Source organism: Meriones unguiculatus, chromosome 7 (assembly GCF_030254825.1).
Source record: "Meriones unguiculatus strain TT.TT164.6M chromosome 7, Bangor_MerUng_6.1, whole genome shotgun sequence".
In the NCBI taxonomy this organism is placed as follows: Eukaryota; Metazoa; Chordata; class Mammalia; order Rodentia; family Muridae; genus Meriones; species Meriones unguiculatus.
Genome location: NC_083355.1, coordinates 59,539,387 through 59,611,475, shown reverse-complemented (window position 1 = coordinate 59,611,475; position 72,089 = coordinate 59,539,387). Strand labels below are relative to the sequence as shown.

Here is a 72,089-nt window from a genome sequence, read left to right as displayed (position 1 = left end):
AAGATGGCGAAAAGATACCTGGCATGTGGGGAATTAAGAAACCAGTGTCATCTAAGAACAGCTAGCTAGGCTGGGTGTGGTGGCGCATGCCTTTAATCCCAGTATTTGGGAGGCAGATCTCTGTCAGTTTGAGGCCAGCCTGGTGTGCAAGGCAAGTTCTAGGACAGCTAGGACTGTCCCACAGAGAAACCCTGTCTCAAAAAGCCAAACCAAACCAAGAAACCAAACAACCAACCCCCCCTCCTTCAGCTAGCTAGCCAGACATGGTGGGCACACCTGTAATCCCAGGACTCAGGAAGCATTGACAGGAGGATCTCTGTGACTTTGAGGCTAGCCTGGTCTACATAGTGAGATTCCAGTCAGCTACATCTATACAGTGAGACACTGTGTCAAAAACAAAACAAAACAATACAAAACAGGGCTGGAGAGATGGCTCAGAGGTCAAGAGTAATAGCTGCTCTTCCAGAGGGCCAGGTTCAAATCCCATTATCCACATGGTAGCTCATAACTGCCTTTAACTCCAGTTCCAGGGGATCTGATACCTTCACACAAACAGGCATGCAGGCAAAACACCAATGCACATGAAATAAAACTAAATAAATTATGAAACAAAACAGAAAAACAAAGAAAAAACAAACAAACCAAAACAGCTACAAAAAATTCCAACAAAAGGCCGAACAAAAAACACCAACTAGGCTAGGCTCACTTAATAAATGACTCTCCCAAACACTGTGTCAAGTGTTCAAAACTCACATCCAGGCTTCTGGAAGAGACAGTGCTGCAGGTCACATGTCTCTGGGAGTGCTGTGTCAGTTAAACCCACCCATGCCAGAGGGTAAACTTTGTGATGCTCCGGGCCCCCCTTGCTTGATGTCACCATTTGAGAGGTCTGGTTATAGTTTATTGATTCTTGGTGGGAATGCTTAGATAAGACGAGTTAAGAGGCAACAAAGTAGCTCAAAAGACAGCTAGGGCAAAGCCTTTCTAGCCACCCGTATCTAAATCCAACTTCCTCCTGGCTTGGAGCACAGTTTGATCCACACCGTGAGAAAGCAACACACGGTTTCTCTAAAGGTTTTGTGAATGGGAGTGAGAAACGGAGAGCCGAAGACAGCAGCTGGCCTGGTCTCTTGGACCATGTAATATACATGTGGCATAGGTTTGGAGACTATCTGGTACTGTGCAATAAGGGTAGGCGGTCTCCACCACCCTCCTACAGGGAGCACTGGCCCAAGCTCCGAACACTGCCCCAGAGACAACCGCTTCCCCCCCGCCCCCCGTGCTCCCGTGCCCCTCCCAGCTCACACAGAATAGTGTACAAGGAGTATAGGTATGTGAGCAAGACCCTGCCACACAAGGACCGCAGAAACCCGAGTCCCTTGAGAGCCAGTTCCAGGCCTATTGGGCACGCCCAGTACAGCAGGTCTATGGCTCAGCTAAGGCCAGAGGCCAAATTGGTGCTCATGTGTGGGCTGGCAGAAGGCCTGCGCAGGCGCAGTGTGTAGGCTGGGTGCCACTGAGGCCTCGCTGCTGGACAGCAGAGTCAGGGTTTTCTTATGTTTTTATCTAACAGGCTTTAAAACCACAGCAGGTGGTTAGGGAATGTGTTCTGAGTTATTGTTCTAGAGGCCCAGCAGAGTACTTTGAGAATTTCTTTGTGCTTGAAAGTCTGAACCGCTCGCTTCCGGCTTTTCTCTTCCTCCAGGCTGGGGACCACAGAGCTGTGGAGGGGGCAAAGGAACCCCAGCCGGGGGGATGCTGGCTGGGACTATGCACAGCCCCGCACAGTGCCTTTGGTGCGCGAAGGAAAGTCCACCCGTTCTGGGGCCCCCTTTGTAATACTGCTTTTCTTCTGGCTGGTTGGATTAGTTAAAATTTCATCAGCTTCTCTTACACTGTTCCCCTTCTGTTGTCACATCATGAAAAGAGAGGGTATCTCTTGAAGAGGCTGGCCGGCCCCACCACGAAATAGGGAAGAAAACTCTTCCCTTATTCTGGAAACTTGATTTTCCTACCAAGCTGAAGCCAGTGGGATGGTTGTGTTTCCAAACCTATTATATTAATGAAAAAAAAAAATGAAGCCCACGCTCTCCCCCCGCCCCACCGCGCACCCCTGAGATTCTGTGTTTACTGTGTCGGGCTTTCTAATACTGGCCAAACCAGCACCAAGCAGGAGCAGCCAGGAGGACATTGTGACGCCCAAGCAGTAGGGGGCAGTGTGACACAGTTGAACAGAGGCCCAGAGGCGAACATCAGAGAGAAGGCTGCTCGGGACAACAAAGGCAAAGCTGCTGAAGGCTGGAAATCCTGCCGCCGAATTCCTATGCAGGAGACGGTTGTGGCTGTCTCACAATTAAACGTGCCACTAGAACGTAATTCCCTCACTGATGACTTCCTCTTAGTGCCCTCAGTTCCCCTAGAGCAAACCAGAGACTGGTTTCCGGATCAGAGTGGATTGCAAGGATTTCTGGGGTAGAGCTTCCCTACTGTGTATTAAATACAACAAAAGAAAAGTCAGGCAACCCCCACCGTTGCCACCAGGAGTTCCCTACGGGGTGTTTATGGAAAGGGAGCTGGGTGGCTGCCTGAGGGTGGGATTTGATGGCTGATCCCAGTATCCCTAACCCTTGGGAGGCAGTAGCTGAGAAGAGAGGAGGACGCGGATAGAAACTGTGTTAGTTTCACAGGACTGGGATATGGAGTTAGGCGCAGGCACTTTCTCTTTGCTTAGAAGGTTAGAAGTCCAAAGTGAAGGTGTCGGGGCAGGGCCTTGCTCTCTGTAAACCCCGTGAGGGAGTCCTCTCCTGCCTTGTGTGAGCTTCTGATGGCGTCCCATGGCTTGAGGCAGCCTGTCTTATTCTGCCCCCTGTCTTCCGTACTGTGTCCTCTGTCTCCTTGGAGGGACACTGGCTCTATTCAGTAAGTGGTCTACGGCATTCAGTGTGACATCATCTTAACCATCTACGTTTGCAAATACCATCACACTGTGGGCCACTGGAAAGTACACTTCCAATGTGTCATTTTTTGGAGGGTACACAATACAACCTGTGAGAGGTCACAGATATTTTTGAGTAATTTATACTTATGCACAGTCACACCAAGAAGAAATACTTAGATCTATTACACAGACTTTGTGTCTTTAACCAATCACATGACTATTACTGGTATTCAACCAATTTTAAGGATATTTTAATGGACATATGCGAATTATACAAAACAATTGGCCTTACTATGTGATTTTTAATGTACATATAATATACTTGGAGTCTACTTACCCACCCCCCTCATTACTGTTTCTCCCCTACCTACCAGTTGCTTTCCGCCCCTCAAAATGTTGGGAATAATTTTGGAGACTATTTATTGAACAACAACTAAAGTGCTATTGTTTAGATGGGGTGTGATTTCACTTTGCTAAATCTCCAGCTACATTTGCAAGGACTTTTCCCAAATACTGTCAAATTCCTTTAGAGAAAGGACAGTGAAGTCTTTATTATGCTTGATTCACATTTCTTTAGGATGTTAGATAACTTCTGCCTGAACAGGGACTTGAACCCTGGACCCTCAGATTAAAAGTCTGATGCTCTACCAACTGAGCTATTCAGGCTCTTTGAAGTAGGTCTGTTTAAATACAAGTTGATCATGGTTTTTCCCTGTTCAAAAACCTCCGGTGGTTTCTCTTCACTGTTGGGATTTGAGGTTCCAAGCCAGAACTAAGTGCTTTGGCCTCAAATATTTCTCTGCCCTTTCACCCCTTTAACATCCTTTCAGCCTCAGATTGCTTCAGGCACTCCTCTTTGCCACGGCTTGGCTCATTCCGCCTGGGCCTTTGCCCTCACTGTTCTGCTACCCAGATTGCTTTCCCCTCCCCTGTGCATGGCTTCCTCCTCATTTCCTTTAGACCGCTCAGTGGAAAGGACACACACTCTTTTCCTTTTATAGCTTTCCCTCCCTTCCCCTTATCTTTCTCTGAGAGTTTATCATGTGTGTTTCTTCAGTTTCGCTTCCTCTACCGTTATAGGATTGCTGTGAAGGACTTTGTCCTGTTGGTTGTTGAACTCTTAGTGTCTAGAACAGAGCCTGGGACATAGTAGGCACCTCATAATTATTTACTGAATGAATCAGTAAATATAGGTAATTAAAACTTCATCCTGTTTCCCAAGTTACATCAAACAGTAATAAACCTACCAGGTAATTGGAAGAAGAGCCTGAAATCAAAGATGCAAAGGATATTAAGTATTTCGATTAATAATAGATTATAATAAATAATAAACAAAATATTTTGCAAAATAGCTATTATTGTGAAATTGGAAATAGATAATATTTTTTACTCACTTATATTCTAAGCCCCTCATTTATTTTTTATTTGTTTGTTTTTTGTTTATTTGCTTGTGTTTTTTTGAGGGGGTTAGAGGCAGGGTTTCTCTGTGTAGCCCTGTTGTTCCTGAAACTTGCTCTGGAGACTAGTTTGACCTCAAACTCAGAGATCTGCCTGTCTCTGCCTCCTAAGTGCTGGGACTAATGGTGTGCGCCACCCCTGCCTGGCTAATTTTTTTTTTTTTTAATGCTCAAGATACAGTTGATTTTTAAAATTTTTATTTATTACACAATCAAGGAAGTCAGAGCTAAAGAAACCTCAACTATTTGCCTGGTTGATACAAATGGATACAGAATTCAAATCCAGATCAGGCTGGCTTCACAGACCTCTTTATAACTCTGTGCTAACCCTACCTCGGCCTGTTTCTCATTTATTAACTTATCCTGCTGTTATGAGAGCTTACCTCTTCTTGAGGACTATTTTCAGCCTCAAGGAAGTATTTCAAAGGGTGATTAGTTTTGTGGAAGACACACATATGCATATATGATGATTGATTTTTTTACAGAAAAATGGACAGTACCAAGAGCCTGCCTCCACCTTCCCCTGGTCCTATAACGATTTTCTTTCTGATTAACATCTTGCATTGTTGGCTCATTTGTTATAGTTGGTGGACCAATATCGATGCATCATTATTAATTAAGGTCCCTTAGGCTTTGCTCCCGTGCAGAACATGCTATGGGGTTTATCAAATGCCTAATTCAGTATCCAGCATTATACTATTATTCAGTATAGTTTCTCCTCAAAGAGTCTTCCTTACCTGTTCATGGACAGATAGCTTGTTTCTTGTTACTCGGTAATATTCCACTGAGGGTATGGACCACAGTCTGTACATGGAGTCACTTTCTAAAGCACTCCTTAGGAGATGGAGAGACAGTTGAGTGGTTACGACCACGTGCCGTTGCTGCAGAGGACCTGAGTTCCATTCCCAGCACCAACATCAGGCAACTCACAATTGCCTGTAACTAGGTCCACCCTCTGACCACACACACACACACGCACACGCACACACACACACACACACACACACACACACAGAAAGAGCACCTTGGTTTCTTCCAAGTCTCAGTAAAGTAATTATGACTAAAACTGATATAAACATTTGCAGGCAGGTTTTTGTAGGCACCAGTTTTAAATCATTTTGGGAAGACCCTATGTCTATATGCTCCTTCAGAGATTGCCAGTCAGCCTTCAAAACCAGCAGCTTGTATTTCTACCGGCAATAAGTGAGAGCTCCCCCAGCCCCACATCCTTGCTGGGTCTTGATGGTGTCCATATTTTGGGTTTCAGCCATTTGAATAGGTTTATTGTAGCATCTCCCTGCTGCTTTAATTGGTACCTCACCAGTGCAGCCTTGGTCATATGTTTCTGTGCTGTTTGCATGTCTTCTGGTCTTCAGCTCTTTTGCAAATGTGTTATTTGTGTAGTTGAATTTCTTGTTACATATTGGTTCTTTGTGATTTTTGCGTAGAAGTCTTACATCAGTATGTGTTACAAGTGATTTTTCCCAGCCTATGCTTATCTTTTTAGTTTCTTAAAGTAAATTCTATTTTAAAAAATTCAACTGAAATGTTCTGACAGATAAATTTTGTTCTGATTTGTTAATTTATTTCAAAGAACTTATGGGAGGTAACAATTAAGTCACATACAGACTTGACAAATGATCATTTTTGAAATATAAAATTAAATACAATTGAAAAGATTTGTCCTAAAACTTCTAAGCTAGTACAATATTGTGCAGCAAATGTAGGAGTCAGATTTCATGTCCCCCTTTTATTGAAAACAGCTTTCTCCCCTCACATAATACATCCTGATTACAGCTTCCCTCCTTCTGCCCCTCCCAGTTCCTCCCCCTCCTCCCACATCTGGATCTACCCTCTCTCTGTCTCCTTAGGAAACATGCAGGCATCTAAGCTGTCTTAGTCAGTGTTTGATTGCTCTGAAGAGACACCATGGCCACAGCAACTCTTAAAAAGGAAAACTTTTTTTTTGTTTTGTTTCTCGAGACAGGGTTTCTTTGTGTAGCCATGGCTATCCTGGACTCATTCAGGCTGGCCCTGAACTCACAGAGATCCACCTGCCTTTGCCTCCCTGAGTGCTGGGATTACAGGCATGCACCACTGTGCCTGGCAAGGACGTTTTTTAAAGTGAGTTTGCTTATAGTTCAGAGGCTTAGTCCGTTATTCTCATGGCAGAGAGCATAATGGTGCACATGGCATTGGAGCAGTTGCTGAGGGCTCTACCCTGATCTGTAGGCTGCAGAAGGAGGGGAACTAGGTCCACCACATAAGGGATAATAATAGAATAAAATAAAATATAACATAGTAAGATAAGACAAAAACTAACACACTGGAATAGGACTAAACAAACAGAGGAGAAAGAGCCCAAGAAAAGGCACAAGAAACAATCGTAAACACAGAGATCCAGTTATTTGTACTCAAGAATCCCATAAAATCACTAAACTAGAAGCCATAACATATACTCAAATGACATGCAAGGCGAAAAGAAAGAAAGAAAAGAATATATATGAGAAAATTAAACAAACAAACAAATGGAAAAGCCCGTTATGAGATAAGGAGCCTCCAAGGACATCATTCAGTTCGTTTCCTGTTGACCAGCTAGTGCTGGTGTGCAGCCATCCTTACAGTAGAATAGTTTGTTTCCCAGGGAGACTCCCTGGGAGAAAACTACATTTTCATTTGCAAGTGGCTGTCAGTGGAGATTGCTTCTGGGGCATGGACGGGGGCCTGCATCCAAGTCTCCTTTCAGCTCTAGGAGCCCATTGGGGCAGACCCAGGCAGGCCCTGTGTGCGCATGCTGCCTCAGTCTCTGTGAGTTCATGTGTGCATGGGTCCTGTTGATTCAGGGGACCTTGTCTTCTTGCTTCCTCCATCTCCCCTGGCTCTTACATTCTTTCTGCCTCCCTCTGTGTGGTGGGATAGAGGTGTTTCTGGAGCCCCGAGGGGAGGGATTTTATAGAGACATCTCATTTAGGGCTGTGCATTCCAAGGTCTCTGAGTCTCTGCATAATGTCTGCCGTGGATTGCTGCTGTAGGAGTAAACCTCCCTGGGATGGCAGAGCAAGACACTTTCCTGGCTGGAGTGTGTGTTTAATTCTTGATCACAAAAGAAAGAAGAAAGTGTCTTGACCTTTTGTGTTAAAAATGAAATTAAAAATTGAAGATATGAAATTATTTTTTTGAAGAAAATATCCGCAATAATTATGTAAGACATAGGTTACAAACCTCACTGTATATAAATAAGGTCCTTAATATTCAGTAGTTCAAGATCAAGACCACAGCCAAGGGCAAAGACACTAACAAAAGATTTATAAGTACCTTTAAACACACTCAACTTTAGTGATGGAAGCAACTAAATTTACTGTATACAATGCCAACCAAATGTAATGTACACAGCATGATTTCCACACATGACATCTGCAAAGGCTGCCGACTGAGGTTCTTCTTCGATGGCCACGACAGGCTTTCAAACACTAACAAAGCGGTACAGCCTTTTGGGAAAACAGATAGGAAAGATGCATTAACCGTCTTGGAAAAACAAAATCCAAAACCTTTGACCTACAATTCTACTTCTGGGGATCTCTCTTAGAGAAACAATTATAAGTGTAAATAAAGATTTAGTCACAATAGTGCTATTTGTGTCATTATTCATGACTAAATAACAGAAGTAACTGAATTTTAGTTCAGTCATGAAAGAATATTTTGCAGCTTAAAAAAATGATGCACTAGGCAAAGGAGTATGAAGAAACTTTTTGAGGTGTGTCTTAGGATTAAGCAGGGTGTCTATTGCTGTGAGGAGACACCATGACCACAGCAACTCTTATAAAGAAAACCATTTAATTGGGGCTGGCTCACAGTTTCGGAGGTGTAGTCCATTATTGCTGTGGTGGGAATCATGGCGGTGTGCAGGCTGTCCTGGTGCTGGAGAGGGAGCCGAGAGCTCCACATCTCCATTTGCAGGCAGCAGGAGACTGGGGGCCACTCTGGGCAGAGCTTGAGGCTATGAGACCTCAAAGCCCGCCTCCACAGCGACGCATTTCCTCCGACAAGGCCACACCTCCTAATAGTGCCACTCTCTTTGGGCCAAGCGCTCACACAAACTAGTCTCTGGGGTCTGTTCCTACTCAAATCACCACAGGGTGATACAATTATTGAGGAAACATACCTTAATTTGGTCAGTGGCCATTCTATATGCTCATTTTCTTTTTAGATTTATTCTCATATGTCTGAGTGTTTTGCCTGCGTGCATGCGTGACTGTGCACCATGTGTATATAGTGCCTGTGGAGGCCAGAAGGGGGCGTCAGAGTTCCTGGAACTGGAGACGCTGTGAGCCACCGTGTGGGTGCTGGGAACCAAACCCAGGACCTCTGGAAGAGCAGCCAGCACTCTTAACTGCTGAGCCACCTCTCCAGCCGGTTATGCTATGTTGCCAGAGATCATTGTACTAACATCTAAAAACACTGAATTTAAAGGTTTGATGAGCCGAATCTCCCAAAAGTTAGTTATGACCCCCTCAACCAATGATGCTTGTCAAATCTCTTAATGCTTCTGTACAAAGCTAAACGAGTCAGAATGAAAACTGTATTAAACATTGATGATGATGACGCTGGGCATGAGGTGAGATCATGAATGGCTGTTTTAAGCTGTGCTTTCTATTTTCATTCTAATGAACATGTAATTCTTTTGATAATAAGGAACATTAAATATTTGTACAAAATTTTTAGAAGAATTAAAAATATTGTGTTCCTTTAAGAATGTGAAATGTACAGAACAAATGGGAGGTAAGATTACTAAAATAGGGTGAGAGGGATGGCTCAGAGATTAAGAGAATTATCTGCTCTCCCAGAGGTTCTGAGTTCAATTCCCAGCACCACATGGTGGCTCACAACCACCTATAATGTGATCTGATGCCCGATTCTGTTGTGCAGATGGACATGCTGATAAAGCACTCATATACATAAACAAATAATCTTTAAATAAAGATTACTAAATAACAACAGTGATATTTACTTTAGGTATATATGTTTTTTCTTGCTTCTTTAGGATTTTTTTTTCAGATTCAGAAACTTTAAAACTAAAACAAACAAACAGCAAAACTCTCCAAAATTCCTACAATAAACACTAGCTATAGTTACAATCATTTAAGAACTCATAAAGAATTTGTGATTGTTTTAATCCTTTACACGTAAAAATTGTTCTCTGACTAGCCAGTTGCTTTGAGAAGTACGACCTTGCCAGACCCGAGCGAGGGTGCCGGAGGTGGGCACTGGAGGAAGCCTCAGTGACATGTTTGGTGGGATAGCCCAGCCTGTTCTTACCTGGATCGGTCAGCTGTGTTCTGTTCTCAGCAGGAGGGTGAAGCCATCTTCAAAGGTTTTGCTGAACTCTGCCTCAGCCTGTACTTGGGGCAGCTGCATTCTCCATCTTGTCAGCCAGGAAGCACAGCTGATAGGGATAGGAGACCACGTGATACATGTTTAGAAGATGGAGAACTGCTGTCTCTTCTTCCTCTCTGTTCTTGAGGAGACAGAGTAAGAGAGAATCCAGACTTTCTTGCACAGCTGTGATGCAGAGATGTAAAACTGTGAGCTGAGGAGGGTCTGCTCCTCAGACCTGCCAGAAGCACCGTGGTCACGGGTGCTTCCTCAGGCCCCTGAGTCTAAGGAACCCTTGGCTAAAAGAAAGTTCTCAGTAATGACCTTGTTTGCTCTTTCTGAACACAGACAAGCCACATAAAATTGTGTCCAAGCTCTTAGGAAGAGAGGGGAGTTGACACCTTGTGTGAGAGTGTGCTTTTTTCCCTCTTTGCCACAGGTTTTAGAAAACAAAGCTTCACTTAAAATCTTGAGTCTTGGGCCAGAGAGATGGCTCAGTAGTTAAAAGTACTACTGTTCCAGGGGATCCGGGTTTCATTTCCAACCCAAGTATCAGGAAGGTCACGGCTGTGACTGAGCTCCAGGGGGATCAGAAACCTCTGGCCCCTGCAGGCACCCACATCCCTGTGGCCGTCCTGCACAGAAGCGCAAACACATACTCATAATGGAAGGTAGTAAAAACAAAACTTAAGAAGTACTTGTGTCATCGGGACGATTTCATTTGGCACACGGATGGAGATTTCTTACTTAACGGAATGTGTTTGCATCTACCATCAGTGGGAAGACATAACTAGCCTACCAAACTCATGATGTTACGGGTGTCGATGCTTTGTGATGTGGTTCCTCATGTCTTTAAGTTTTATAAAGAGAGTCAGCTTGGTGAGGGATAGTAATAGGTTTCCTATCAGGCGGATAGGTCAAGTGAGTGTGGGGGCGTGGCTGTTAGATGTGGCGGTGCCATCAAGAGAAAGCGCTGCTTGCTTTGTAGATACCTTACTCTGGCGAACTAAAAAAATCTAAACTGTTTTAGGACCTGGAGGTCTGAAACTCTGCTCGCTTCACCTAGCTGGAGCTGGGGTCTTGGAGACAGCCTGAGGGGACTGGGATGGAGAAGAGGCCTGGGGATCAGAGAGATCTGTCTCTCCTGTGCTCCTCAGGATGAAGCCAGTGCACAGGTGACATGATGAGGAGGTTGGCGCTCCCAGGGCCATCTGTTCCTCATGTTGGGGAAATCACAATCTAGTAACGAAATGCACTTAAGAGTCCGCCAGTGTGTCAGAAGCAAACTCAGCTGTGTCAACATCTGGAGAACAGAAAGTGGGCTCAAAGAGGTGAGCGGCAAAGGGAGCTGCAACCACGCCTTCCCCCAGGTCCCCAGCCTTCAGGTACACTGCCATTCCCAGGTCTAGTGGTCAAGGATCTGCACCCAAGTCGTTACACTGCACACTCAGTGGTGTGCTCTGTGGAAATGGTGATGTCCACGAAAACTCACTGTGAAAAAAATTAACTAAAAAGGTGGCTTATAAAACATACATACACACACGCACACACACACACACACACACACACACACACACACACAGTATTTTTTGAGACAGTTTTTTTTTTCTTTACATAGCCCAGGCTGTCCTGGAACTCACTCTATAGACCAGTCTGTCCTTGAACTCACAGAGATCTGCCTGCCTCTGCCTCTGGAGTGCTGAGAATAAAAGCATGTGCCAGCACACTTGGTAATTATTTTTTCAATTGGTAAAAAATACATAGTTTATATACACGGAAATATACATATTTTATTGTTATCTCTTGCTGAAGGGAGTATGATGCCATTCCTCCACTAATTTTTGAAAATAATGAACATGTATTGCTTGTATGATTTTTTTAAAGATTACAAAATTCTCTTTATTTGCACACAAGATTGCCTACCAGGAAACTTCCTATTTGATTCTGGCAGGACTGGTTATCAGACCTGTGACTGGGACTTAAAAGAGGCATTCCAGCTTAGATTCAGAATTTCTAGCTGCTTTTCTGGGTGGGAGCAACTTAAAAACATAACTTTTCAATAATACCAGTCACTAAATAGACACGTATGTAAAAGTACTTCAAATCTCAGTTTTCTTTGATGTTAACTACACAAGTATAATCTCATAAAAATCTGATGTTCAGTTTAATTTAGCAAAAATTTCATGCAAACTCCTTTGCCACTACTAATACAGCTACGAATTTTGCAATGCTTAGAAGTTATGTTTATGAATCAAAAAAGCAATTGGCAGAGAACTCTGCCCCATTAGGTATTGGCCCTTACCTAGCCAGCAATACCCTCTTGGAAAAGCGACTTCTCAGACTGTAATTTAGATTTCTAATTATTATTAACTTTCAGCTTTGGTGTGGAATTATGACTAAACTCTGTGATTCTGGGGGAGAAGAAAGGACCTGGATACAGATCCATCCTGTAGAGACATATCAAGGGTGCACAAGTTCTATGCGCAGTTACCAGTGGCTGACTCAGGGCTGATGGTTTCTGTGACAGCATGGCTGTGGAACCCTGGGTAACCCACTTACTCTCTCTCTCTCTCTAGGCCTTAGTTTTCGTATCTGGAAAACTCATCATTATGTGTAGACATCTATGCTAGATCCCCAAATTTATTTGAGAGATTTCCAGTGCAGCAGGAGAAACAGGTAAATACTTAACTCTTTATGACATGAGGCAGTGTGGTGGTTAAGCCAAATGGCTGCCAGAGGCTCCTAGGGAATGGTACTGCTAGGGGGCGTGGCCTCCTGGAGTAGGTGTGGCCTTGTCAGAGGGCTTTGAGGACTCACAGTCACTTCCTGCTGCCTTTGGATCCAGATATATAACTCCCAGCTCTCTCTCCAGCACCATGTCCGTCTGCATGCTGCCATGCTTCAAGCCGTGATGATAATGGACTAAAGCTCTGAACCTGTAAGCCAGCCCCAATGAAATATTTTCCTTATTAGGACTTGCTGTGGTCATGGTGTCTCTTCACAGCAACAAGAAGCTAACTCAGACAGGCGGCCTGCCTGTATGGCCTTATGGTCCAGCTTAAGGAAAGAGGATGGTGAGGGTTGCAACTGGACTGTGTAAGCTGTAGTTTGGGAGCATCTCCTAGAGTGGGTGGTGTGTGTGTGTGTGTGTGTGTGTAAAGGGGATAATATATTCATATAGACACGCACTCAGCACGGTGGGGGCTCCCTGTAAGTATACACTGAGTGCTGGCTGCTATTAGTAACACTTCTTCCATCTTGGGTAGTTCTGGTGGAAGGAAAATTTAAACTGCGTTTTGAAAGACAGACTAAATATTTTTCAAACATTAAAATAACTTTGAAAGTAACATAAGCAGTACCTATTCGCTGCAGACAAATAGGGATGAAAGAGAGATGAAGTCAGATAAGGAAACCTCCACGTGTCTGCAGAACAGGGGCTAGGCTGTGTTAGGCTGAGCTGGTGAAGAGGCGTTTTCAGCAGAGTGCTCGTTTGGATGGATAGAAGTCAGGGATCCTTTGGGGGCAGGTTGGGAAGTCAGGCTGGACCCAGGGGTGGAAAGCTTGAATTCTGGCCTTTCTCTAGTAGCTTTGGGAAAGCATGCACGGTGAATGCCTAGGTGCACACAACTAGATGACATCACTGTTTTGGGAACAAGATGTGCTTTTAAAGGACACTGCTGTCCACAAAGCAGAATATTGATATTAGAAATTAGGTCAAACCTATCTGGAGATCCGTTTGCTTTCACAACCTTCCTTCCATGCATTATTTGGGTCCCGAGTGATGATGAAATCTTGCAGATTTAGCAACTCCTGTAGAAACTCCAGTTTCCGGTAGGCATGGGGATACACCCCCTCCCCACTCCCCTGTGGAGGTTTTAAGACAGGGTCTCATGTAAACCAGGCTGGCCTCCACTCTCCGCATAGCCAAGACTGACCTCAAACTCTGGATCCTCCTGCTTCTACCTCCCAGGTAATGGGGGTATAACAATGCACCATCAGTCTCTGTTCCTGGCTGAAAATTTAAAGCCACGATTGTATGCAAGTCTTTGCTTGGCATCAGGCTTGACACATTTCTGTGAAAGCAGGAGGAATACTTTGGATGAACCCAAGAGAGCTTGTGCAATCATAGACTGAATAAAACCTCTTTCTTCCATAAGGAAATCCTCAGAGTCACTAGAATTCCTCCTGGGGGAATGAACAGTGTTTGCTGTGAACAGACTGGTAAGTGTTTTGGCATAAGAGGAAAACCCTAGGGAGGAAAAAGTCATCACTCTAACTTGTAAGAAACATGGATGCTGCAAGAGTGGAAGGATTTCAGTTTGGAATAAGAGCTAGGACAGAACAGAATACACATAGCAGCAAGAGAGCTGAGGGTTGTATTCAGGGTGGAGCTGGTGATGAGAGGAGCCTTCCGATGTGGAAATCGGGAAAGGGGAGTCCCAGAGTCGGCCAGTCCAGAAGGACCTTGAGAAAATGTTTTGCTGTCCTCAGGATGAGTAATGAAGCCCTACTTTTTCATCATCTCCCACAAGGCTTGCCAGGCTTGGATTGATCATTTTGGGTTTTTGGTGTGTGAATGTTCTTTATGGGTGACTCAGATAAATACCTTCCTTGTCCAGGTTTGTGTGAATGGAAACAGAGCTTTCTGGGACAGACTTAGGGTCACAAATCAAGGTTATAGCTGACACTGGCTACATAGCCGTTGCTATGCTGTGAGTTTGGAACTTTTCAATTCCTATAGATGTTAAAATGCTTTTTAATGGGAGTATCTTTTTTTTTTTTTCACTAAATGTATCCTCAAATTTAGAAATGCATTTAGGCTAAACAGTCCTTTGGACGTACAGAATCACTTACTTAAGTGCTCCTGGAAGTAGGGCTTCCAACTCATTTACGTTCAGACTGCCTGGAGCTGTGTGGGGTACTGTATTGTTCTTCACAGCCCAGTGGTTTTCAAAGCTGAGCACCCTGAGGTCTTAAGAATCCCCTTGGGCCGGTGTGGTGGCACACACCTTTAATCCCAGCACTCTGGGAGGAGAGGCAGGCGAATCTCTGTGAGTTCCAGGCCAGCTTGGTCTACAAAGTAAGTTCCAGGACAGCCAGGACTGTTATACCAAGAAACCCTGGGTCTTATTGTGTAGCCCTGACTGGCCTGGAACTCACTTTGGAGACCAGGATAGACTCAGACTCACAGAGATCTGCCTCCACCTCTCTGGTGCTGAGGGAAAAGTGTGTGGCACCATGCCCAGAGGGTGTAATTTTGTAGTTTATATTTTGTCCTCATGTAAGGGCTCTGCTATTGAAAGTAAACATACGGCCGGTGCCATGTGTAATAGGGAGATGCGCTTGCACCAAACCTGCAGGCTGGAGCTTGGTCCCTGGGCGCACATGGAGCAAGGGAAGAACCATCCCGAGAGTTATGCTTTGGCCTCCAGATATAAGCATTGGCATGTGCATGCCCGTACTAAAAAATAAATCAGTGTCAAATAAAACAATTATGAAAACTACTGGCTGATTCATCTCCCATTGTCACTTGGAGAAGAAGCCTCTGGAGTTCATAGAGAGCTAGTGGGTTGTCCCTGGTAACCTAGACTATTAAACAGAGTTAGATCTCACATTTAACTTTTAACTCCTAGCTACATTTTGTTATTTCATTATTTTAGATATATATAGACAAATAATTTTATTAGAATTATTACAGAAACAACAACAAACCAGGTTTGCTTCACTTACATTTCCAGAAAACAATCCAAATTAATTATTGGAAGTGTCACCTCTGATCATATATCAATTTCTTACAGATCTGTGTGGTTGTTTGCAAGAAAGTTGAGATCAGGGTGGAAATGAATGAGTTACTATTTCTGGAAGAAACAGTGTGTGTTTGTGAACAGCTAGTCACAGTAGAAGAAACAGAAGTGCACAATGAGTTCGTAAAAAACACTCAACTTCACTAATGAGCCAAAGACACATGGGTTAGAACAACCTATAATAGGTTGATGGAGGTTTTAAATATTGAGGTTAGTTGACTAGGGTGAGGGGAGGGTGAAATTAAACACTCCTACCCTGTTGCCTCGAGCATAAATTGCCACCTCCTCTTTGGAGGATGCTGAGCTTGTGTTTCTAGACTTTATATAGATTCCTTTTTTTTTTACATTTGTCACCTAAGTGGGTCAGAGGCATATATCTTTTCTGACTTCATGCTCCTCGTGGGGGGAATCTACCTATCAGTAATGTTCCTGGCATTTCCCCACCTTCTCACTTACATTGATCCTGAGGATGAATGAGCATTTTATTTGTACATTAAGGACAAGTTCAGTGTTTTCTGTTCAGCCACTACATTTTCTTTCTCTGCGTTGAACCCACCTGCCTTCAGTGAGGTGGTCTTCTCATCTTTGTGTGATCATAAAGGAGGCTTAGTGGGCTCGTTAGTTATTCTTCTTGTCAGGATAAAATGCCCAACAGATACAACTTAAGGCAGGAGGGGTCTGTTTTAGCTCACAGTGTGAGGGTGGAGTCCATTGTGTGGGGAAATCATGATGGGGGGATTTCGAGATGGTTGGTCGTTGCCTCTACAATGAGGAGGCTGAAGCAGACAGGTGCTTGCACTCAGCTTGCCTTCTCTTTTTCATTCTGTCTGGGATCCCCATCCATAAAATGATGTGGCCCACATTTGGGTGGGTCTTCCACCTCCACCAGCCCAGCCTAGAAAAGGCTTCACAGACACGCGAAGGGGTTTGTATCTCAAGTGGCTTCTGTCCCTGTCAACCTCACAGTGTTAGCTGTGAGGAGAGACATGGAGAGACATGGAGAGACAGCCAGCTGGTGTCCCAGTTAAATTCAGACGGCAGTGAAGATCTTATTAGCAGTGTTATAGTCCAATCTGAATGTACCAGCAGACTTTAGGTGTTGAAGGCTTTGTTCCCAGATGGCAAAGCCTGGGATTTTGAGAGTTTAGAGGGCAATAGTTGGCTAGAGAGAGTAGTTAACTGTGAATGGGTCTTTGAAGATATCTTATCCCTGGTCCCTTTTTATCTTTCTCATATGAGGTAGTATGTGAGCCACCACATGCTTTCATTGTGATGTTCTGCCTGAGTGTAGGCCTCATCAATGGAACCAGCCAACCGTGGTTAAAGACCCAGAAACTGTGAGCCAAACAAAGTGAGAGAGGTGACCAGAAGCCAAGCCTTGAGGTGAGGTTGGGGCTTAGTCATATTCACCCTGTGTATTCTTATTGAGTGGGTATATAATTTCACAATTTAACTCTCTGAATTCAGTCTTTTCTTCTTGATTTACTTTTTCTTTTGATAATTAAAACAATGTATACTAATCATATAAAACTTGGGAAATACACTAAAACAAATAAACAGAGAAATGGCTATGGTCCCGTTATCTAGGCAAGAGAGCCCAACCTTTTGACATTCTTACCTACAAAGTTCATACCTGAGAATCACATGATAGAGTTACAAAACCAAAATGAAAACAACAACAAAAAACAAAATCAACAAAACAAAACAAAACAAAAACCCCCACAAGTCTCTCAATCTTTTAGGGTAGTTTACAATTTTTTTTTGTTGAGTTGCTTTCTTAGCCAAAATTAGCAGCATATGGCTGGAAGACAGAGGCAAGTATTAACATTTTACCTGGTTCATTTCCAGTTTTTTAAAATCCATATTTGTTTATGGCTGTAACTGTGTTCAGATTTGTTTCTGCTGTTCTTTTGCTTAATTTCTTTCTTCCCTTTCCTTCCTTCCTTCCTTCCTTCCTTCCTTCCTTCCTTCCTTCTTTCTTTCTTTCTTTCTTTCCTTCCTTCCTTCCATTTCTTCTTCTCCTCCTCCTCCTCCTCCTCTTCCTCCTCCTCCTCCTCCTTCTCCTCCTCCTCCTCCTCCTCCTCCTCCTCCTCTTCTTCTTCAGCAGGGTCTCACTGTGTAGCCTTGGATAGCCTGAACTTGCTATGTAGATCAGGCTGGGTCAGAACGCAGAGATCTCTGGGACTAAAGTCGTGTGGCACTACACGCAGCTTTTACTTAATATTACACGCTTTCCTATCATTTGCCAAAGCTTCACAAACATTTTCTAAAATGATATGTTGTCATATCCATGTGTTTCAGTTGGAATGTCTTTGTATACACCCCTTTTTAGTTTAGTATGTCTGCTTCTGGGAATCCTGAGGAAGCTTTTTCTTATACACCTATGGCCAGAACTGGTCTCATGGCAGCTGCTGGACTGTCATTGCCATGATTTACTTCTGGGATTGGGCCACTGTGCAGATTATCAAGGGGGTCAGAAGGGTAACTTAGCTGTTGTGTAGATAGATAGTAAAAACACATTTTCTCCTCTAGAATTGAAAATAGAAAGATACTTCATGTAAAATACTTGATCTTGGGGGCTGGAGAGATGGCTCAGTGTCTACTAAGAACACCAACTGCTCTCCCAGAGGACCTGAGTCTGATTCCCAGTACCCACATGGCAGCTCACAACAGGCTGTAACACCAGTTTCAAGGAATCTGATTACTTTGAAGTCTTCCAAAAATAACATAGTATCAGAACCCCAGCCATAGATGTGGTACAGTGAAACACAAACACACACACACACACACACACACTAAAATAAAATAAAATAAAATAAAATAAAATAAATTATCTGAGCTCTGTGTGTATGTATTTTTTGTATTTTAAATAATTTTCTTTTGAGGGATTCACAGAAGTTAGAATTAAAAGATTATAAATACTTTAGATGAAAGGATGTAAGTACTTTATAACATTGTTTAGACTTTTATGTTAAATCACTGCTGGAAATATTAATTATGGTAAGTAATACTCAGGTAATAAAAACTAAGAACTACTTACTGACAATAATTTAATATTTTTCTTTTTAATATCATCTAGACTTATATCTAAAACAAGACACAGTGAAGTAATAGATTCTTTCTGTAACAAGATAAAAAACAAACAGCACTGAAAAACAAACCCATTTATTCTTAGTAGTTCCCCCCCCCCCCAGTAATTACCAAATTAACTGAAATTAGGCAAAACCTCTTAGTCGTGCTTGCTTGCTTTCTGCAGAGGTGAACTCTGAAGCAAACGCCCGTACTCACTGAAGATTTTGCAGATGACTGTCTGGATTCACTTGTCTCTTGTTTCTCAATTCATTCTCTTTCTTTCAAATTATTTTTTTATCACTTTCCACTTCCTGTTGAATGTAGATGCTACAGAGGGGAGATCAGACAGAAATTGGTTAATTTTGGTTCTTATTACTGACTGGTTAAGAGAGGCATTGAAAAGTTAAAGGAAGTTGAAACAGCAGAAGAGGATGTAAAACTATCTCTGGTCTTGTTATCTTTTATTCAGCCCTCAGACTATGCAGTCATCAGCCATCAGATTTCCCTCCACAGAAGCATCGGTCACACACCATCCTTTTGAGAAAAGATAGCAAAGGTGGCTAATTCTCAGCAAAACTATTTGTGGTGAATTCAGATTCTAAGGAAAGGTGGGCAGATTTGTTGGCAGGGCCCTAGTGGATGGAGGCTTTGCCACTGGGTGTGCTGATTAAGCCCACCTCATTCTCCGTTCACTCTTTCTCTCAGACCTTGAAAAATTACAGCACCTGCTGGCTGGCCCTTTAACAAAGGCCTCTTGCATTTATGGACTTGACGGGACCCATTGATAAATTTGAAGTTCTACCCCCTTGAGAGTTGGTTGAGATTTTTCTCACATATTTCTTAAGTTTTATCTTAATCGTGTATAAAAGATAATCTTTGGAAATTCTTTCCTCTGTAGACTGCTCTGCTTTCCCATAAAATACACTTGCAAATAAGTCTGGAGATTTTTCAACACAATGCCTGCAGCAACATCCATGATAAATCCTTTCCTGGCCTCAGCTTTCTGTAACCTTCTCCATCCCTCACAATGACACACACTTTCTCTCATTCATCTTTTATTACAATTCAATATTGTGCTTGAATATCATTAGCTGGTGCTCAGTGTTCCTCCCTCTCTCTCTCTCTCTCCCTCTCTTCCTCTAAAGGACAAACTACTGTTGTTGTGCACATTTCATCTGGAAATTGACTCTGGTGTTATAGGTTCTAATATATTTACACAACAGGTACAGAAAGGTATTGGAAAAAAGAAGAAATATTTTTAACATCGTAAACCTCTAGCAAAAATATGTGTGTAATAGAATCTGGTGCTGTGGTATTACACACATTACAACTGTCACTGTGACTTAGAGCCTTAGTTTAGCTGAAAGAAAATCTATAACCCCAGAAATGCAACAACGCCGAGTCACAGTTCAGGGTAATAAATGTTTTTCACAGAATACTGTAATCTATATTTCCAAAGCTGATGCAACAAAGGAGTTTCTACTAGAAATCTTTCAATTTCATGGGTGGAGGCTCCAACGAAGAAAGAAATGGGGGGAGCAATATGTAGAAAAATAAAACAAAAAACAAAAACAAAACCTGATACACTTGAGTGATGTCATGAACAAGCCAGATGTTCAGAAGCCTTAGCAACCTGCCCAGGGAATTCCAGATGTTCAGAAGCCTTAGCAACCTGCCCAGGGAATCCCACTGTTTGGTGTTTTTCACCTGTGGGGGAGAGAGAGAGAGAGAGAGAGAGAGAGAGAGAGAGAGAGAGAGAGAGGAATAGCTTTAAGGCTTTTTTATATGATGAGAAGCTGGGAGGCTGGGAAGAGGATTGCTGAGTTCAAGGCCAGGGGCTTTCTCCAAGCCGGGAAAAAGCTGTGGCCTTAGCCTAGCAGGACTGATAGTCTGAGGAGCAGCCTCAGGTGCCCATGGCTGCCAGTTGTTTTCTTTATTTAGGTGGGGGTAGTGGCAGATGGGGAGAACTTGGATGGCAAACAACAGATCCCATGTAAACAGTGAAGAAAAAAAAACTATAAAAACAGAGTCATAGTTTTAATTTGGCAAGAATCCTATCTTTGATAGGAGAGCAGAATACAGAGCATCTTTCTGAATCCATTTGAGATCTCCGTCCCACTGAGTCTTTGGATTTGATGTCATAAGATGGAACTGACACTTTGGGCTCTTGTCTCCCTCATGTGCTAAACTTCTACACATTCCTCAGGGCCCACTTGCATGCCTCCTAGCTCTGGAGGAAGCAGCAGACCTCTCCCACCTGTTAGCTCCAGAGGACGCCTATCTGTATTCCTTTTATAGCATTTATGATATTCTGAAGTTAGTTGTTCACATGGGCAGCAGATCAATTTGCTGAAGTTCAATTCCCCAAAGTCATTTAGCCAAATTAAATTCACCAAAAGTCAATTGAGGAAATCAATTTGCCTAAAGCAAATTTTCCGACTAGTCTGTGATTTATTCATCGTAAGCTCCTGGTGGCAGGAGCCTTCCTCGCTTGCTCTTGGTACTCCTCCACCACTCAGAGCAGATTGCTTGGGGTCTTGGAGGGGTTAGCGGATGGTTATTGCTGATTGAATTTAATTGAATATAATTATAATACAGATGAAATAGCTTTATATTATTCCTGATTTCCCACATGTTTACCTTTTCCATCGTGGTGGGAAGGTACAGGCCACACCTCTATTGAGTGTAGAGACCCTGAGAAGTGTTCCAGCCCGGCTGTCCTGCAGGCACACAGTCTGCATAGATTTATGTGAGAAATTTGTCCCTTGATTGGATCTGGACTCTCTGGGTTTCTCAGGAGTGTGTGGTCATCTTGCTTTGCTGTACTCCTTAGAAGAACCCATCCTTGTGTGCTTTCATGTAGTCTCTCAGTGCTGCTTCATTACACACTCATCGTCCCTGGTTATCACCATGGATAACCAAGCTTTTAAGCCTATGAAACTCACATGTTGTAGTTAGGTCCCTGTGTGACAGTGTTTGTGGGTGGGACCTTTGGTGGATAACCAGATGATAAAGGTGTAGCATGGCATCAGCATTTTCATAGAAGAGACCCGGAGGCCCTTGAGTTCCTGATATTAGGAGTGACCATACCAATCTCAGCTGTCCATATTGCAGGAGTCCAGCTAAACAGCAAAGCAACGGTTCAGCAGATACAACAGCAGCCTCAGCAGCGACCCGCAAGTGTTCTCTGGAGCATCTCTCTCCAGGAGCACCTTAAAGCAATGTGAAGCAAAGAGAGAGGCAAAGCAATCTCACTTTGTTTTGAGGCTGTTTTATACCCACCCAGAGTCCACACAGGATGTTTTTCAGCTGACAAAAATCACGCCCCCACACAAGGCAGTTCCCCTCTGACACGCATCATGAGCCTTTCACGGGGCTGTTTTCAGCAGGGGATATACCAAAAACATTTCCACATCAAAAACGAAACAAAAACATATTTACATCCACTACAGTAGATGTTAAGAATGATTCAGTTGAGGGCTCAGAAAGAAGAGAGAGCTGGAGATCATCCTTGACCTTAGGGATGCCCATGAGATGGATAGGATGACGGAAGGAATACGGACGGTAACATTCTGCTCATCATAGAAATGATGAGCACATTGTTGAACAGTTAAAAAGAAACCAGGTCAATAGCATTTGTTTTCTAGCATTTTCTGTGAGAGTGAGATGGAACATTTACCTGAGGAGATCTTTACACAAAGTGTTGAAAGAGCAGAATAACTTATTTTTGAGAAACTAGTAAATGGTAAAACTGAAGAATAGAAAAATAAATAACTTAAAGACAGAACTGTTTATCACAGAGGAATAGAACTTAGGGGCTGGGTGAAGGGCTTTCTGTGTAAATGTGAGGTTAGGAGTGGGGGGGTCCCCACATAAATGCCTGGTTGGTCCACCAATGCCTGGTTGATCTCATGCTCAGGAGACAGGATTCCCCAGAGTGAGCAAGCTAGCTACACTAGCGCTAGATAAGTAGGTGAGCTCTGGGGTCAAGCGAGATATGTCAGGTGGAGAGCAATGGCGGAAGATACCAATGTCAACCTCTGGGCTCCGACACACACGTGCCTGTGTGCACGCCCATTATCCACATATGGCCATGTGCATGTAAACATGCATATACATGCACGTTCATACAACACACATATATATATGCAAGAAAAGAGGAACCGAATGTAAAGATTGGAGAGCATTCATCCTGAACACAGTAAGATGGGAGCTGTCACAGGCAGGATGGTGTGGCTGCAGGCAAACCTGCACATATTGAACAGAATAAGAATGCCTCTTCCGAGAAGACTCCCAGAGTATGACTAAATGACCACTTGAGAAGATTTGTTAGCCTTCTTGACCAAAAGCTGGAGATACTGTTTAAGACAATAAAAAATGATCCCAAAGGCAATTCAGAGATTTTTACACCCAAGCTCCTATCACTGGGCCTGTATGCAAAGTCAGAGTGCTTTTAATGAGCAGGTCCTTCCTTCTCCTGAAAAGAGAAAAATCATTGAGCCTAGGGTTTAATATTGTTTATTCAACTAGAGTTTGGAGTTACTTGGAATGGTCTGCCTTTTTTTTTTTTTTTTCCTTTTTCTGGATAAGCAATATCTAAGATTGTCCTACCATGGAATTCTGTTTGTTTGTTGTTTGTATGCATGTGTATTTGTTCATGTGTGAATGTGGACACATGCTCATTAGGCCAAGTGTGGGGAGGTCAGAGGACAGCCTTGAGTAAGGGTTTTTTGTTTTCAAGGCCGAGTCTCTTGGTTCATTGCTGTGGAAGCCTGGCTTACTGGCCTTGGAGTTTCCTGAGAATGTCTTGTCTCTGCCTCCCACGTGGCTGTAGGTACACTAGAACTACAGATGTGCGGTACCACATCTGGTGGGTTATGAGGATCTGAACTTTGGTCCTCATACTTGAGTGGTAAGCACTTTATCCACCTAGCCATCTCCCCAGCCTTACCACTGAAGAGATTTTGAAGGCTTGTGACTCGTTTCACCTTACAGGTTCACAGCTGTGAGAAACTTTGTCTTAGTACCACAACCTACGTCGCTTGGGGTCCCAGAAGCCTGGCTAGGGGAGGAAAGGGGATGAAAAAGCAGAGACACAAACACACTGAAGGTGGGATCCGGTGGAGCTCTCTACTGCCACCTGCAACCCTCGCGTGGGTTTTAGGAACAACGTGGAGGGAGGGAGGGGCCAGCTAATTTAGTACACACTGACTCATACTTGGGCCCTGGAGAAAGGCTTTTCGGCCCATCTTGAGCCTGGGAAACAGCTTTGCCGATTTCCCGTGGGCCAGTCTGCCTTGGAGTCTGGCACATTATGCTTGCCTGTGTCAAAATACACTTCCACTCAGAACTTCCTTCACTTGGGGCTTCCTCCAGCTCATCAAAGAAGGGAACCAGATTTCATGTTTAGATGGTTGTGAGCCACCATGTGGTTGCTGGGAATTGAACTCAGGACCTTTGGGAAGAGCAATCAGTGCTCTTATCCTCTGAGCCATCTCTCCAGCCCCCATAAACGGACTTCTAAGGACATTCTGCTGTATTTACAGATCCGGTCTCATTCAGCTAGTGTCAGAAAGGTTTCCTCCTGCAGCTATGGGGAACTGGAAAATGCACAGAGAGTGAGGCACTTTGGAACACTCAGTCTTAATGGGATGTCTCCATCAAGCCCCTCCGTCGGGTTCAGAGAGCTCTGAGAGAAGAGGCAGACTGAGCGTAAGAGTCAGGGGGTGGATGGTACCCGGGAAATAGCATCTTCCAGACGTGGCAGGACTGACGCACACGCCAGCTCACACAGATCGCCGCAGCAGCACGGGTCCAGCCTCTCGGGTCCCGGCGCTGAGAGGCAGGAGTAGTCTCCCGTTCCTAATCAAGAGGCTTCCTACAACTGACGAACACTTACCAAGAGGACGCTTTCTCCAGTGGGGTCTCCCTGGGTGTGTAAACCACACTTAAGGACAGACCCCACACCCAGCAGCAGTGCGCCGATGCGAAATGGACTCAGTGATACTTGTACAGATTTTTTTTTTTTTTTTTTTTTGTCTCATCTTGCTTTGTTTGGTTTTTTTTCTTTGTTTTTGTCTAAAAATCTTACTGGCCTTTTGCTTGTTTAAAAAAAAAATAGAGCTCCTGACCTTGGTCCGTCTTCAACCTTACAATTTGTTGTAAGCAGCTCTATGGCTCTTCATGGCTTACTGGAAGGCTAATGCTCGTTTAATTTGACACTGGCCAAGGAGGGTCCATCGGTACAGGGATAAGTGAAACAAGCAGTTAGGAGGTTTGCTGTTAATGCGCTTAGAATTGCAGTGTTCGAGATCTTCTTCTCTTGACAAACCTTAACTCTCCACTAGGGTGTTACTGGCCGCTTGCCAGGCCATTTACCTTAGAGGAAACTGAGATTTTGATCTTTCTTGTCTCAAGTGGTGCCTGGGGAAGTAGGTGGCTGAAGAGGGCTCTTTCATTGCCTTTCTTTTGCCAGGCGTTCATGATCAAACTCGACCGATGTTGTCAGAAACTGAGTCCCTTATGGCTTCTCCATCTCTGACCCCCATAGCACCCATTGCAAGGATCTGGGAGACATTTGCTCCAGCTGTTCTCTGGCATTCTTGCTTCTGGGGTGATTTGAGTCAGTGCCTCAGATGGGTCTGGAGGAGCAGACACTCCCGGTCAGGTCTAGGGAATCTCGGAGGAAAAGCAGAGGCAAGCATGTGACTAAACAGGCACCGCGCAGACATGGGTCCTCAGCAGGCTGGGTAACACGGGGCGGGAGCATGGAACTTCCTGACGGAAGAGGCGTGGCCACAGCCTCCTGTCCTGAGTCGTAGAGTGTCTGCTTCCTCCACATCCAGGAAACGCTTGCTCAATTCCCACCCCTCTGCCCCAGTTTTTCTTATAGCTTAGCAGTTTAGAGACTGTTGTTCTTTCTCATAGTACGCTAAAGGCTTGCTTCCCATCCCCTGGAAGGCTGTTATGGCCTTTGGCCGTGACACCTTTGCTTCCTGGAGACGGTAAACAGTGTAGTCTGGCCTGGAGACAGCTCAGCTGTGGTGTTTACTGACTGTTGCTGGGCAGCACTCGTTACATGCGTACTTGTTCTCCTTGCTGCCATTTTCTGAAGACAAGCCACGGAAGGACACAGGGGTCAGAGGCCTGTTTTTTTTTTTTTTTTCTTTCCTCATAAATTCATACAAGCGATTAATTCCATGTACCATAATAGACTGTTTCTCCATGGGAAGATATTCTGAGTTCTAATTTTTGGTGGTATTTGTGTGTGTGTGTGTGTGTGTGTGTGTGTTTTGGGGGAGAGGGAATGAGTGATTCTTTTGGCCTCAAAGAGGAACTGATTTCTGGTGTGAAAAGGAGGTAGTGGCTGGGGAGATGGCTCAGCGGGTAAGGGAACTTGCTGCTGAGCCTGATGAGCCGAGAGTGGTCCTTGCAAGCCAGAGGGTAGATGGGGAGATGGGGAGAAGAGATTCCTGGGAGTTGTCTTCTTTCAATGGAATACCTCCCTCCGTCCACAGAACAATAAAAATGTTTGTAGAGGAGATATATGCATAGGTCCCAACACAGTGAAATGAAAAACAACATGGTTTCTTAGAACTGGTATCGGTGGACCTGCAAATGTGTTCAGACATCATCTACAGTTACTAATCTGCTCACGGACAAGACAGAGAGGTGACAGTGGAGCCGTTAAACGGCACCAGTGAGCTCTTTGGCACATATGTTGCTCTCCAGATTCCATTTCCCTCTGAAATGAATTAGAGAGTATTTTGAAGGAATGGTGGGTTCCAGGTCTAGGGCCAGCAATAGACAAACTGAGTACGGGGCATTGTGTACCAGTTACTTTTCTTGTCGTTATGACGAAATGCCTATGAGAAAAGCAATGGAAAGGGGAAGCTTGAAGGGACAGCCCATGGCAGAGGAAGCATGGCAGGGTGTGTGTGAGGCACCTGGTCACACTGTGTGCAGTCAGGGAGCTTTCTCGCCAGCCCCTGGGATGGTGCCAGAGTTAGGACGTTTCCCCATCTCAGTGAACCCAATCTGAGACTCCCTCAAATATGTCTCCTAGGTAGCGTGTCGATACGTCATAGAACCTGTCAAATTGACAGTCACTATTAACCCTTAGATGTCAGAGAGTTAGAGACATTTCAAAGGAACTCATAAACTAAAGAACTTAAAGAGACTCCCATTGGCCAAAGACAGAAACTGAGAGCATCAATAAGATTAGTTATTGCAATATTTTTAAAATTATATTTAAATCCACAAGCATGAAAAGTTACTTGAAGGAAATTCCTGAATAATTTTTAAAATTATTTTATTTTTTATATTAATTACAGTTTATTTACTTTGTATGCCAGTTATAGCCTCTTCCTCTATTCCCACTCAATTCCACCCTCCTTTCCTCATCTCCTCCCATACCCTTCTCCAAGTCCACTGATAGGGGAGGTTCTACTCCCCTTCCCTCTGACCCTAGCCTATCAGGTCTCATCAGAACTGGCTGCACTGTCTTCCTCTGTGGCCTGGTAAGGCTGCTCCCCCATAAGGGAGAGGTGATCAAAGAGCCAGCCACTGAGTTAGTGTCAGAGATAGCCCCTGTTCCCCTTATTAGACAAGCCACTTGATACTGAGCTACCACAGGCTACATCTGTTCAGGGGTTCTAGGTCATCTCCATGCATGGTCCTTGGTTGGAGTATCAGTCAGTCTCAGAAAAGACTCCTGGGCCCACATTTCTTGGTTCTGTTGTTCTCCTTATGGAACTTCTGTCCACTTCAGGTCTTTCTGTCTCCCACTTCTTTCTTAAGATTCCCAGAGCTCTGCCCAAAGTTTGGCTGTGAGTCTCAGCATATGCTTTGATACCCTACTAGGTAGAGTCTTTCAGAGGCCCTCTGTGGCAGGCTCCTGTCCTGTTCCCTGTTTTCTCCCTCTTCTAATGTCCATCCCATTTGCCTTTCTGAATGAGGATTGATCATCTTACCCAGGGTCCTCCTTCTTGCTTAGCTTCTTTAGGTGTATAGATTTTAATATGTTTATCTTATGTTATATGTCTAATATCCACTTATAAGTGAGTATATACCATGTGTGTCTTTCTGGGATACCTTACTCAGGATGATCTTTTCTAGTTCCTACCATTTGCTTTTACATTTCATGATTTCCTTGTTTTTAATTGCTGAGTAGTTGTTTTGTTTTTTTTTTTTTTTTTTTTTTGTGCTAGGGAGCAAACTCATCATTTGAGACTGAGTAAGCAGAGGGAATGAATGGAACACTTATCCTATTCCACTTTTCTGTTCTGCACATTGAGGGCAAGATTTTCTTTATATAAGTATTCTAGCTAATACACGAAGACAGAAAAACAGAATTGGAATATTTGCTTTTGCGACTTCTAATGGATTAATGAATACTAGCAACAATCATCACTGGCTGCTAATATTACATACACAGAACAAGCCAGGTACATCACCATCTGTAAGATGGATTCATTTTTGAGACAAGGCCTTGCTATGTAGCCTTCCGTGACTGGTCTGGTACTTGCTATAAAGACTAGACTAGTCTCAAAACTCTTGGCAATCCTCTAACCTCAGTCCCCAAGTGCTAGAATCACAGGTATAAGCCATCACACTTGCCTCAAAATGTTTTTGATTTTAAAAATGTCAAATACAGATCGGGTCAAACCTAGATCTACCTGCTGAAAAAGTGCATAAGGGAACATGCCAAAATGACAGCATGACGATACAGTTTGAAGAATGCAGGCGGGAAAGGCTGTAGGACAAGCTACTTTTCTGAGCAAATGCCTCACAGAGCCCAAAAGCTGGAGGAGACCTTATACATTAAACAGAACTTAATGGGTTCTTACTAGAGTCTTGGTTCAAACTTAGAAACTTTTTTATTAGCTAGCTAGGTACTCACTGGATAGTGAATGACAGTAAGAAATTATTAATTTTTTTAGGTGTCATAACAATGTTGTCTTTTAAAAAAAGAATTTTTTTAAGGGCTGGAGAGATGACTCAGTAGCTAAGAGCATGTACTTCTCTTGCAGAGGACCATGCTGTGTTGGTCACAACTTTCTGTGACTCTAGCTACAGAGACTCTGACACTTTCTTCTGGCCTATGCCAGCACCTGCACTTGCCTGCACACACATACACACACACACACACACACACACACACACACACACTCACTCACAGACACAACTAAAAATAAAATAGATCTTTGAAAAAGAATGCTTTTTAAATTTATAGATGAAAGAATATGTAAGGGATCTGTTCCCAAATAATTAGAGGACAATATAGAAAATGAAGCAAGACTCACCAGGAGTTGATAACTGTAGAAACAGACTGACAGGTACTTGAAAGTTAATTATATCACCCATCCTAGTTTTAAATATACATCTGAAAATGTCCATAATCAAAAGTAAATAGAAAAAGGCTTACATTAACTGAACATCTGTCCCTTTGTTCGAAGCACAAGGAAGTCAGCTTATCCTCCGCAGGGGTCTAGAATATGCAATGTGGCATAAGGAACATTTTGAGTGGAAGGCCGTGGGGAGCCAGACCAACCCAACACTTTCTTAAAGGGCCCAGTGAAAGGACAGAGGGGACTTTAGTCCCAAATCCTTGTCCAGAAACAGAGACTTGTCAAGGCCTCTCTGGAGTCAGTGCCTTGTGGGAGCCAAGGTTGCAGGTTCTGTAGACCTGACCCTTCCTGGAGGCTGTGATTGTTAGTCCTTAGACAACCGTGACCTAGCTCTCTGCTGACCTTGGCTGTTTCCCCTGCAAATAGTATAGGTGATGTTGTACTTCCTAACAAACTTGCTTGGCGTGAGTCATCAGCTTATGCAGGATCTCCTGGTCTTAGATATTGCTTTTGTCTTTTTTATTTCTCATCCCTGGTCCTCCCGCTCAACACCTTGAGGTTGGGAAAACTTTTTTCTGCTTGTTTGGGTCAGAAGGCTTTTGTCAGCAAGAACAGGAAGAGGCTTGAACTCACCTCATCTACCCCAAGCAGAGCCTTGAAAGAGAAGTTAATTGATATGATTCCCATTTTATGAAAGCTTTTCATTCCAGCAATATAATCTTCTTCTTGTTGTTGTTGTGACAAAGTGCCTGAAAAAAGAAACAATTTTAGAAGAAAGGTTTACCTTGGCTCCTTGGTTAAGAGGAGATACAGTCTGTTATGGCAGGGACGCCTGGTGGTAAAAGTATGGGGCAGATGCTCAGAAGCAGAGAGTGGACAGGGAGTGGGGCCTGGTTATCAAATTTGTAGGCCCACCTCCAGGACCAATCACTTCCTCAAGTAAGTCTCTACCTCCTGAAGGTTTTACACCTTTTCAAGACAGCATTACCATTGTAGGGCACGAGTGTTCAAACTCATGACTCTGTGGACAAAACTGAATAGGGTGGCTTTGGTCTCGAAGACAGAAAGTCAGGAAAGGATGAAACATAAAATTTTCCATCCATTTGTTCCATATATATATATATATATGGGTTATATATATAATAACCATATATATATGGGTTATTTCCCACCATTGATTTCTTGAAATCCTATTTCATTTCTCCTTGTTTGATAGCATATAAACCTCAAACCTTAGGAAATTCTTTTAGACACACTTTTTATGTGAACAACACACAACACACAAATAAAAAACACTAGGAAAAGATAATACTCGGAATTTATTTATATACATCAGAGCTAAAATCTTGTTTACAGCAAGAGAAAAACATTCAAGTATGTCATTACATTTGTTTGGTGTTTTAGTTTCCAAAGTGCATTTCTGCATTCATCTTCTCTTTTGATCTTCTTTCTGACTCAAAGATAGATGGAAGGGACAGTGTTATTATTTCCATTTGTTCATAAAGAAAGTGAGGTTTTAAAAAACTTCAAATCAACCCAAAACAAAAACAGAAATAGAGGTTCAAGAAGGTTATATGTCTTGTCCAGAGCCATGTGGATGAAATCAGACATAAGGCTGGCACTCTGATGTCTTGCGTCATGGTGTCCTTCCACTCTAGCCTCGGACCAAACCGTGAGTTGGGCAAGATAGAAAATGGATGCAGAGGAGTTAGTTCTATCTCTTGCTGATGGTTTAACCATTATGGATGCTTAAGGAACCTTGTTTCCAAGACAACAGGATTCAAATACAAACTTCGATTGCTCCAGAGGAGGCAGATCTGATGTCACTTCCTTTCTTTTGAAGAACTGCACACCCTCATGGGCAAAGTGCTATGAATCATGAAGCCAGGTGGTTCCTAAGAATCCCCAATGGAGCAAGAAAGACAAAGGAAAGAAACACATACATATGGATAGATGTGGAGCGGCATTTCTGGTGTCAACAGAAATTATGATAAGCCAGGACAATCAGGGATCAATTCTTTATGGAATAAAATAGTGAAGAAAGAAAAAGAAGTGATAAGATGGGAGCTGGGGGAAGCAGGTAAGGGATGGACAAGAGGGAGGCCCAGTCCTTGTTTCAGAATCCTTTTCCTGATGGCCAGAGGAAGCGGTAGTGGGGGTGTAGTCAGGATGGAGGCTTACCTTGGGGCAAGTGGTCTGGAGAATTGCTTTTGTTTCTATTTGCTTTTCTTGAGGTATTCATTCTGGCTCCAATCTCCATCTTCTGTGGAGATGAAGAGATTTTGAACAGACTAATGCAATCTTTATACTGGCTGCATGCCATTTTTTAAAAATATTTATTTATTCACATCCTGATTGCAGCTCCCCTCCTTTCCTCCTCGAACACCACTTCCACATTCTACCTTCTCCCTTTCCTCAGAGAAGGGGGAGGTCCCCATGGGTATTAACCTGCCCTGGCACATTAAGTTGCTGCAGGATCAGGTGCATCCTTTCCCAGGCCAGACAAGGGGAGTAGGGTCCAAAGGCAGGCATCAGAGCCAGAGAGGGCCCCTGCTCCAGTTGTTGTGATATCCACATGAAGACCAGGGGGCCTAGGACAAGTCTAGCCAAGCTTTATCATAGTTTTAAAGTCAACTTATCTTATTACAGGATGGAAAATTGGAGGTTTTTAAAAAATGATTTGCAGTCTGATACTTAACTCCTTCAAAGTTTATTGACTGAGTATTCTATAGAATGCTCTCCTAAGAACTGGGGATTCAGATCTGAGTAAGGCACAGACTTTAATGTACTCCGTTGTCTTGTCTTTATAGCTAAATAATGGAAATATCACAACCCTGTTGTGAGCTCTGGAGTGATTGTCCAACATATAGCTATGGCTTTTAGGTCTCATTCATTTAGTCATGCAGTCAGAAAATAGTGTCTCTTACTAAGAGTCCAACAATCTATTTGGCTTCCAAAAGTTAGCAAAACCAGCATGTGTGGTAGTGGGTATTTGGGATATAAAAAAGAACTCTATAAGTGAAGAAGAAGAAGCCTAGCAGACAAACAGGTCAATAACACAAATATGGAATCACAGAAGAGGAAAACAAAAATCGAGAGAACATTTACAAGGTGCGCTCCCTCACCAACCTAGCAAAGAAGTGAAAAGTAATTACTTCAAGGCACTATTTTATTTTTTACAGAGTGTGGCAAAAATGAAAAGTCTATTGGGTGTTACTTTTGTGGGAAGAGGGCATCTTGTCTGTGCTTCTGATGAAAATGGGAAAGCAATCCTTTTCTTTGGGGGTACAACTCGAAACAAGATAGAAAAATGACCTCTTCATTCTCCTCAGTTTTGCTTCACGTATTTGCTCTCGAGAAACTAGTTCACTGCCCTCGCCAATGCAGAGCCGACTCTCCTTTTTACTTTATTTTTAAAAAATTCTTAATGCTTTATTTTTATTTTATGCGTATTGGTGTTTTGCCTGCATGTATGTCTGTGTAGAAGTGTCAGATACCCTGGAACTAGAGTCACAGATAGTTGTGGGTGAGGAGAATTGAACCCAGGTCCTCTGGCAGAGCAGCCAGTGCTCTTAAACACTGAGCCATCTCTCCAGCCTGACTGTCCTTTTTTTGAAGTACAATTGAAAATAGTAAAAATAATTGCTATTAGACAGTGACTAGAGAGGAAGCAAAGCTGGGATTAAAACTCAGGAGTCCAGTTTCCCAAGTGTAGTGATCTGTCTCTTAGGTAGATGATAAACGTGAAGGGTTTCCTACTCCCCGACTTACTTCCTACAGAGTGGTAACTTTTCCAACTGGAATAAAGGTTAAGAAATTTTCTTTCGGGGCTGGAGAGATGGCTCATTAGTTAAGAGCACTGACTGCTCTTCCAGATGAACCCGGGTTCAATTCCCAGCACTGACACGACTGACTGTAACTCCAAGATCCAAAAACCTCACACAGACATATATGAGAGCATAACGCCAATGCACATACAATAAAAAGAAATAAATAATTTATTTACATATTTTTTAAAATGTTTAACTTTTATTTTAAAATTATTAACATAAATTATTTATTTATCTTTTTTTGGATTTGGGGATTGCATGAAATTTATAACAAGGTTTCTTGATTTTTTTTTCTTTTAAATTCAAAGTGAGAAAAAAATTTAAAGTGAGTAGATGTTAAAATACTTATAATTTCTATATAAAATATAAAAAATATTAACAATACAGTGAACATACCCATAAACTCACTCTCTAGCTGGAGGAATGAAGGCTCGTACATTTTCAGAAGAGGAGCCTCAAAGGCTGGGGTCCTCATTCCCAGGCTGCATTCGCAACATGCCCACGCTTTCTCAGCAGGCAAGTAAGTTAAACAAATGGCCCTTTGGAAGATTGGAATCTTCCTTCCTCGGTGCTAAGTGACCGAGCGGAGATTTATCTGTGCTGGTTCTGGAGGGTGTGAAGTCACACAAAGGTCCCAGAGTTGTGGCTAGACATAAACAGTGGCGAAGTGTATTCACTAAACGATAATGCAAACCACAGAAAATATACAGCAAGGAGGAATTGAAAGGCACGTTTGCTGCAGAGGAAGTAATTGAGCATTTATAGTTCAGGCAGAGCTAGTTCAGCCAAACAAAAATCAGTGCTCTAATGGAACACAGTGGGGAATTAAAAGAATTTACCCGTCTTAGTAACTTCCCTAAGAACAAAACTTTAAAAATTGTTATTTTACGTACATGGGTGTTTGGCCTGTGTGTATGTGTGTGCGCCATGTGATTGCCTAGTGCTGGTTGTCCACAGAGGCCAGAAGAGGGCATCGGATCCCCTGGGACTGGAGTTACAGACTTGTGAGCTGCCATGTGGGCGCTGGGAATCAGACCCAGGTCTTCTGGAAGAGCAGCCAGTGTTTTTAACTGTGGAGTCATCTCTCTGGCCACCAGCCCATTTTTGAAGTTCCTCAAGTCTTTATCTGAGAAAAGATTTAAGCAGGATCTAGTTAAGACTGAATCCAAAGTGGGATAAGGGTACGGGTGGGAGCAGAAGGCAGAGGGAGAGGAACGGAATCAAAGAAACAGAGGCTGGGAAAGGAGAGGCCGTGATTGCCATGGCCTTGCCTTCCCTGTGTTTAAGGCATTGGGGGACAGGGGAACCTGAAGATTTTACTCACTCGGCATACACGCCACAAGTGGAAAGGTGCCTTTACAGGGAGTAGAAATCTGTTTACCATTTAGAGTAAGAGATAGGAAGTAAAAAGGGGTAATAACAAGTTCCCAGGAGTTCCATGTGGCTATTTTGAGGCCCATAGAAGACACTGCTCCCCAAGGTCTCAATTTTGTTTTCACAGGCAAAGCTGAGAGACCTTATCTCTTTTCCCTACCATGGTGGGTGGGGTTGGCAGATGGAACACAGGATGCAGTATTTGGGACATACTTAGAATAAAAATATCATTTCTTGTTTATTTGTAGCTTAAATGTAAGCGGATATATTTTTATTTCCTAAACCTGGTAACCCAGCGTTACTGAAGTATGCCGCCTTTGTTCTTTTCCCAGTTCTTTCCTTAGTTCTGGTCAAGCCAAAACTCTGCACCTGCGAATATCCTGTCGGCTTCAGAAGGCCCTGAGTCAACCGATAATCTACCTGCTCCAGGAGACAAAATTAACTGCGCACTGAAAAGGCACAAGCTTCCCTCTCTCACCTACTCTGCGACATCTTTTTCTCTGTTCAGGAACATTACAATATTTTAGAGTGTATCTGCTGTCTGCTTGCCAAGAAGATTTTTCACTCAGGAGAGAGGCTGGAACGAAACCTGTGGATCTCAGTTATATAAACACACTGAGGCCCAAGAAAGAATTTATGATATCATCTCTGAGCCTTTCAGGGGCATTGCTGCAAGTTCTTTTCACAGGGATATGACCCTCACGGCCTGCCACACAAGCCCTGGTTTCAGAAGGTGGTAAAGGCATCCTTTACTGTTTCCTTGGGCTGTTTCTGACATCACTGTGATCGGTCTTAGAGTGAGGCTGGATGGGACGTCTCTTCTACTTTGTGTGTCCCAGTGTGGAGCAGGCCTAGACAGCATTCAGGGAAGCTGCAGACTGCAGGGGTCTGGCATATTGGTGGGCCAGGCTTTGACCACTTTCTGAGGAGCCCCCGAATTGAGGGTACTTGTGGCCCGAGATTATTGCCTGCCATGTCTTCTTGTCACCTCCCAGGCTAAGAATATCTTATAGAACATGTGTATCCTTCTGAGACACACCCATGAAGTCTAATATACTCAAAGGGATCCCCTGCCATATGCTAAGATACAGGGGCGTTTCTTGAAACGTTGAAGAAGGTGATTCAAGAGAGAAGAACAAAGTTTAACTCTCAGGGACTTGCATTGTCTTAGAAGCATGAGCAGTTTTGTTTGCTTTGCTTTTGCTATTCCCTTTAACATGCGTGTACGAGATGGCTCCAGAGATGACAATGGCTCCAACGATAACAACACAGCTCTGGTTACAGCCTTGCTTGAGTTGATTCTACACCATATAAATGTGAGGGCTTTATAATGTGAGGTGCTTTCGTCAGCCTCCCTCTCATTCACTGTGCTACTGGGCGATACTTTACTTCTAAATATGTTAAAACTGCCAGCGCGCGTTGTTACTTTTGTATTAGAATAGCTTTTGCGGGGTCTAAACCTGCATGCCACACACTTCACCCACTTAAAGAGTACAACTAAGCAGTTTTTATTTTAGCATATTTTATAGTTAATTTGTAAAAATTGTGGACATACACATAAGTAATAACGTGGCATTTTAATTATCTTGTGTACATTTAATGGCATTAATTATGTTTTTAATGTGGCACAACTGTCATCACTGTCTGATCCTACTTAATCAGTTTATATTCCACAACTACTAAGAAATTAGTAACGACTAAGCAACAGGCCCTTGTTACCCTGTCTTCGTAGGCTCTGGGAACTCTTATGCATTTTTTACCTTGGTGAATTTGCCTATTTTAGGCACACTACTTAAGAAGGAAAGTCATAATATTTGTCATTTTGTGTCTGACTTATTTGGGATGACGTTTTCAAGGTTCACTCATGTTTTTTAGTGTATGTAAGAACTTCATTCTTTATTAAAGAAAAATAATATTCCATTGGCACTTTTTATCCATTCATGTACTGGTGGGCCAGCTAAGGGTTTCTTTGTATTTAAGATTTACTTTCATTTTGATTAGGTGTATGTGTTGGCGGGGTGTGTTTGCATGAGTGCAGGTGCCCTTGGAGTTCAGCAGAGGGTGTTGGAACTCCTGGAGCAGGAGTTCCAGGGAGCTGTGGGTCAGCTGATGTGGCTGCCAGGAACTGAACTCAGGTCCTCAGGAAGAGCAGTTTGTGCTCTTAACTAATGAGCCATCTCCGCAGCCCCAGCTAAGTACCTTTAAGGAAATTAAGAAACAAAGAATAATGCTCTTTGTACTCACCTACACATTTATTATTGAATTTTTCATTTGTTTGTGTAAAACTAAATTTCTTTAAATATTTCTGTATGAATTTATTGTTGACCGTGCAGTAAAAAGGGGACAAAAAAAAGCCTATAGTCTATACAATCTGATGAGAAAAATGACTGAGGTGTGTTTGCACTGTCTTAGGATAGTGGTTCTCAACCTTCCTCATGCTGCCACTATGGTTTATATAGTTCCTCATGCTGTGGTGACCCCAACCATACAATTCTTCCCTGTAATTTCGATACTGTTGTGAATCATAACGTAAATATCTGATATGCAGAATATCTGGCATGTGACCCCTGTGAAAGGGTCATTTGACCCCAAAGGGGGTCATGACCAACAGGTCAAGGACCACTGTCATGGAGTCTCTGCAACGCTTTCCTGGGCATGGGAGACTCCCAGGAGTCTCAGCTAAGAATGCTTGCCTGAGTTCATTTGGAAACCCATGAAGGTGACTTGCTTCTGGGTCTTAGCTCAACTAACGCTCTGTGACATTGTCCTGGGTTTGACTTGGGCTTTCTACTCTGGCTTGAGAATTCATCTCAAGTGTGAGTGGTTCCTGGCTCAGGGAAGGTATCAGGCTCCTCTGGCAGCCATTGTACCCTGACCCTACCTTTGTGTTTCCGTCTGTTGTCACTTTATTTCATCCTGAGTAAAGTCTTAATGTTGCTGGATGCCATACAGGCATATTGGTGACGAGGTCTCTTAAAACTGAATTGTGGCACCTTCCCTTCACTTTGGAAGAATAGTTTTCTGGACATACAGTTGAGGCTGAGAGTTGTTTCCCCGAATACTTTACAAAAACACTGTGCCATTGTCTTACAGCTTGCATTGCATCTTGTGATGTCATAGTAACAACATAAGCAAACTATTTTTCTATGTCTCAAAGAATAAAGGCAGACATTGATAAAGGAAGGCGCTGTGACCTCTGCCCTCCACTCACAAGTGCACACTGTGCATTCACACCTCCTCAAGCACCCGATTAGACAAAAGGAGCATGTTTTATACAGCTGAGGAACGCAGCTTTCCAGCATAGAATTAGACAGGGGCTGCCAACAAATCTGATTTTTAGTTTGTTTTGGTAAGACCCGTCAAATGAGAATGAGTTTATTTGTTTGTTTATATTGTGTGTGGTATATGTGTGCATGTATACATGCAGGTGTGTATAAGTGTGTGTGCTCACATACTCACATGTGTGCATGTAGAAGCCAGAAGTAAGTGCAGGCTGACTTCTTTATTTTTGAGACAAAGTTTGTTCTTGAGCCTGAAACCTTCTGATTTGGCTAGACTGGCTGGCCAGCAAGCTCCAAGGATCTGGCCACCTCTGCCTTCCCAGCATTGGGATTATAGATTATGTATTGGTATCGTGCCTGGCTTTTTAGGTGGGTTGCAGGGGACTCAAACTCAGCTCCTCTTGCTTATATGGCAGGTGCTTTACTGACTGAGTCATGTCGTTAGTCCCGATGGTGTCATGATTTTTAAATCAAAGCAAGACAATAGAAGGAAAAGAACACGTGGCAAAAATTTGATGCATCCCACAGAGCCTAACACATTTGCTTTTTAAAAGACAGGTGGGTGATCTTGACAGTAGAGACTGGAGTGCAGAGAGGCTGCTGCCATGGGAGAACGGTGGCTCCCGGTGCTTATTTCTCTCTTGTCTTGGGTTTAAATGAAGCGAGATGGAGAGCAGAGAGCCTTTTCTTGTGCAGAGGTGCAGAGGCCATTGTGTGCGCTGTGATGGATGGAGTTCGGCTTTCCTCTGTGCAAGTGTGCCTTGGGGCATGGGTTCTCTGCCCTGGGATCTGAAGACATGGGTATGTGCTTGACAGTGGACCATTTCTGCAGCTGAGCAAAGCAAGCCAGTGTGGAGCCATCTCTGCTAAGGCAGAGGGCTAAGGCCTACACAGCCAAAGAATCAAGAGTTCTTCTCTCCTTTCTCTGTGGTTCCTTCACTGGACACGGGCTGCTTTGGTGAGAGGACAGCACGGGCACGTCATTTTCCTGCTGGGTGATCCTTTGTGTCCCCTTCCAGGCTCTGGGGTGCCCCTTCTGCATGGTGGCACTCTTTATGTTGGGTATTGGTCATGAGCAGTGCCATTCATTATCTGCGTGGCTCTCGGACTGTCTGTCAGCCTTCCTATGGCAATAAATAAGAGCCCATAGATCTCTGGAGATCGAAAAGTCTTTTCCTTTTGTGTAATGACCTGGTGAAAGGGCGCTAAAATATAGCTCTCTCCCAGCATTCCTGTATCATCCTGCTGTTCCATATTTAAGTTCTATTATCCAGAAGTCATTCTTCTCAGCAATAATTTGAAAGAAAGTTGCTTACAAAGGCATCAAGCAGAGGAGACAACTTGGATAGAATCAGAATGGGAGAGAGATTGAATTCTGGGTTAAATCACTAGTCTGTCCCTTGAAACTGAGGTGTGCAGATAAGAATGCAAACAGAAAACAGAGAGTAAACACACAGGGTGTACAGTGGGTAATGGATATTGAAGGATGATCTTGCCATGCATGCTAAACAGATATTTTTATGAGTTTAAATTTAATTAGCATCTGAAAATTAACAAGGCTAGAAAGAAGGGCAATGTGTTTTTAAGTGATGGCGATGGATAGGTACTGTTTGGAGCATATAGATAAATGAAGATTTAATTTGTAATGCATAATGAGCCAGGTGCCTATAAAACAATTTGTTTTTAAGTTGTGATCACAGTTCCATTGTTAAGACAATGGAACTATCCAAGGTCAATTACTGCTATGACTGTTTTTCTTTGGTTAAACGCTAAAATGAGCTTTGTAGAGTGGATATTGATTTATATTGCTGAAATTGGAGAATGTAATTTTGTGACAGCCTCGTTTCTTTAAATGGGCAGGTGTGTAACAGTAATGTTCTGGGTTTACGTGTTGGACCTGATAAGGCCTGCTGCATCTACCTGAGCCTGGCTCGAGTTTGGAGACCTGTCTTTAGCTTCCTACTTAAGAGGTGCCACTTCCAGGCAAAAGTGACTCAGTATATCCGCCTTAAAATCAACCCTGCCTGGTAACTGTTACGTGGAGTTTTGTCGCTGGCCCACCTCTCCTTGCACTACCTAACCTTGCCCTCTACATCATCTTCCCTCACTTCCTTAACCCTGCCCCCTGACCCAAACCTATAAAAAGGACTGCTTTATTCAATAAACTGAGTTCCTGCTTCGACAGATCTGCTGGCTTGGTGGTGTTTTATTCCCTAGGGCATCGGGGAGGTTCAGGCAGTCGACACTTACCATCCAGGATATAGGCCAAAGATAGGCCAAAGAGAGTGCTTCAGTAACTCTTCTTGGTGGAACCAAAGCCAGAGAAACCCATCACAGCTGCCATCTCATCCTCCTCAAATATTAAGTCCTCCTCTGCCCTCCTTTTCTTCTCCTTCTGTTTCTCTTTCTTGTATGCTTTAGCCTTCTCTTCTTCTCTGAGCTCCTTCATCCTTTCCTCAAAATCATCATCATTCTGCTTCTCTTCCATCTTCTTCTTGTTGGCCTCAAAATGTCTCTTTACCTGATCCAGAGTGGACCATTCCACACGCATAAACATGCCCAGGTTTCACTGATGTTTCTTTCCATTAATGTGATCCAGGACGTTGATGGAGTCCTTACCACACAGTCACAGACTTTGCAGCAGTAGCCTCCCATCTCAGACTGGGGGATCGTGTTGGTAATGACAGTTGTTTTCCCAAGTTTGACTCCAAGTCTACCTTGTAATCCCTGTGCCATAAAAGCTCCCGCTTGACCGGCTGCACTGGTTTTCCACCCTTCTTTTCTCTCTCTTCTGTGAGTCTCTTCTCTGAGAGCTTCTCAAATTCATCTTTGTCCCACTTTCAGCGAAAGTCCAAGTTTTTCGCCATCCTCACACGGGGCACCAGTCTCCCGGGGTGATATCCGGCAGGTGGAGCTGAGAGGAGGGTGGCCAGTCCATCTGGATGCCCTCTGTGGCTGAGCAGGATGGTGAGTGTCCACTGCCTGAACCTCTCCAATGCCCTAGGGAATAAAACACCACCAAGCCAGCAGATCTGTCGAAGCAGGAACTCAGTTTATTGAATAAAGCGGTCCTTTTTATAGGTTTGGGTCAGGAGGCAGGGTTAAGGAAGTGAGGGAAGATGACATAGAGGGCAAGGTCAGGTAGTGCAAGGAGAGGTGGGCCAGCAACAAAACTCCACGTAACAGTTACCAGGCAGGGTTGATTTTAAGTCGGTTATACTGAGTCACTTTTGTCCGGAAGTGGCACCTCTTAAGTAGGAAGCTAAAGACAGGTCTCCAAACTGGAGCCAGGCTCCTCAGGTAGATGCAGCAGGCCTTATCAGGCCCAACATTTACGTCTATTTGGGTTTTGGTGAAGGGTCTGTTAAGTGAACTTGAGCCAGAGAGTGAAGGAGTAGGTCCAATTTGGTTTTGAAAAAGCGTTAATTGTTGTTATTCCTTAGTTACGGCTATGCAGCTCACTGTAAGCCATGATCGGAGTCTACCCCATGATCTCAAGTGTTGATGATTGTTAGTTTCAGGGTCTGTGGCATGTGAGCCAAGCACACGTGGGTTCAAATCAGAGGCCATTCCATCAGTGGAGTTGGTCTGAGGTCAGTCCTTGTGTTGAATACAGTGTGTGTGTGTGTGTGTGTGTGTGTGTGTGTGTGTGTGTGCGTGCCTGTCTGTGTGCATGTGTGTGGGAAATGGGCATACCCTTCACTTCCTAGACTGAAAAAGGTGAGAGGGCAATGCTGTTTTTGCAATTAATTGTTAGTTAAGCAGCTGATAGCTCATGGGGAAGGGGACACATTTTAGTGGCATGGGTCTGTGGAGTGAAACTAGTTTTAAGCATCAATCTTGTGACTGTCTCCCTTTTTCTTTGCTCAGCATTGTGCAGTGAGGGCTGGGATAAGCCTCGGGCAGAAGTGGATGCCAGGAATGGAGTGCTTTTTGGGGGTGAATTTTTGTCTTTCATCGTCTTCTTTTCCTTGTTTATTCACAAAGGGCTGCACTTTTGTGTGGGTACCTGGGAACATTCTGACCAACCACACACTGCATGGATGTTCGTGGCTCACACAGCTCTGGGACCGAAGGAAAATATGAAAGGTGAGTGAAGGTCATCCAGGGAAGTCATTTTCACGCCTGGCTTTGTAGCTCCTCCTCCAGAGGGAGCTTGACAAGCTTCAGGTTCCAGGCTCTACTTCTTGAAGTCCTGATTTTAGTCAGCATGAAGTACTAGGAACTAATGCTGTCTTGGAAACAGTCTGGTGAGCACTGCAGGGTAGCTGGGCGTGGCTTCTAAACAGGGCCTCCTCTAGCTCTCAGCCGAGCACCTTAAATCTTCCCAGTCTAGAGAGAATATAAACCCAGATGCTATCTATGATTACAGATGTTGCCACTGAGACCACGTCACCACTTGTGGACCTATATTGTTTTTTAGGGCCTTCTAAAGCCACAAAAGCTAAGCTCCTTTCAGCTTCCTGTACTGGAAAAGCTTCCATTTGAGTCAGGTATGAGGAATGGGAGTCCCTAGGGTTCCCAAGTTCTGGGACCAGATCTGAGGACAAGCCACTCAGGGTTCCTGAGTAACTTCACAAAACTTCTGGGGAATATAGGCAGCTTTCTGGCAGCATGAGGTGACAAGGTTAGCATAGCAAAGGATCCATACTAGAAAGGTGGTGCATTGGATACAGACACCCAGAAGAAATGCCTTTAGTAACCTTGCTTTTATCATCATGTCCAAAACTTCGTAGAATTAGGGACTATTTTCTAAGGTAAGGATGCCTTTGAGCTGAAATGAGCTTTCTGGAGGCTGAGGGCACACAGCCTGGAGGGCTGGGCGGGCGTGTCAGCTGCCTCCTGGTGAGCAAGTGGAATAAGACCTGGAAAATTTCCATGGCGTGTGTGTGTGTGTGTGTGTGTGTGTGTGTGTGTGTGTGTGAAGCTGAGGTGGGTAAACAGTCCAACCTTTTGTTTCTAAATAATTTAAACAGGGCCATAAAGAGAGCTTCGCGTCTGTACAAGTGCCTTTTATGAACAATAGTTTCCATTTATTTAGTAATGACCTTGGCACTGTTGTAAGAACAGCCCATTTCTCAATCTGTCCTGGCTCTGCTGAGCAGCGGTCACACTTCCTGTCCCTTTAATCTCTTCTTCCATCTGGGCAGCACTGGGCTCTCCGGAAGACACCTGTTCTCTCGCCTGTTATTTCAGGCCTCTGCCGGTCCCGAATGGTTGTGAGTAAGGGCAAAGGGGATGAGAGACAGAAATGCTGACTTGTCTTTGAAAGACCCTCGTACCTCAGAGCCCCGCTCTGAATTCCCAAGTGAGGCTGGGCATTGGTTATGTGTTCTTGTTCTCAGTAAAAGTGACATGAACTCATTCCATAAAAATGGAATTCATAGAGAATGGAAGAGAAAGATGTTTAAACAGTTAAAGTCAATCTGAGGAAAAAAGACATACACAGAGATGGGGGAGAAAAATATTTACTTTAGAAGAATCCCATGTGTCTTTGAGAGCCTGGCACTTAGGCCTCAAAGTCCTGTTGTGGTGGGGTCCAGGGGTGGATTTCCCGGTATTTGGTAGAGACAGTGAAACTTAAATGAACAAAAACCAGCCTGGGTTTAACCGACTATATGATCAGGGATGTGAACTTGGCTCGTCATAGGGTCTGAGGAAAGGGTGATTTTGTGCTAGTTTTTTGGTTTTTCCTCAGTCCTTGTGCCACAGTCTGGCAGTATCTCTACCGATGCAGTATTTACAGAACCTTCAGGAGGAGTTTACTGGCTGCATCAGCCTTTCCTGGCAGCATAACTCACTTCCCAGCACTGGTGGTTCTCATCAAGGCCAGAGTCTAAGTGGCCGGTATCACCCATTTCTCCACAAAAAGAGGCCTGTGGACAATGATATCTTTTATGCACTCAGAACACAGCTCAGTGTGGCATTGCAGCAACCACTGTGGCATGGCCCCGGGGGACTGCCGAGAGATGGTACAGGAAACACTAGAACAAACGTCAGTCTGTGTACATGAAGTTTTACATGAAAAAGAGTGTTTAGTTAAGTAAATTTAAAATGAAAGACTCTTAAAATAGCAATGACAAAACGGGCTAGGCATAGTAACATAAGCTGATCATCTCAATGTTTCTGGAAGCCCAGTCACATTCAGGGTGAGGCCTTGCCTCAGAGGAGTAGGTGAAGAGTGACGGGGTACCTGACTCTCTTCTGGCTTCCACCTGTGCACCACTGTGTATGTGTACTCACTATGGTAGTTTGAGTAAGAATGGGCTCATAGGCTCATGTGTTTGAACGACTAATCATCAGGGAGTGGAACTATTTGAAAGGATTAGGAGGTGTGACCTTGATGAAGGAAGTGTGTCACTGGGTTTGGGCTTTGAGGTCTCCAAAAGCCCAAGCCAGGCCCAGTGGCTCTCTTCCTGCAGTTTGCGGATCCAGATGTAGAACTCTCAGCTGCTTCTGTCTGCCTACACGCTGCCATGTTCCCTGCTGGGATGACAATGGACTACACTTCTGAAACTGGAAGCCAGCCCCAGTTAGATGTGTTCCTTTATGAGAGTTGCTGTGTCTCTTTACAGCATTAGGACACTGACTAAGACACTCACATAGCCACACACATAAATAGATAATACATCTTCTAAAATACCTGATTGATATCATAACCAAGGAAAGTACGTGTTCATAACTCACCCATACATGGGACTTTTGGAGAGTACTGTGTTCTCTAAAGATATCCTTATTTGTATAATGATGATTAATAACAGTAGTAGGCAAGTTCCCAGAATCTTTAGATAATATAATGAAATATTCTAAGGGTGGGGTGGGGTTATTTGTTGTCTACCCACCTGGACGTCTCTGGGAGGAACTGCCTTGCTGCTTTGGTGGCATTTCTGGAGCAGAGCCACAGTGTGTTCTGCACCCTGAGGTTGCTGAGAGCTATGTGTCAATGGCTAAATAGTTACTCAGTTTCTGCTACCACACTAGGAATTATGGTTACAACAATGCATCATGCATCACCTAAAATGACACCTCTATTTGATGTCTAGAGACCCTGTAGGCCCTCAGAGGACATCTTCATTCTTGAAGGTGGCACTTGCCACATGATAGTACAATGATATGGGCTTGGGCTTGTCCCACGCCGGAGATAGAGACCTTTCCTCTGATGTCCCCAAAGACACAGTTCATGGAATGAGGGAACAATGAGCAAGCTCATAAAAGGTGCTTATGTCTGGCACAGAGTAGAAAGGGAAGGGAAAGGCCCAGATGAATCAGAACGTGTAAGAGAAATGATGGTTTTCAGACGGACAAGTGTTTGTTACCTTCACCTGTGTTCAGGTTCAGCTTCTGTCACTGAATTTGGCCGCCACCTACTCCCATCCACATAGAGCTGATTCTTGTAGAGAGATAGCTACTGAGTCACTGTAAAATGGAAGAAAGATCCCTCAAAGGCTGAAAATGGAATGAACAGGAGTTTGGGGAGGTTGTTGGGTTTTTTTTAACATCATATAGTAGAAAACTGCATTATCCTATTTCTCTTAAGATTTGACCTTCTCCACTGCAAAAAACAAGCAAACAAAACAAAACAAAAAAACCATGATATTTCCTTCATAAAACAAATGCAAAACTTATGTAAAGAGCCCAAACAGACATTTGTTGTTGTTGTTGAAAGCTCTGGTCTCAGGGTCAGCAGTTAGCTCCTGGTGCCTGCCTTCCTCTTCTTCCACAGCAACGGAGACTCAGGGCTGTGTTTGGTTAGTGAGGTGCTGAAGAGAGAGACTATTTCTCAGTCTTCTTCCAGCTCTGTTGGGCTGCAGAGTTCTAGTTAATGAGCACTAAGGGAGGCATTGAATCTGAATTACAAGGGATGTCCTTACAGGAAAATGTGTGTCTCTTCCTCACCTTGCTTTTCTTCTTTTTGTTGGCCAGAGTGTAGATAGATGTGATAACTCCACCCTGCTGTCCGTCATGGGGCATGAGATGACTTTGGATATCAGTTACTCACAGGGGAATATCAAGATGAGAAGCATGGTTCCCTGGGAGCATGGATTCCTACTCCAGCTGTGAACTAACAAATCCCTGTATTTTCTTGAAGGTTACCACACAGCTAATCTGCTGAGGCTACACTTGTTTTGTTACTCACAGAAGAACACAATTTAAACACACACAGCAACTATGATTTTAGGGGACTGGCCTGATGATTTCTCCCGGCTAGTTGGGTCACAAGTCTGTGTCTGAGGAGGGTCCTGTAGGAAGCACATCTACCTTGAAGCCAGCTCTTATCCTGGAAATTGTGTTGGTGGTGTAGTGTAACCTGGAGCCTTGAGTCCAGCAGTAGTGTGGAGCTGAGGCTTTTGGGTAAGGAAGAACACAGTATAAAAAGAAGATATGTCACTTTGGAAATCAATCTGGCGCTTTCTCAGACAATTAGGAATAGTGCTACCTTAAGATCCAGCTATACCACTCCTGGGCGTATATCCAAAAGATGCTCAACAATACAACAAGGACATTTGTTCAACCATGTTCATAGCAGCTCGATTTGTAATAGCCAGAATCTGGAAACAACCCAGATGTCCCTTAACTGAAGAATGGATACAGAAATTGTGGTACAGTTACACAATGGAATACTACTCAGCAATTAAAAACAAGGAAATCATGAAATTTGCAGGCATATGGTAGGAACTAGAAAAGATCATCCTGAGTGAGGTAACCCAGAAGAAGAAAGATTCATATGGTGTCTACTCATTTATAAGTAGATATTAGCCATATAATACAGAATAAACATATTAAAATCTATAGTACTAAAGAAACTAAATAACAAGGAGGACCCCAGGGAAGAGGCTGAAACCTCACTTAGAAGGGCAAATAGGATAAACATCGGAAGTAGGAGAAGACAAGGAACAGGACAGGAGCCTGCCACAGGGGGTCTCTGAAAGACTCTACCCTTCAGGGTATAGAAGGAGATGCTGAGACTCATAGCTAAATTTTGGGCAGAGTGCAGAAAACCTTATAGAAGAGGAGGGAGATAGAAACTGAGTAACTATTTAGCCATTGACATTTAGCTCTTAGCCCTGATTGGAGGGGGGAACTACACAAGAAGACCAACAGAGCCAGAAGACCTGGGCTCAGGGGGCTCTTCAGAAACTGATAATCCAACCAACGGCCATGCATGGTGATGACCTAGACTCCCTGTTCAGAGGCTGCTCAGTTTCCAAGTGGGTTCCCTAGTAAGGGGGGCAGGGGCTATCTCTGACATGAACTCAATGGCTGGCCCTTTGATCACCTCTCCCTGGGGGTGTAGCCTTGCCAGGCCACAGTGGAAGATGATATAGCCAGCCATGATGAGACCTGATAGGCTAGGATCAGGTAGAAGGGGAGGAGGACCTATCCTATCAGGAGAAGGAAGAGGACTAGGGAAGGGGCATAGGGGGAGAAGAGGAAAGGTGGGTAGGACTGGGAGGTAACAAGGGAGGGGTCTAAAGCCAGGATACAAAGTGAATACATTGAAAGGAAGGAAGGAAAAAGGTATGTGTCTAAGGTCAGAAGAATTTGGGCTAAAATGTGATTTGTGCTTTGTTGATTTTTGTGGTTGTTAGAATCAGATATTGAATGTTCAGTAACTGATGTGTAATAGTAAGACAGTAAGACTGTTGCTTTTACAGTTAAAGTTCATTAGGTATTAGTAGTTCCCTTTATAGCCAAAGCATAAAAAGTTCTTGCTTATGATTAAGAGTAACATGCACCAGGCACGGTGGCGCACACCTGTAAACCCAGCACTCAGGAGACAGAGGCAGGCAGATCTCTGTGAGTTTGAGGCCAGCCTGGTCTACAGCCAAGGATACACAGAGAAACCTCATCTCCAAACAAAACAAAAAGAAAGAGTAAGATGAGCATCAAGTGCTGGCTGTTGTTATTTCTATAACAACAGAAGCGGAAGAGAAGCACGGAACAGAACCTCCCCTTAACGTTTTCTTTTAATACCCAAGGTATTTTTGGCTCAACAATAAATATAAAGTTTCGGCCTTTCCCTTCTATAACAAACTAAAAATAAATCACTGTTATTGAATGAGACTTTAAATAACTGTATATATATTTTTTTAAAAAAAATACAAGACCCCTGCATAGCTGTACTTGAACTCACTCTGGAGACCAGGAACCCCCTTTAGCTGTCCTGGAACTCACTCTGAAGACCAGACTGGCCTCAAACCCAAAGACCCACCTGCTTCTGCCTCCATCTGCTGCTCGCTGGGATTAAAGTCCTGACCCACCAAATGCATAATCAAGAGGTAAAGATTCTTAATGTCAGAAAACAGACCCAAGAATGCTAGTTTTAATAGAAAGGAATTTGTGAAAGGGTTTTAGACAATTCTGAAAGTTCTAGGAAGACAAAGAAGCAAAATTGAAGCTATCCATCCCAGAGCAACACAGATCAGAGTTCAAGTATATCAGATAATCACTGGTTTTATGAAAACGCTGATCAAGAGGGACCAGAGATTTTGTCTTGTCCCTAACGGAAGAGCAGAGCCTCTGGAGGCCACCCATGTGCTTTCTTGCATCATCACAGCACACAGGTGGCTAAAGACTTGCGTGCCACTCAGTAACCACCGCAGCACGCTAACATCAAGGAAACGGAGCTCTGCAGCTCTCTAGACAACAGGACCCAGGTGGCTTCCTGCGTAAGTGAGGCTTCTAATCACTGTGACAACTTCCGGGAGGAAGGGTTTGCATGGGATCACACGTTCAGGGGTTTCATGCCATCACGGTGATGAAGCTGTGATAGAGAGAGAGAGAGCAGAGCAGACCTCAAACAGCGGGGGTGGAGAGAGAGAGAGAGAGAGAGAGAGAGAGAGAGAGAGAGAGAGAGAGAATGTCTGCACTGCCTGGCTCCTTCCTTCCTGGCTTTTAGTTCAGTGTGGTGCTGATTGTGCCTGGGGTGGTGGTGGTGGTCTCCCCATCATACCTACTCTTCTCTGCCTGTGCCCCTAGGGTCACACCTAGCAATGCTCTTTACCCATTGAGTTGACAACTGAGACGAACCATCACAGTCAGTGATGGTCACTCATAATTTAAAGCCCGACCGACACAAGGGCTTGAATGTAGGTAGCATATTTTATGAAGTGATCCCAGGGAACAGGAATTAGGAGTAAGAAAAAAAAAAAAAAACCTTTAAGCCAGAAATGCTACATTTAAAAAAATATTTATTTTTAATTATGTGTACGTATGGGTGTGTTTGCGTACGGGAGTGGAGGCACGAACTCCTGAACTCCTGAATGCAGGTGCCTTCGGAGGCCAAAGGTATCACATCCACCGGATCAGAGCGGTTGTGAGCTCCCTGCGCAGCATTGGGTGATGGAAGCCAAACTTGGTTCCCCGAAAGATCGGTACAGAGGCTTCCTTTTCCCCCCATTTTGCTCACTGCAGGCTATTTTTCTCCCTTTGAGACTACATTTTGATTTTGGTGGGAGTCTTATGGGTTACAGAAATAACAAGAAGGATTTCCAAATTTCTATCACATTGAAGATGGGTGGCGGTGGGGATTGTGGGGTGGGGTAGCGGTGGGAATGGGGGGGGGCGGCGTTGCGCTGCAAGAGGGTATGGGAGAAAGAACTCAAATCGCTGAAAGCCAGAGGAGGCCCAGGGCTGCTTCCGCAGTGCCCTGGGCGGCCCTGCTGGCCCCCACCCAGCAGCCCCTGGCTCTCTTCACAGTACGTGCTCCTCAGCACTTGTGAAACACCTGCTCACGGCCATTGCCAAAGGCGCAGGAGCTGGTGGAGGCTCTGTATCCTGTTTGGGAATGGTTTCAAATGAAACCGGTGACTCTTCCCTGCATCAGGGCGAGTGTTTTTAAGGACAAGAAAGCAGGGACCAGCAGGGATGGGCACCTTAGGGAGGTGGTGCGTGCCTGCAGAGCCGCCCCTGTCTGCAGGTTCCCAGGGGCTGGAGGACAGCCCCAGGCTGCTGCGGGAAGGTCAGGGTCTGGATGAAGATGCCCCTGAGCACCCTCTCCCGCCTGCTCTTCTGTCAACTCCCCTTCATTGTGTTATCCCGTGAACTCACACTTGCTGCCAGTCCTGTGCCCAGTGCGGCTCTAGCCGCTGGGACACAGGTCTGTTCTCCGATTTCCTGCAATTTACAGCCTTTAATTTCCTTTTTCTTCCCACATCCTTCTCTAGTCTCCGTTTATTCCCTTCTTGCTTTCTTACACTCTTCTGTACTTATGCGGTAAAGGGTCACATTTAAGAATGTATTTCCATAGTAGTGTTTCATTTTCCGAGTTTACACAAAGAGAAGTCAGAGCTGGGAGGCTTTGGCACAGCCTAAGGCTGGGTAACCGGAGCCTGCAACGGACTCATCTCTGCAGGAGGATAAATGGGGATTCGAACTCTGTGTCAAGAGGTCTGTTAGCTGCCAGGTGTGGTGGTGCACTCCTGGGTCCCAGCCTTCAGTACACTTCCGCACGTCGTGGTGACCCCAACCATAACATTATTTTGTTGTTACTTCATAACTGTAATTTTGCTGCTGTTATGAGTCATAATGTAAATATTGGATATAAAAGATGTATGATATGCTACCCGCAGTGGGGTCATGACCCACAGATTGAGAAGCACTATCCTAGCACTAAGGAGGTAGAGGCAGGACGATTTCTGTGAGTTCTAGGCCAGTCTGGGCTGCACAGTGATACACACACACACACACACACACACACACACACAGCAGCCACAAATCCTCATCTAACCCATGCAATGGTGGCCATGCTGCCCAGAAAAATGAAGCTCTGGGCAGGGATAGTGTGTGTGTGTGTGTGTGTGTGTGTGTGTGCGCGTGCATGTGTGTGATTATCCTTCTAACCAAACAACTGTTATCTTGGGGAATTCAGCTGTTCTTACTAGCAGAAGCTCATCCCCACTGCTGGGCCTGACAGTCCCACGCCCTCATAGGGGATGGGAAGGTCACGACCCTGGGAGAGCCATCTGTGTATCTAGCTGCTTCCATTCACCTGTTGTTTGCAGCCCTTCCCCAGGCACTTGGCCTGGAGGAGGGGCTGGAGTCTACAGCCTGGGAAAGGCTAAGGAGGGAGTCCCACCTATGTGGTTATAAAGCCCTCATCCTTGCTAAGTGGAGACTTCCCAGTGTGGCCTCCAGGGGGAGAAGCACCCATACCCCTGCAAGTAACCCCCCTTATCCTTGCTCTGTAAGTTAGCACAAAAACCACACTGGTTTGTCCGTTGGGCCCTTCGGAGGAAGGGTAGGTGCTGGGCAGTGTGTGCGGAATGTCTGGATGGATGCGACGGCACAGAGCAGCCCTGCTCATGGCTCTAGAAGGCTCACAGGCCCCACGGAGCCAGTTGCTCACCTCTGCATACAGTTCCAAAGTTTCCTCTTAAAATGGCTCCTGATTTGTTTAGAGTACCTGCTCCACACTCTGTCAGGGTTGTGGGCCTGCAGTCCTTGCTAGGCCCACATGTTTGACGTGACTGAATGGTGGGGCCCTGTCTCTGACCTGACTGATCCCTGGCTGATGTCCCGGTCTCCTTCACGGTCAGAGGCAGGCCAGATCTTTGGCATTTGCTCTGCTCACCCCTTTCCTGGGGAGATGGTCCATCTGTCTCTCTACTGTGTAGGACTTCATAGGCAGCAATTTGACTAGCAAGGAGCTAATCTGTTTCCGTGGGTTCTGGCATAGGACTCATGCACTCATAGCCAAGCCACACTGGCAGGCCTAGAAACTGTAGACACCAGGGCAGGCCCAAGGAGCCCAGCAGACAAAACTCAGGCTCCCATCATTAACACAGCTCAGGTCTGAGCTTCATCAGCTTCACAATGCTTGACACAAACAGTCAAGAGACAGGTGTGTGAATTCCTTGAGCTTCAAGGCCCACCCCAGCCCATTTAATGGTGGGCAGAGGCCAGACCCCCAGGAGAGAGCTTGGTGGGAGGGACCTCGGGCAACTCTTGATGCAGGCTGCTGCCTGAAGGAAGTTTGCAGCACTGTGTATCTGTCCCCTCCTGAAGCAGGAGAGAGAGAATTAATAATTAAACTGCAGGTACAAACCCGTGGCTCTGTGCTGTGCACTGGGTCTAAGCTCCAATGTTGGTTCTTTGCAGCTCTCATGGAAGGCACCAATCTGTGATTCATGTGTCAAAAAAGACCAGGGTGTTTGATGCTCACACTTATCTGGCTAGAAAAAACATTGTGAGAGCTAATGGACCCGGGCACATGCGCATTCTGTTGTAGTCTGGCCCTGGACTAACCCACAGGGCGCAGATCTGCACTTAACTGCAGCCAAAAGGTCTAACTGCAGCCAAAAGGCCTATCGGCGGCTGAACTTCACTCCCGGTGGCTTCCCTAATCGAAACACTTTTGCAACGACTGTTAAATTCTAATGTGAAGCCAAAACCCAAGCTGATGACACCATTTAAAATGAGTTATCAAGCCACAGTTCCAGAGAGTAAGGCCTCTTTGACCTAACCCTGAACAATTTCTTTTTTAAAAAACTTATTATCTATTACAATTTATTCACTTTGTACCTAGCTGTAGCCCCCTCCCTCGTCTCCTCCCAATCGTACCCTCCCTCTCTCTTCTTCCCCTATGTCCCTCCCCTAGTCCACTGATAGGGGAGGATCTTCCCCCTTCCATCTGATCCTAGTCTATCTATCAGGTCTCATCAGAACTGGCTGCACTGTCTTCCTCTGTGGCCTGGTAAGGCTGCTCCCCCATAAGGGGGAGGTGATCAAAGAGCTAGCCACTGAGTTCATGTCAGAGGCAGCCCCCCCTCCCCTTACAAGGGAACCCACTTGGTGACTGAGCTGCCATGGGTTACATCTGGGCAGGGGTTCTAGGTCATCTCCATGCATGATCCTTGGTTGGAGTATTGGTCTCTACAGGGGCCCCTGGGCTCAGATTTTTTGGCTCTGTTGGTCTTCTTGTGGAGTTCCTGTCACCTCCAGGTATTTCTATCTCCCATTATTTCATAAGATTCCCTGCACTCTGCCCAAAATTTGGCTATGAGTCTTAGCATCTGCTTTAATACCCGGATCAGTAGAGTCTTTCAGAGGCCCTCTGTAGCAGACTCCTGTCCTGTTCCCTGTTTTCTCCCTCTTCAATGTCCGTCCCATTTGCCTTCCTGAGTGAGGATTGCTCATCTTACCCAGGGTCCTCCTTCTTGCTTAGCTTCTTTAGGTGTACAGATTTTAGTATGTTTATCCTATGTTATATGTCTAATATCTACTTATAAGGGAGAGTATGTCATGTGTGTCTTTATGCTTCTGGGATACCTCAATCAGGATGATTTTTTCTAGATCCCACCATTTGCCTGCAAATTTCATGATTTCCTTGTTTTTAATTGCTGAGTAGTATTCCATTGTGTAAATGTGCCACAATTTCTGTATCCATTCCCCCGTTGAGGGACATCTGGGTTGTTTCCAGATTCTGGCTATTACAAATAGAGCTGCTACAAGCATGGTTAAGCAAATGTCCTCATGTACTTGAGCTTATTCCTGAACCATTTCTTACAGTGGCAGAGTCTCTTTGAATCCCAGAGATCGGAGTTTTCATGGAGAGCCCTGCGTTGGGCTGCTCTGGGTCCTAGGTCGTTATCAAAATCAGGCTCTAGGTGGCGCTACAATGCAACGGTAGTCATTGCAAAGCGTGCAGAAAAATCAAAGGAAATCCAGTGCTCAAAGAATTCAGTAACATCGGTTAAGGAAAGATGGTGTAACAGTCACCATGGAGAGGCTTCCGAAGAAGAAGTGGGTTGGGAGTGGGATGAAGGTGGTGAACCCTTCTCAGTGACAAATGGAAAGGCTGGTTTGGTAGGAAACAGAATGAATGCAGGACAAGTTTTGATGGCTTTGGGGGGTACATATAAAGTCCTAACCTGAGCCTTGCTTTCTCTTGGTTTCAAAGGACAAGTCTATCGTCTTCTATTTCTAAAGGTACTTGAAATCTCTGGTTCTCAGTGTGATGCCTGGACCAAACAGCACAAACACAGAGCTTGTTAGAGAAGAAAATTCTTGAGCCCTGCCTGGGCCTCGTGTGTTGGTGTATCTCCATTGTTTACTTGACTCTGTTAGGGACATGCTTCTGGGCTATTGCTAGTTACTATGTATTTGTATGAGTGTGTGTGTGTGTGTGTGTGTGTGTGTGTGTATGCATGTATTTGTGTGAGTGTGTGTGTGTGTGACTGTATGTATGTATTTGTGTGAGTGTGTGTATGTGTGTATATGTGTGTATATGTGTGAGTGTGTGTGAGTGAGTGTGTATGTGTACATCTCCAGGTATCTCCATGCCCCTCATGCATGCCATTGTTCGCAGGGACCAGAAGAGGGTGTGAGACTCCTTGGAACTGGAGTTGCATTTGGCTGTGAGCCACCGTGTGGTTGCTGGAGCTAGACTTTTCTGGAAGAGTGCTAACTTGAGCCGCCTCTCCACTGCCACACACCTCTGGATGTGTCCGTGAAGGAGTCTTCAGAGAGGTTTAATTGAGGAAGAAAAGACCTATCCTGAATGTGGGTGCCATTGTCTTATGGGCTGGGGCATTGGGCTGAATCGAGTGGAAGAAGAGGAGAGAGGAAGTGATAGTGTTCGTCTATCACTGCTTCCTGAAGGGCTGTAAGATGACCGATTGCTCCATGTTCCCTCTGGCATTATTTTTCTGCCATGATGGGCTATCTACCCAAAAGCCAAAATAACCCCTTTTTTTCTCGTTAAGTTACTTTTGCCAGGAATTTAGTCCCAGCAACGAGAAACATAACAAACATACCCCATCAATCAGAAACTCGGGGTCGGGGCTTAGTGGGTTAGGGTCCATCTGTTCCTCCAGGTGGTCCTGAAGCCTGCTGAAGTTCAAGTACACTTGCTCCAAAGAGTATCTCAAATTCCCACGGAGTAAAGTTGGAAGAGATAGATGTCCAGCCAAAAGTTGAGTCCCTATTCAGTTAGTAATGTGATAAATAAAATTGCCAACTGAAATAAAATCCTGTATTATTTGGCCTGTTTTCTTTCCTCCTTTGTAGAAGACACGGTCCTCTTCCCAGTTGTTAGTAGAGAAACAGGCAGACCCACAACTACGCAGGTAGTAAGTGCTGCATGAGGAAGATAATTCTGTCTGGAAAGGTGGGAGGATATTATTGTTGCAAATGTTATCATGCCGAGGAAGCCAGCTTGCAAAGCACAGACAGCTGCATTGTTTACAAACATAATTAATGAGGTGCTTTTTAATATCAACAGCCCAGCACCAGCCTTTTAAAAGACTGTTTATGGCCGGGGCCACGGAGCCATTTGTAACTTCTATGGCACTTCTCTGACAGGGCCGCCTCCAAGACTCATTTCCTTTGGCCGGGACCTGGTTTATTTTATGAATGACAAAAATAAACCTCTACTTGTTGCCGATGAGGGATGGTTTATGTACTGTAAGCTCAGACATACCGAAAGACAAACTCAGGAATACTTTTCTAAGAAGTGAAGGTATGTTTCTTAGCAGTTAACTTCTGTATTTATACAGAAACCATGCAACTGAGATGGCTCTCCTTAGGGGCTAGGGAGGAATGGTCCTTTCTCTCTCTAAACATGGACATGTTTTTGTGCACTGTAAAGCTTTATGAATGCCTGCGATATATCAACTCCTGGAAAATGGCTCACACTTCAAAGAGGCAGCTTTGTATTCAGGAGACAGGGTCTCACTGTGTGGTTCAGGATGGCCTGGAACTCATCCTGTAGCCTGGGGTGGATTCTCCTGCCTTAGCTGCCCCGAGTGCTGGGGTTCCAGGCATGTGCAGCCATAGTCTGCTTCACATGGGCTTCTGAAACCTGTGGTTTAACAGTTGAGGCCCAGTTGAACTGATCATGCCGTATCTAGAGAAGGCAGAAGGAAAACTTTAGAAAGAAAAAAGAAACAGCCTGTTTAATTTTATGGTTGGGGCAACATGTGTGTCCTGCCAGAATAAATCGGATCATCTGATTTTCAAATTGCTAGAGCCATTGTTTCAGAAATAGAGGATGTAAATAATTTCAGTGCAGTCTCCTGGATCTGAACCTCTCTCATCCAGAACTGTTCTCAGCATTAGCATAATTTATGGTGCTATCTAATAATGAAATCACTGAACACTGATTGTATGGCTTCTTAAAGCTGTAATTATTGCTCATTAGGAATGGATTTCATATTGTTTGCTCCTGGCACATAACTCGTTATTGAAAGGGAAAAGTTGTCAGTTGAAGTGAGTAACCAGGCCAGGCACTTTCTGTGCTGTTCCTGAATATTCTCTCTGATGAATCTGTCTGCGGTTTTGCCTGTCATAATGATAAGGCCTATGGGGGCCCTAGCTGCTGCGTATTACTGCACTTCTCATTGCAGAACACTGGAGCTTCACGGCCTTGTTAGTTGTCTCCTCGCTGTGACCACATATCCCATAAGAGCAACTCAAGGGAGAAAGGAGTCATTTTGGCCCATAGTTTGGTTGGGTAGCATCTCTCACGGCACAGAAGGCAGGGCAGAGCATGTGGCTAGGACTCCTCCAGGAATCCTGGTGTCTAGGAAGCAGGAAGTAGACCAGGGGTAAAGGTGGGTGAGAGACTCCAAGCCCCCACTCCACCTCATGACCCACTTCTTCCAGCTGGGCCTCAACTGGAAAAGATGCCACAGCTTTCCAAAACTCAGCTACCGCCTGGCCTCCAATAGTGAAAGCCACAGACCTGTGGGGACTTTCACATCCTAACTACAGCAACACCATGCTTCTTCAGCCCATAAGGAAGTGCTCAGTAAATGTGTCTTAAGTCAGTATGTATGAGGAAGGCGCTGAGTGAATTCTGGAAAACTACGCTCTGTCCACCTCACACCAAATATTAACAAAGGAAGCGCTCACTTTAGGGATCTGCCTTTGCAGGTCTTCAGTGCCATCGAAGGCGGGGTTCTAGACATGTCAATCTGAATAAATCAACCTATTTCTCTTGAAACATCTTAAAGTGCTTTTGCTCAAATCACAGAGTATCGCTTGACCTCTTCACTGTGAGATGGGGGAGCCTTTTTATGCTGGCCGGTCCTCTTTTGTCAGTGAACTGTGTGTGTCCTTTTAAGTCCTGATATGTTCCTGGCAGCCTTGAGAACTCACTGCTCAAGTCTGCTTGTTTCTGGCTGACAAGTTTAAGATGAACGCGCCACTAGCCATTTCTCTCCATGGCTGGAGAGAACAATGCTTCTCAGAAAGGGAGGGACTTGCAACAGTGGCATTGCAAAATAGAGGTGTGTGATTTTAGGAACAGGGAAGTCTTCTAAAAGAAGACTTGAGTTGGCCAGGAGCAGCACTTGTGGCTTGGAGCCTGATCGCTTTAGGGGCTCTAGCTTGGTTCTTAGGCGGTGAACCTTTTCACCTTCACGAGCGCAGTGCGACCTCTCTTTGTTGGTTAATTCTCTCTAGTGTTTTCTCCAACACCAGACTAGATTTTGTAGCCTGAATTTTTCCTATGTTTTAGTTTCCTTGAGCCTTGTGCCCCAAGAAGTCAACGGAATGCTCCTTTAATCGACTATTTCTCACATTTTGATAACTGGCTCTCTTTTTTTCAAGATCCTCTGATGGTGGCCCCAAACAGTAAGGTGAAAATGTTAGATGTGCAGAAAAAGATAAAAAGAAAGAAAGAAAGAAAACAACCTCATTCTTTCACTGGAAATTTCCAAACTTTAGTAAAATTGTAGAAATGTTTAAATTGCCTTCCAATTTCTGAGAGAAATTGGTTTCCTTTAACGCTTAACGAGATAAACTGCGATTCGATTCAAGTCATTTTTCTGCTTTTCCTTGTTGACAATCTGAGCCCCGTTTTTTTTTTTTTCCAGTTCTCTCTTGCTTTCTGATTGACTTCAAGATTGCATCTAATCTTTTTACTTTATCTTGCACGAATACAGCCTGCAATGTGTTGTGACAAGGAGCTAGACCTCCTATTAGCATATATTTATACCTTGCCTCACACAAAGTGGTGCTTGGGGTTATTAAACCAGGCTGAAGCTCTGAAGCCACATAAAAGAAATCATATCATTCCTCCGCCCCCAACCAAGGAGCCTCTCTCACGCCTGCCTATCCATGCGGAGATCTAATTGTTTAGAGGAAGGGACAGATGAGGTGGCCCTAGGAGAGCGGCTGTGGATGGAGGAATAAGATGGAGAAATTATCAAGTATTTGCGGGCATGAGGGGACACAGGAGAGGGTCCCTGTCCTTGGAGGCACCTTGGAAGGATTTAAAGGCCGCCCTAGGACCTGGCAGTGACCAGATCAGGTGACAACGCTAAGGAAGGGACCGGAACATAAAGAGGTTGGGGGATTTGTGGGGCTCCCAGTCCGGGGTGACAGCAGATGAAGATGCAGGTTTCTTCTGAGGTGGCTTAAGCAGAGGTGATAGGTGACAGCTCTTCTGGCTGTATGTGTGTTTTCATCAATAGAAAGCAGGAGTGACACCCAAAACAGCTGGTGACACATGCCTGCTGTTTGCTCAACATTTTTAGTTCTCTTTTAGTGGGATTTCCGTGGTTTCCGCAGCCTCAGGGCTCTGAAATCACCAAGTGTTGTTCCTGGCCACACAGCGCTGTTCTACTGCTGGTGTCAGTCAGCTACAGCCGGTGTGGCCTACCTTCCACTTAGGATGGCCGTCCTCGAGCGCTCCTATTTTCATTTTGTTTTCTAACGTTTCAGGAGACAGCCTTTACCTCCACTCCAAGAAATTCCAAGCATGTGTAAGATGTAAAGGAGACAACTGGGGGACTTAGGAGTTGACCCTGAAGAGAAAGTAGTTTCCCTCTCTGCATCCTAGTAGCTCAGATCTTGTCCCCTCGGGAGGATGGCTCCTAGGGACTGTTCCTAGAAGTGACTGAGTTTTGGGACAAAAATTCATGTGTTCTTTGCACAGCCCTGTATGCATCTGTCTTCCCTGGCTGTTTCTGAGGGACAGTGACTCATTCATCCGCACCCTTCCACGAGCCGCTGGTGTCTCTTGCACAGACTTGTGCCGTCCATACACGGGTCACAACTCTACTCCTAAATGCTTCTGTGATAGGAAGCCAGACTCAGTCGCAGTTCGTTAGGGCAGGCTGGGTCTTCCTCTGTCTTCCTAGTTCTCCAGGTACGTGGGATAGCAAAGAAGGCTTTGAAGTTCCTCTGTGGGCCCGGCAGCTGTCATCAGCCATGCTGCTCCACCATTGGTGAACTACTGTCCCAACCAACGTTTCCCCAGCAGATGCCATAGATGGCACCAGCATCTGGCATGGGCTGTCTGATATGGCCGCCTTTGGGGCCAGGCCCAGCTTTCCTCTCTGTGATGAGATTAAGGAAAAACTAGGCAGAGAGTATAGTCAGAGAAGAGCAAAGAAAGTGCTCATGGCTTGGCCTTGGCCTCTGGAGGACTGAGTACTAAGAAGGAGGAAGCTTCACTGTGCAGCAGTTACTCCTCTTAAAACATCTCCATCGGAGTCCCAGAAGCCACAGTGGGAGCTGAGGTAAAGTTGGTTTTGACTGGGAAATGCACATTTAGCAGAGGCATATTTTCAGTCCAGAAAGCGACGAATAAAAAGACAGCTGGGTATGTCAGAGTTCTTTTGTTTAAGGCTGTGTTTGTGGAATAGACAGACTTGAAATGTGAATAACAAGACCGAATGCGTAAATCATGTGTGAGCTGTAAGCTCAGATGTTTGGGAGGTTGAGAGGAGTGAGAATGTGAGAATGTGGAGAAATATAGGTTCCCATTCAGGGTAGGGTATATTCACAGTTATGAAACATTGTTAGAAAAACTGGGTAGAAGTCAGAAAATAAGTTAGGGCAGTTGTCCCAATAGCAACTACCGATCTACATAATTTAATCCAGCAGAGCGAAGTGGGGACCATTTAAACAAAATCAAAAAGGAAGAAAGGATGGCAAGAAAAGGAAAACAGCAAAAAACAGCAAAAAAGACAGCAAAGGGTCGGTGCGATCCACTTGCAGTCTACATAGGTGAATTGATACTCCTGCAACAGACTCTTACATGTGGAATTCATTATATTTATCTGTCATATGCAAGTTACAGAGGGATTGGAAATAAAGAAATGGGAAGGACTACCAGGTGTATTTGAGGAAATGCAAAGGAATAGTTCTCTTAGTATCGGCCCATGTAGGGTTTATAATGAAAAACCCCATTAGGAATGTTGTATGTTGACTAGAGCATCCGAATCATCATTAGGTATGTTGCTGATAGTAAGACCCCCAAAATAAAAACAGTATCTGAGTGTCTCCCTGCCTGGATGGGGCAGGGAGCAGATACAGCAAATACAAACTATCTTACCAGATTATGGGCTAAGACCCAGGTTCCCAGGTTCTTGGCCTCTAATGCAAGAATGCAATAAAAGAGCACACAGACTGCAAAGCAGCAAGGGACCTTCATTCGAAGCAAAGGCAGTGCAAGAGAACAACAGTCCACCTGAATGAAGGTACCCAAGGCTCCAGGTTACTGTCTAAGGTGTCTCTCTCTGAAGTTCAAAGGAAGGAGATGATTGCTAAGGTGCATAATTTGAGTATATCTCTATTTTTTTTTCTTGGTATTTCAAGACAGGGTTTCTCTATGTGTAGCCTTGGCTGTCTTGGAACTTGCTCTGTAGGCCAGGCTACCCTTGAACACATAAATATCTACCTGCCTCTGCCTCCTGAGTGCTGGGATTAAAGGCATGTGCCACCACCAACCAGCCAGTATGTCTCTATTTTAACTCACAGGTTTTTATATAATCATTTCCCGCCTCTGTGTGTCCCTTCCCATGGTGCATCTGGTTTTAATAATGTGCACAGCCAATCATACTAAGAACACAATGACAAATAGCGATTTCCCCCTAAAAGTTTACTTTGAGAACACAGTTTAACTTATTGTTCACGCATCCCAAACCAATTCAGGCCAGACAGACCCACCTTTCTCGTCTTGTACCTGAACACGAGTGGAGTATATTTGAATAGAATCTGAATAGAAGCTTATTCAATTGTTCAGAGTGGCATGCTTGTTCAGCTCCATGCACATGGTCCTAGGTTGCTAAGGGGTTGCTAGGTGTGTTGTCTGGAGAAGGATGTATATGGACAGTACATGGAGCTGAAGGCTCAAGGCTACTTAGCAGCGTCTGTTCACATCTCATTATGCCTTGAATTTTTACTGTGTTGTTCTGAATCATCCCGATACAGTCCATCTGAGGCAGAATATTTGTTCTGCTGTGATCATCATGTGTCCATGGCAGAGGAAAGACGATCATCTGAAGATGGGTGGCACGAAGGTCTCACCCCAGACTCATCCGTGAAGCAGGCAGCATGCCCAGCGTGAGGCTATGTTTCCAGAGCATGTTAATTAGGCCAGAGTAATTGTCAGTGGGTGTGATGGCTGTGCTTAACTTCTTATACAGACCACTGAGGCTAGAAGAAAGAACACTCCTACACTTCTACCTCATGATCACCAGAGGAGTCTCTCTCCAGAGACGACCAGAGAATGAGAACAGAAACAGGATTAAGGAGGGTGAGACTGATGTGCTTGCTGCTGAAGGAGAGGAAGGGCACATGCATTTATTTATTTATCTATTTATCTATCTATTTATTTATTTATCTATCTATCTATCTATCTATTTATTTATTTATTTATTTATTTATTTATTTATTCTTCTGGGCTTATCTTTCCTCAGGCCCACGTTTCCATACAGTGTTTTAAAGAAGCACTGCAAACTCATCTAATTTTTAACCTTTATTTTGGTATGGGGATTGAGCCCAGGCTTCACACATGCTATACAAGTGCTCTAACACTAAGCTACCAAATGTATAAACTTGATTTTAAAGCAGGTACCAAGAGTAGCGTCGTTGCTACGTTTATAATGGGAGAGAATCAGTATTAAATCACCACGGGGCGTGGGAGAGGTGAAGAGAATCAAATTCTGAGAGCAGGAAAAAGAAAGCAAGAAACAATGAGGAAGCAGAAAGGATAATGAAAGCTGGCCTCCAAATGTATTTGAGAAGGACCATTCTGGAAAAGGGAAGGTTCTAGGAGTGAGGGAGGCTGTGGTAGAAATGTCAGGTTTGAGGAGTGGTGGAGTAAAGGGTGTAGTCATGGAGGAAGTGAACAAAGAAACACAGGAGGTCATGAGGAGACACCAAGTTGTCCAGGCGGAAGAGATAATCAAGACTGAGGTAGAGGCAGTAATGCAGGCAGCAGTGGTAAATCAGGTGGTGACGGTTGTGGCTGACATAGTGGGATTATGGAGGAGATGATGAATGAGGTGAGGAAGGTGTCAGAGGTGACAGAGGAGTTGACGGAAACACAGGTTGGAGTGGGAGTGCTGGCAGACAAATGAGTAGAAACAGCAGTATTGATGGAGGTAGAGGTGATGAGGTGAAGGGGAAGCAGGAGAGTGGAAAGGATTGAGGAGACGGTAGAGGAGCAACACCGAGAGAGGTGAATGACATCCCGGAGGTGATGGACAGGTTGGGGAAGAGGACTCTGAAGGTAGCTGTAGTGATGGCCAAGTGGGAGGGCTGGTGGAGCTGTGAGGGTACCAGCACCCCTGCCCTTTGTCATTCTCTAACAGCTTCTACTGAGAAGTTTCAGATAGTTTGTTCACCATTTCTATACACTTTACTTGTGACTCTAAAATCATCCTCATTTTCCTTTTACTCAGTTCCTGGCTCACCGTTAGCACTGGGAATAGGTCTTCAGTCCTTACTTCCCTTTACCCACACACATCTGCTTGCCTATGCTCGGTTTCTTACATTATGTTGGGTTTTAGAATGAAGTTAAAGGAGTCCTGGTTGCAAAACAGTAAGAAAGTCCCTCCCCCCGCCCAGCACACACAAAAGCCCACAGATTTTAAATGGAACTAGTGAGTTCTGGTCCCTGATGAGCTGCACAGAAATAAAGATAGCAAACTCTAACCTCAGAGCTGGTACCGCACACTTTCCAGGCCACAGCTCCCTTAGCCTAAGAAACGTGGGAAGACAGAATTTGGACGGTGTTTTTCTGTCAGAGGAAGAAGGGCAAACAGTGCTGGCACTGGGGTAGATGAGTGGGCCGCGCAGCTCCCGTGTGGAGTTAGGCCAACTAGCTCTGTGAAGAACTGATACTCAGGAAAAAGAATGAGTCACTCCGTGCAGGAAGGTAAACAGACTTTCATTAATTTGGACTAAGATGTACCCTCAGATACACTTCTCTGGAAATGGGAGAGAAAAGCAAAACAAACCCCTCCCAAAACACAACATGTATCCTCAAACCACAACCCAAGGCTTGTCAAATAAATGACTCATTAGAAATAATACAAAATGTATTCGAAATCTGGCTTTTTAAATACGGGGCGTTAAAAACAAAGCAAGGAAACATTAACATCCGTAGGCTTTGGGAATATCTTCCACAATGAATGTTGCCAATACCTCCTTAGAGAGCTCAAAGAAGTTTTTGGCTTGTCCCCCTTGAACTGTGAGTGGCCCTACAAAGAATGGAGGAGAGGCATTGTTTGTGCATCTCTAGCCCATGGAGTCTCTGTTGTGGACAAAGCAGATAACGAAGGAGGCAGGAGAGTAGATTGATGCCACTTATATGGAATCTCCAGAGCAGAGACGGCCCTGCTTCCCAGCTTCCCCAGGAGGAATCGTGTGGCTGGAAACCAGAGAAAACATTAGAAGTTGACCCCTAAGAATACATCTAAGTTCATTTCTGGCTTATTCTTTCCAAACAGCACTTAGGTTTGATGACTGTGATTTACCTGCAGCCTGTTTTTATACTGTGTACACTGTCATTGTCTCTGAGATTGTCCTAGTTAATATTGTTAGAGGGTGGACATGTGATTTCCTGGGTGGTTCAATTCACTCTGCTGGCCTATTTTGATAGGAATGTACCTGCTTGGAGCACCAAGGTTTTTTTTTTTGTTTGTTTGTTTTGTGTTTTCTTTTCAGAGTTCTGCTGTCCTTGTGTCCTGCTTTTCCAAGCCTTGGCTGAATATGGGGCCTGAGTGCTTGTCTCTGCTCTCAGCTCCCTGGACCATTGTGCCTGATGCTCTAAGTTTCTCTTCAGCGCCTCCCCTGACCCTCTCCATCATCTTAGCTTCTTTCCCTACAGTTGAATGAAGTTGATATGTGCGTATTTATAGGTCAGAGAAGAATGAGAGCTGGAAAGAACCCGTATGAGGGGACATTTTAGAAAAAGCAAATGTTGGTCGGCCAGGATGGGCAATCGAACCATGCAGATTCTATCCCTGGAAGAGAGAGAGCCTCAGGCACCTGCTGCAGTTGGTGTTAGTGCTGTGACAACGGTGCTGACTTTTTTCTTAGATGGCGGTATCCCGGTGAAGCTTTTAAAGAAGGGCACACCTAAGGGAAGTATTACTGGTCAAAAATCTCTTTGGACAGTATGTATTGATTTGTCTGTTGTCCCAGCCAATTGAGTGGTTATTACAGTGATGTTTGCGGAAAGTGGTCACAGTGACAAGTGCTTCCTGACTCTGTTCAGGGTGATGATTCCGAGTCTTTCTCCTTTCCATTCTCCACTCCCACCCCGTCTCCCCAAACTCTGTCAAACACTGCACTTAAATGCCATTTTGCCTTTTCATTGTAATTCTTTTTTGAGAAGAAATAGGAAGAGCCACATAAATGCTGTGCCTAGATGTCAGTCATCTTTCGGCTCCATCTGAGGAGTGACATGATTACTGAGCCCTGGAACATATTTGCCCAGTGTCGCAGACACCTGAGCGCTCACACCAACCCGCAATTATACATGCTACTTGCTCAAGTGGGCTTTCCTGCACCACCACCCCCTCTTTTTTTTTTTTTTTTTTTAAGTTTTGCTTTCTGGAAAATATCATAGAGAGGGATGCCTGGAAATGAGAAATTAGTTGCTTTTGGAGGCCAAATAGACTAGTTTGCATCCTAGGAAACTAAAAGACGCTGAGCAAAACAGATCTTTGGTTTTCACCCCCACAAGCTTTCAGTAGGCTGGGTTCTGTCTCTTTCACAAAATGCTGAAAGGAAATACAGATGGTTCTGTGTGAGATTCCCGAGGCTCCACCAGAGGGGCGGATGGCCTCTTGCTCTAGCTTGTAGTCCTCTCCCTGCCTTGTCTGCCTATTTCTCCAGAGAGTTGCCTTACACTTGGGGAGCGAGGCTTCACAGGGCAAGAATCTTGCTGTGCCAAAGTTGGAAAAGAATCTGCCCAGCCAGCCATAGAAATGCTAACGAGCTGAGACAAATGCTTCTCTTTGTGATGCCAAGGGAGCATATTTTTACATTTCTTCATAAAGGGAGAGAGTGGGGCGCAGTTGATCCGGAGCTGCAGGGCTTTGGTTGCTTGTCTGGCCACTGCTGGCAGGGACGGGATGCTTTGCATCAAGAGTGGGGAAAACATTTTTGTCTAGATTACAGGACTAGCCCCAGGCCAAGGTAGGACTCTCACTATTCCACGAAGAGTAGGAGCTGCGTTGTGGCTGGTGCAGTCCTGTCAGGACACCAGGGTCATTGTTTGTATTTGAGTAAATTGCTCTTCCCTCTTGAGCACAGGTTCCTGGTTTGCCAGGTAGAATACTTTTCATTCTCTCTCTACATCCCCTGGGCTCTGCGTGTGTGTGTGTGTGTGTGTGTGTGTGTGTATTTTGAGACAGGGTTTCTCTGTGTAGCCCTGGCTGTCCTGGAACTCACTCTGTAGACCAGGCAGACCTTGACCTCAGAGACCCATCTTTGAACTTCTGCTGGGATCAAAGGTGTGTGCCACAACTGCCCAGCTTACACTGGGCTTTCTTGATGTCAGAAAGTGTAACTTATGTCTTTCATTGGAGTCTAGTGCTTCTCCGGGATGCTAGGCAATGACTTACCTGGGGCAAATAGAAGCTCCTAACTTATAGTCACCGATCAACTGTCTTTGGAAAAGTATCAGTGGGGAATATATTCTTGGATTACTGGTCTGATTGTACCACATTTTAACAGATTAAAAGGGTCAAGAGAATCTCATCATCAATTGGATCCTACAGAAAGAGAAGCTTCCTTAGGCCGCAGTGTTAGAGAAAGGCAGGCAGGGCCAGCAGAATGATAGCCTGGGCACCTGCCTCCTGCTCATGTAGCTGACAGGCCCACTGACTGGTAGCTCTCTGACCTCCGTGCCTCGGGGCTGGCAGGCCATGCTAACTGTGAAGTTATCTGGTTAACATGCAAAATCACATTCATCAAAACTGCCAGCGTGCAGGGCTGAGGGAGCGGAAGGCCTGGACCTGCTCCACCTAACCCTGCCCATTGGCTCTTCTTGCTCTGAATTCCGGGATGCCATCTGTGTAGCCACCAACTCTAACGTTCCGCTTGCTGGAGTTACCTTCCGCATTTGGACTTGACGGAGTGAATGGAAGAGAGACAGGCACGGAGGCTAATCCCAGGAGGTTGTGTCCCAGCTGGTGGAAGGGAAGGGGAGTATTTTGTGCGTCATCATGTTGCCGAGGCCCATTGTGTGGGAGCAGAGGCAGAACGCTTTGGTATTGCTACGAAAGTCCTTTGGTTCCTCTAGACACGGTGACCAAAACACTAATTCAGCGTGTTAGCCGAGGAAAGTTTATAGAAAGTGATCTCATCCATTTGTTCTTTCTTTCGTCCAGGAGAAGTACACTGAGCAGTACCAAAGAGAACAGAGGGAGAAACAGGGCCAGAATTTAAGGCACATGGGCCTCAGTCTGCATCCGTGGCTGGAAACAGGGAATGTCCTTGTCTCTGTCCTAGCCGTAGGCCGGAAATAGTAAGTAAATAAATAAATAGATTCAGGGTTGTGTTTGTTTGTTGTGTTTTTTGTTTGTTTTGGTGTAATTTCTTGCTAACTTTCTTCTCTTAGAAGACCCGCTGTCTCCGGATGCTGTACGCACACAGGGTGCTAACCTGGACAGCAGTCTCTTCAGGCGAACAATGTTGGGATTACATCTTCAGATTTTCATGGTGAAAATGTGGCATTCTCCAATTTTGGCCCATCCCCCAACTGATTTTCAGGTCTCAGCACTTGAAGTTAAGACTATCCCAGGAGGCTTGGAGGCCACTAGGGATGAGCTCTCCCCATTCAGCTTGGGGCCCACTTTCCTGCTCTCTGGGAACACTGGAAAAGGAAGCAGAAGCTTAGGTCTTTGGGTCAAAAGGCGAAGTTTACCTCTGGCCTCGGATGGAGACATTTTGATCTGTTCCAAAGATTAATATTGCATACTATTGCTCCCTCCCATGACAATTAGTCCAGCTGAGCCTGGCAATCCCCTGGCCACGATCCCCAGCCTCCACCCCCAGGAAACCTGATGCACTTAGACAGACTGGGGAGATGAAAGAAATGATTGTTCCCTTGATGAGACAATGGGCCTACCTTCCCAAGTCCTGCCACCTGCAGCCATCTAAGAGCCTCCACCAGGAGCAGTGCAGAGCCTGCCTGCTTTCCTGAGTAACTCAGAAAAAAAGCAGCTCTTTCTTCCCTTCTTTTCCATCCCTTTTTCCTTTAGATACTGTCCAAAGCCTGGGCATTCTTTTCTTGACACTTTAGGCATTCTCTCTTGGTCTCTGAAACTCCCTCCCCCCATTGTCCACCAGTTCAGCCACTGCCCACCACACAGCTGTTTGCTGACTTCCACTGTGGAATCTGTTTGCTTTCTCAAACCCCACCGCAAAAGGGGGTTTTCTCTTCCTCTTCATGTCCTTCCTTCTGCCAAGACTTATCGCTTGCTAGTTCTTCAAAATCAAATGAAATTGCCCTCGAGGTTCCTTCCAAGCCTTTATTAACAAGATTAAGACCTCAAAAGAAAGAATTCCGATTGTTCTGGTAACAGTATTATGAAAGGGTCATAGGTGAACAAGTGCTGGAATGGAGAAATGGCTCCTTGGATAAATGCACCTTCCAGTAAGTCAGGGAGAAGGAAAGAACTGACTCCACAAAGCTGTTCTTCAGTGTGGTCCATGTGTACTCCGGAATGTGCACACAGGCATGCTCACACTCACACACACACACACACACACACACACACACACATACACACAAACACACACACACACCCGTGCTGCTGCTGCTCACAACCAACACCAAACACACCAGTTCAGTTCCTGGCTCTCAGGAGTATCTGCTCGTCATGGGCCATCAGCTACGGTGCTACTTGATGTCCTCTCCAGCACAAGTTCTGCTTCTGGTTTCACTTCACCCTGTCTCCTTTGAGGAAGTGGTCTACACCCTCTTTCTAGGCAAGAGAGAGGTGTGGCTCTGCGCATTTCTCTTTCTAGCTTGTGAATCAGTTTAGGGGTCTAGTCTCGAAGCCACAAAAATACACTCTAGCTATCTTAGACAGAAAGGATATTTAAAACCACAGGTTTGGAATCTGCCTATCCCATTGAACAGCTCAGGAGCCTTGGACAAGCTATTGTCTTCTTCCAGTTTTACTCAGCCTACCACCCACAGGCTTTTGGGGTAATCAGAATTTTACAAAATTTGAGTTTGGAAGCAGGTGGGAATGAAGGACACTCAGGAGGCTGAGTCCTAGACACTGCCCCTCAGTGCTACGCCAAGGTGAACAAGCTACTCAGGTACTTCTACACTTGGCGGCACTCCCTAGGCCTGGGGGAAAGCTTCTGACTGGCCCGGTTACAGTTGAAGATTTGGTCCCATTGATGTCCATGGGGTGCAGACTAGCCCCTCTGAGAGTTTAAATTAAGAGCAGATGGCTGTAAGAGGGTTCTCGAATGCCAGCCAGCTTCCCAAATGACTGCCTGGAAATTCAGAGCAACACTGACACTCAAAAGGGAAGGCTGGATTGTCTGCCTTTTCTTGGTTAGATTTGGTGGTAGGTGCTCGTCTCCTTTCCTCGTCCTTGTACAAAATCCCTCCTGTGGGATTACTCACTGAGCATGTGCACAGTGAGGCTACATCCTGGATTTCCATCTCGGTTGTCTTGTCTAGCCATAGCTCTGGGCGTGACATGAAGCAGAGGGGAGGGTGGTGACCCTCAAGAAGGGAACATAAGCATTGCCAGGGCTTCTGAAGAGAGGCATGGCTTCAAAATGGCATTTGTGGCCTATGACATTAGCAAGATGGAGCGGTGATCTGTGCTCGCCTGTATCTCAGGCTACCCCAAGGGCAGCAAACCCCAACACTGTCTCAGTGAAAATGGGGAATTTCTTCAGTATTTTTCTCCTTGGTGAGTCCTCATGATCCAAGGTCTGTTTTTAGGATATTCTTGCCTCCTGGAAAGACCTGTCTTATTAACCAAATGCATCAGAATTCAATTTTATTGCTTAAAAAATGTTTTCTGAGGAAAACCACATTTTCAAGAGGAAGCTTGCACGTTATTCAGACTAGAAAAAAATAGAACCCCGTTGTCACATTTGTCTTTCCTCTTGTGCATATTCCGGTTGCAGCTGATGGGACCTGGACTGGAAGTCTGCTTTTTCAGCTGCTCACGTGGCCAGTCACTCGGCCTGGGGCTTAACTCTGGGTGCAGTGTTGGGGAAACACCGTCAGCCCCTCCTCAGAATGTAACGAGCATAAAGTAAAAATTCAAAAGCACGTAAGGAGTCTGAGCCCAGTTCTTGCCTACTGGTTGGCCAATATTCTTGTTTTTGAAAACGTTATCCAAGACTATGTGGCAATGGGTAAGGTGAGCACTTTGCTGCCGCGGCTTCCTGAAGACAGTCTGGACGCCTGGGAGCCAGGGAGAATGAACTAGGAAAGATTCACCAATTTGTCCTCCGACTTGAGGCGCTGCTACATTTGCCCGACCCACAGTATTCTGAGAGTGATAGCCTAGGGATGAGTATGATCTGAGCTCATCTTTGTTGAGAGAAGTATGAGGGTTCAGCAAGTGAGAGATGGATCTATCCTAAGCTGTTTCAAGAAATTGGATGACAAAAATCTCTGATGGAGAAGTCGCAAGTTGCCATGGATATGTCACTCCTTAATTCATGTAGCAACAAAACAGTAAAGGTTAGGGGTCGGCAGCTCAAGTGGATTTAACCATCAGTTTTTTGAGAAGGGCTTTCTTGAGAAATCTTGAACTTTGGTGACCTCCAAAGTGAAGGAATTGCATGTGAAATCTCTTTAACACACACACACACACACACACACACACACACACACTATGGTCTAGAGAAGCAAATCCCCAGGCTCAGACTTAGTTCCTTCACAGCTGTTCCCGTTTCTGTCCGATGGCACCCAGCTATATCTGAAACTGACAGCAGGGCTTGGTGCTGGTCACATGATGCTGGTTTTGCAGGCATGTGGACTGTGAGCGTGATGGGGTCATGCAGGCTTCCACCAAGGCTGCAGGAAAAAACCCATGGAGATCAGATTCTAGACGCGAAGCTCCATGCTGGGACTGTCTTGCTTTTGGGCCAGTCTTTCCTAAGTATCTTTCCATTCCTCTCTTTTGGAATGGAAATGCTTACTCTGAGCCACTGTATATTGGAAACATGTAACTTGACTTTTGATCTTGTGGAGGCCCACATATACGATTTTGCCTTGAGTCTCAGAGACTTTGGACTTTTGAAGTGTTGGAACTGTTAGGACTATGGAGAATGGCTGTATCTTGTCTTATGCAATGACTCTGAGACTATGGGAGACGAGGATAAAATGTTATGCCTTGAATATGAAATCCACCCTCTACACACACACACACACACACACGCGCGCGCGCGTATTTGAACACTTGATCCTGCAGAGGCTGCACTGTTTTTTGTACCTTTGAGCCTGTTTCCTGGTCAGCTGTGATGTGAAAGCTGCTGTCACACATTCCCAGTGCAGTGGGTAAGTGGCTTAATGCCCTCCCTGCCATGATAGACTGAGACCCTCTGAAACTGCGAGTCAACTCCCTCCCCCACAGTTCCTCCTTTAAGTTGTTTTTATTGGATATTTTGGTCACAGCATAAAGAAAATGAACTATCAGGCAAACCATGCATTTGACAAGGGATTAATGTTCAGAAAATATAAAAAACTCACCAACTCAATACCAAAAATTAAAAAAAACTTAATGAGAATGGGCAGAAGGCTTCAACAGACATTTTTTAGAATATATATGAATGGCTAGCAGTTATAAGAAAATATGTTCCCTGTCACAAACACTCAGGGAACTGAAAATCAAAACAACTGCAAGACATCATTTTATACCAGTTAGGAAGGCTGGGCTCCAAAACACAAGACATAAATGCTGGAAAGGCTACAGAGAAAAGGATGCTTATGCACTGTTAATGGGATGTAAATTAGTGAAGTCATTATGAAAAACAGTATGAAGTTTTCCCCAAAACTAAAACAGAATTACCGATTCTACTACTGGGCATGTAGCCAAAGGAAATAAAATCATACCTGAAAGAAATATTTTTAAATCTGTCCATTGCAACATCTTACATAACAGCCATAATTTAGCACCAGCCTAAATGTCTAATGATGGATGAATTGAAAGAAAATGTGGCATTCTTCTACAATGAAATAGTACACAGCTGTCTTTGCAACGGCATGAATGGGCCTAGAGTTTATGCTTCAGCAAAATAGGCCAGAAACAGAAAGATAATAATGTATGACCCATTCATAGATTGGATCTATTTGACCACATAGAAAGTTTAGGTAGAAAAGTGGCTTCAGAACAAAAAGAGGAGGGCTGACAGAAAGAAGCTGCTAACAAAGATCCGAGTAGATACAGTAGGTGCCTATGGTAGGAATAATCATTCTGTATTCCAACAGAGCTTAAAGAGGTTTTAAGGGCTTTAACTACAACACTATGACAAAGCGACAAATAAACCAGTAGCCTTCATTTGCCCGTTACATTATGAATATACATATTAAAGAGATAGTCACATTGTACCTCATATCTACATGCAGTTATGATGGGTCAGATTAAAATTAGTGTGAAAACAAAAATCAAACCTCAGTCTAGACTGCTCACCCTAATGGCAGGGCTCTCGGCAGAGGGTGCTGGGAAATGCCTAGCAGCTTTGTGATCGTCCACATTTCTGTGGCATGAATATTTTCTCCAGCTTTACCAACACGGCACCAATAAATGGAGCTGGTGGCACGGGAGAGCCGGCTCAGCGGTTCAGAGCACTTGCTGCTCTTCCGGAAGACCCAGGCCCGAGTTCCAGCATTCACATAGAAGCCCATCTGTAACTTCAGTGTCAGGGCATCTGGTGCTCTCCTCCAGCCTCCACTGGTACTAGCCACACCACTTGGTACATGGGCACACATCCAGATAAATTTCTTTCCTTATTAAAACAAATAGTTAATGACTAAGTAACTTGAGTTGACAAGAGATACCCAGGATGGGCTCTCCCAATCAGGCACACAGGAGCTCAAGCACATCACTAGGAAGCACGTGCCTCTGAGGTTAATGGTCCGGCCTTAGCCTTGTTTTATTAGCGCTGGAGCAGGACTTTGAAGGTTGGAGAGGACAGCATCAGCGCTTATGTGCCGCTTCCAGAAAAGGAGGCACTTAGCCTTCCCAAGTTTTCCTGAGTGTGTTCACAGTTCTCTGGCCACCTCTTGTCTTAGCATTTTCTTCTGCAAAGAATCTTGCCAACCTCTGCTCGGCCTTTGGAGGTTAGCGGTGTACACACCAGCCCCGTCTGTGATCTGAGCACTTTGCCAGCATCAGGCTGCACTAGGCTTTTCAACTACACTTTGGGCTT

The 72,089-nt window shown here is 44.6% G+C and overlaps 1 long non-coding RNA gene, 1 other non-coding gene and 1 pseudogene across 2 annotated transcripts; 1 reads left to right on the top strand and 2 right to left on the bottom strand.

The window, feature by feature from the left end:
* Window positions 1-3,531: 3,531 nt before the first annotated feature.
* On the bottom strand, window positions 3,532-3,604 carry Trnak-uuu (transfer RNA lysine (anticodon UUU)). Its single transcript has one exon. It is a non-coding gene; the product is annotated as a tRNA-Lys (tRNA).
* Window positions 3,605-39,768: 36,164 nt separating this feature from the next.
* On the bottom strand, window positions 39,769-40,345 carry LOC110552745 (zinc finger matrin-type protein 2-like; annotated as a pseudogene).
* A 2,240-nt stretch (window positions 40,346-42,585) lies between these two features.
* LOC132655228 (uncharacterized) lies at window positions 42,586-69,945 on the top strand. Its single transcript, XR_009592960.1, has 3 exons — window positions 42,586-42,697; window positions 66,062-66,198; window positions 66,292-69,945. It is a non-coding gene; the product is annotated as an uncharacterized LOC132655228 (long non-coding RNA).
* The last annotated feature ends 2,144 nt before the right edge of the window (window positions 69,946-72,089 follow it).